At 30.3% G+C, this 72,089-nt stretch overlaps 2 protein-coding genes and 2 long non-coding RNA genes across 4 annotated transcripts; 1 reads left to right on the top strand and 3 right to left on the bottom strand.

The window, feature by feature from the left end:
- Positions 1-458: 458 nt before the first annotated feature.
- LOC118645067 lies at positions 459-4,384 on the top strand. The gene is made up of 4 exons (XR_004962823.1): positions 459-890; positions 975-1,429; positions 1,512-1,942; positions 2,235-4,384. It is a non-coding gene; the product is annotated as an uncharacterized LOC118645067 (long non-coding RNA).
- Positions 4,385-12,853: 8,469 nt separating this feature from the next.
- Positions 12,854-13,771, bottom strand: LOC118645068. Its single transcript, XR_004962824.1, has 3 exons — positions 13,495-13,771; positions 13,254-13,422; positions 12,854-13,168 (listed from the first exon to the last, which is right to left on the bottom strand). It is a non-coding gene; the product is annotated as an uncharacterized LOC118645068 (long non-coding RNA).
- A 2,844-nt stretch (positions 13,772-16,615) lies between these two features.
- LOC118646824 lies at positions 16,616-19,838 on the bottom strand. Its single transcript, XM_036290554.1, has 5 exons — positions 19,091-19,838; positions 17,660-18,850; positions 17,165-17,323; positions 16,760-17,035; positions 16,616-16,659 (listed from the first exon to the last, which is right to left on the bottom strand). Exons 1-5 carry the CDS (start codon positions 19,836-19,838, stop codon positions 16,616-16,618), a joined length of 2,418 nt encoding a protein of 805 aa, XP_036146447.1.
- Positions 19,839-56,203: 36,365 nt separating this feature from the next.
- Positions 56,204-57,597, bottom strand: LOC105833313. The gene has a single exon (XM_028191033.2). It carries the CDS (start codon positions 56,818-56,820, stop codon positions 56,314-56,316), a length of 507 nt encoding a protein of 168 aa, XP_028046834.1. The 5' UTR covers positions 56,821-57,597; the 3' UTR covers positions 56,204-56,313.
- Positions 57,598-72,089: the final 14,492 nt, after the last annotated feature.

The raw sequence follows: 72,089 nt of genomic DNA on the forward strand, positions 1-72,089 counted from the left end.
ACCCTTATACAGTGGATGCTCGGTCTATACTTACTGTCTATGTGCAAAAGTCTATGCGGCGGACCTTACTGCATCTGTATAGGGCTACGTTCCGTTTCAACGCATGATGCGCATAAGCCCTCGTCTACAATAAAGATTTAAGCTTTAAGCCGCAAGAAATTAACCAATCACAATCGAGTATTCTTATAAAAATCTACTGTGATTGGCCAGTTTCTTACGGCTTAAAGCTTAAATCCTTCATTGTAGACTAGGGGCTCGATTCTTGAATTCATTCGCAAGAGAAACGTATTCGCAAATTCTGTTCTTACAGAAAAGTTGAAAATTTATTGGCTATCGTATGGCTTTCAACCAATAAACTTGCAACTTTTCTGTTAGAGCGGATATTTGCGCATACGTTTTCTTGCGAATAAATTCAAGAATCAAGCCCTAGGGCTAATGCATTGTTCATCCTTGTTTAACGTTTGACGAACAACAAGGATGAACGATGCATCATGCGTATTATGCGTGAAACGGAACGCACCCTAGTAGTGCAGCGAAAATGAACAAACATTATATATATATATATAATTTTTTGGAACACGCAAGATGGAAAACATAACCTGGTAGTTCAGAAACACGTATTAATGTAATGCTTTTATAATTAATAAGCTTTTTAGAAATTGTTATACGTGTCTTATTTTTGTATAGGCATTAAACAGCAATTTACAAATAATACAAAGATTTCGTTCGATACAACCAACGGCGAGTACAAAAGAAATTAAAATACGTAATATATCAATTAAATTAATAGATATTATAAATGATTATAAGAGGCAAGGAATTAAAACTGTTGTAGTAAAAAACAAAGAAAATCTGTAAAAAAAGGAAGTATTGAGGGGAACAATCAAAATGTAGGAAATTATTATAAAATTACTTTCATAATTGAGCATTTTATACATTCAAGATTATATTTTTAATTATATATTTAATTACAGTATCCAGAAGAAATAATGGATAAGAAAGATTCTTTAAATTATAATTATATACTGAAAAGTACTGTCAGTATTGGTACTGAAAAAACATTGATACTGAAGTAGCAACAATTTTTCAGTAGCGAAAATACAGAATACAATAATAAAACTAACACATCAAGCAGCGATATAAGTAACATTATAGATTCAAGCTTATATAATCTCTTTGACAAAATCTGAAACTGAAATATGCAAATTTCTTAGTACTAATCAATCAACAAGTTGCAACATAAATAATAAATCAAGGGACATAAACTTAAATAAAAATTATATACATAATATTATTGAAAATAAAATCTTACCAATACTAAATATAAACAAAAAAGCTGTTATTAAGAAAAACTACATTAGAGAAAAAGGATGCATATAGAAACACAATTGAAGATAATTCTTCTGGTCTTAATGCATAATAATTAAAGGTAAGTTTAAAATGTCCTATCCTTTACAATTTAAATAAATGTAACAATTATAAATATTTTAATAATTTTTTTAATTTTCTAGATCAAATTAAAATGATTTTTAAAATAATGAAATGAGGAATTATTTGATTCCAAATGGATGTTGTATGTCCTCCGATTGCGAAGATAATATAATAAATGATATTTCTTTAAATAAAACTAGCAAAATGAATATACTATCAAAGCAGACATTTGAAATTGAAACAGAATATTGTAATATTCAGAAAGGTGGTATACTGCCAAAAAGTCAACGAAACAATTGTATATTCTCAACAAGATGAAGATGAAGATTTTACACAGTTTACTGTCACACAACATGAAAATTTAATGACTAAAAACATGCAAAACAAAAACATTTTACATTCCGTTGCCAAAAACATACATGATAAGAAAATTACAACACATTTGAATAATGATTGCAATAATAATTTAAAAAAGAGAAGTTACTGAATATGTTAAATATAATAAACCAAGGTACATTATTTTAAAAACAAATTTTTTTAGAAAATTAATAAAAAAGAAAATAAAAAAAAATATTGCGAGAAAAAATGTAACTATTTGAAAAACAACGTATTACATTCAAATTTATCAAGATATATTAAGTATTACAATAAAAACAAATTTTTGAAAAGTAAAAACTTCAAATATAATTAGTAATGCAATTAGTAATATTATTTATATGTAAAGTTAATTTATATTCACTAAGAAAATTAAAGTGCTAGGAATAATTTTTTGTTTTTAATACAAATTTTTGTTTTTATTTTAGATGGTAGCAATGACGATAGTTTATGACCAAATGTAACACAAGATATTACTAGTGAATATATACCAAATAAAACTAAAAGTTTAGAAACTAATAAAACAGGAGTAACAACAAACTCAGAAAATAGTATTAATAAAGTAATGTATCTGAAAGAAATAAATATGATCAACTAAATTTAATATTCCTGGAAATAGTGGCTGTGATAAATCTGAATTAATTACTAAATTATCACGTGGTCTTCAAGGCAACAAAAAAATTTTTGTTTATTTTCTCACACTCTGCAAAATAAAATAGCGCGTCATTTGGAAACCAAACATTGTAATGAAGATCTAGTTGAAGATTTTATGCATTTACCAGGAGGATGTGCTGAACGTTTGCGTAAAATGGCAAGTAAAATTAAAGAAGTAAATTTTATTTTTATATGCAATCATGATCGAATAATAACAGTTAGAAAACTTACAAAAAAAGAAAAACAATAAAGTATAAATTTTGATAACTGCGTCTATTGTAATGGATTTTATGCGCGAAATAATTTAAGACATTATTTCCAGCAGTGTAATAAAATTAAAAAATCACATTTTTTGTGAATCTTACAAAAAACTCGGCAAAGTATTGTCAAATATTACCCAGAGGCAAGTAGAAGAATAAGAGTAAAAATATTGCATATCTTGCAAGAAGATGAAGTAATCAAAACTATTAGATACAATCGTACAATCATTCTGTATAGAAATAGTATTTGTAAAACGCAAATTCATCAACATCCAATACTATGCAAGATTATTTGTTTTTTAGGTCGTTTAGTATTAGCTTTTAGAAATTGATACTCTGATATTAACACTTTAGCAGCTGCATATACTCCAGAATTTTACAGAACTTTAATTAAGGCAATTAATGATATTGAAGAATTAGATTAAAACTATAACAAATATATATATACACATTCGACTAATGCTTCTATTCTTGTTTAAAAAAGATTAGTAGAATCTTAGATGTTACATATATGATAGATAAAAATTTAATAAAGCGGAAAGATGTTGATGATTTTACGAAAAATATATGATGTAGAAGTTTTAGCGGAATTATAAATAAAGTAGCAACAAAAACTCATATAAAAGTTAAACGACAAAAAAAGATGATATTACCTCAACACGTAACATTAAATTTCTTAGTGATTATTTAAAAAAAATGGAAGAATATAGTAAAATATTAACAAAAGAATTTTCATATGCAATGTGGAAACCATTAGCAGAGATAACACTCATCGCCATTCAAGTTTTTAATCATTGTCGAGCTGGAGGAACAGAAAGAATTTTAATTAAAGACTTTAAAAACCATGAGTGTGATTATGGGACAGGTTCTATAAAAATTGTATACAAGATTCATTTGATAAGACCTATGACTATATTAGATTTACTATTCGCGGTAAATTACATAGAACTCTTCCAGTACTGTTAGATGCACATATATTAAAAAGTATTCAACTTTTGCTATAATTTCAAAAAAATGCTAATGTGCCATCAGATAATCTTTTTTGTTTGGATTACCCAATAATTAAAATGAAAATAAACATGCTTATAAACAAATGCGAGGTTTTGCAAGCCTATGTGGAGTAAAAAATAGCTCCGCACTTTGTCTAACTACTTTGCGCAAACATGTGCAACAGAATGAGTGGATATAAACTTGTTGGATAATCAAATGTCGAGAGTAGCAAACTTCATGGATCATCATAATATCATACCTACAAAACATATCTACAAAAAAATCTATAGCAACCTGTTGCTAAAGTCGACATACTAGAAATGTCAAAAATTTTAGAAAAAAATCAAGGCGTGGATATAACAGTTTCTAATGATGGAGTTGACATAACTATCAACAGTAAAGACGATAATTTTTTCTTCAATCAAGGTTAATAATTATATTAAGTTTAATTCATTTTAATTAAGGTAATTTTATTATGTAGGATCAAACTTTGCGGGGGTCCAAGGGAAACTTATTTAAATTGTACATTTACATTTGTTCTTTTTTTTGTACAGTACGGACCTACAAAAATGTAATAACACTAGCTACAGAAAAAATGTTCGATATACGTAAAATTCTCTAAATCTTTCACCATTTCACTCTTATATGCAACCTTAAGAGGATTCTTCCCAAAATCTAAAGAAAGAAAATATTCTTATAAAGAAATCCATTGCTCGTTGCTTCTTTGTGCTACACGTAAAGTGCTACTCTGCTTCAAGTTAACATATTTTTTTTATAAAACTTATTCCTCTTAATACGAGAAGAAAACAATTAGTAGAATATGTCATAAATTTGTGATAAATGCTTTACCTTATTAAAAAAGGAATGTTTGCCATAAAATATTTAGTTTAGTATATGAGATTATGGAAAAAATAATTTTATACTAAAAATATGTTTTTGGCATTAATCGTCAGATCAGTGTTAGCGTATACTGCATTACTATAACAATCGAATTATAATACTCTAAGAATAATAATTTATAGATTTACCAATTGAGATTAATTTTTTGCATCAAAGTAATCTATAATTTTATATTTTAATATTTATTTTTTAAATTGTTCAAAGAATATACAGAAGATTTTATTAAAAATTTTAGGTATATGATTTGAAAAACTTAAAGAGATTTGGAAGAACCTGCAATAATATTAAATTAAATTAAATTTTTCTTATAAGAGGTGTAATCAGTAACTGATTTTTAATTACAAATAAATAAATACTACTTGTATTGAAGTTTATTGTTCCAAGACTTGTTATTAATAGAGCTACAACCTTAAATGTTGTGTTTTACCTTTAATGTTATTATTATGAAAAATTTAGGGTTGGAAAAGTTACTTTGCAAAAGTAACTAGTTACAATTACAGTTTTATCATTAAAAAAGTTACTAATTACAGTTACAAGTTATCGATTTTGCAAAATAATTTGTTACAGTTACTAAAAAGATAACGAGTCGTTACTTCTTAGTTATTTTTTTTTTAAATAGTTATACATTATTTAAATATAAGAACAGAAAAATTAAGTATGTAAATAAGCGATAGTTATATTATATGCGTCAAGGTTTTATTTGATATTATTTTATTAATGACTATATTTAAATTTTAGCCTGTAAAATATATCAAAGGTAAACACGATGGACAGATAAAGAAATAACAGATGTGCAAAAATGTAATTTTTTAAATATCTGCGTAAAGGAAAACTGCCACCTTTATCAGAAATAAGTGACATACAATGTCTTAAGCCATAAGAAACCTGATTTAATGACATAGTTACATTATCAGTTAAGAAAAAACAAAACTTGCGATTGAAACATACATATGCATTCATGATTTATTTAATTTTAATTCTATAAGACAGCGGATTTTAAAGTCATATCTCATTAAATTTCTTTTCCTTTTTTAGTTTTCAAGAATGTTTAAGGTATATGTTATTTATAATTAAAGATATGTTTGTCTTTCTTTTGCATGTTAGGCATCGAAATTGTTTTGCAAATGTATTGTGTCCTTTATATTTTTCCAATTATTTGTTTAAATATTATATTTAAATTTTGTCCTTATGTGAAAATATAGTTTTTGATATTACATTATATACTCAAAAAATATATTAAATATTGTAAATATATATGTAATAGCGTTTTCTACTGGAGAAAAAACTGGTGCAGCACCAGCACTGCAGTAAATTTTGATGAAAAACTTCACTAGCGTAATAATAGTGCAGGTTTAATGTGGTTCAGTGGAACACATCAGTAGACAGATTTAAAATTAAACAATTTCATTGTTATAAAGTTTACTAAAATAATGTAATAACATATAATGTAATACACCTTAAAGCACAAACATAACATCTATTTTAATTTGCACTGGCACCTTCCACCGTCTCGAAAGACGGTGGAACAAACGTTGCACTCAGTGTAATTTTTTGCACTAATTTTGTCAGTAGAACATTAAACACTGAAAATATGTGAACTGATTTTCACAGTGGAACAATAAAATTGCACTCAGTGCGCACCAGTGTTGCACTAGTTTTTCCAATAGAAAACGTTATAAGAAAAAAGAATTCATAAAGAATGAAACGTTCGTTTTTATATATTACTTTCACTCATATTTTTATAAATATATAAAAATTTAATAGAGCATTTTATTATGTTTAAACATCTGTGTAAAATTTGAGCACTATTTTCTTATTGCTTTACAAGTTTTTTAAATTTACATTTATTTTTATGTAAAATAATTAATATTGCATATATCATAATTAATAGTTTTTATGTACAAATTTAATGAAAAAGAAGCATTATAAATTAAATGTAATGTCTTACGCATATAGTAATAAAACTCTAATAAATAATTGTAAAAAAGTTAAATCCATTTTAAAAGTTATTTATCAAAAACTGCAGCACAGAATATGATATTCATGCTTTCGTTGCATACATCATTATTAGTTAATTTTTTCTTTACTTATCATTGTATTTGGTTTCTTTGTAGGACTAAAATTGTGGCCAAAGTTATTTGCCATTGTTAAAAAAAATAAACCTAAAAAACAGTTTACATTTTTCAAATTTTAATGACTTTTGACTGTTAATGTATAGCTAAAACATTCTTAACATAATCCCGATAAGCCCAATTAGGTTACATACTCTAATATATTTACAATTAAATCATTAAGGGGATACTAAAGTGCCATCAAACTTTGTGGATAAGTGTCATTCATGCACATCATTAACAAGATTTTACACGTATTTCTTTTATAGATTTGGAAATCCTTTTCCAGAATTAAAGTATACGTACTCATATCAGTTTATGAATTGCACTTCATACCGAGAATAAAAATTTTTTTAAATTGCTTTTTTTATAATCTTGTATCCGAATTTATAATTATAAAAAGCTGAAGAAGTTAATATTTTTTTAAGCTTTTAATTTATTTCCACTTGCACGATATTGTTTTTTCATTCTATCCCTAGCCCGCACACATTTCATTTTGTACATATATATTATACAATTATTGTATTAAGCAAATATCCTCGCAAAATGACAGCTCTACGTATCAAAAATTAGTAGATATTTTTAATTCTATTTTATTTTTTAAATTAAGTCGACATTTACGGTGTTTATTTTTGTGCACACTTTAATTCTGTAAAAGAATTTTTCTATTCTATAAAAAAGTCAATTAAGAATCACTTCATTAAAAAAAATTTCACATTTTTTTTTTTAATTTACACATGTCCTGGAACATGCCATACAATTTATATGCAATTCCGTATGTATGGCATGTTCCCCAGGACGCGGATAGATTTAAAAAAAAACAATATATTCCTATTTACACTAAAAGTTTTTATTTTTCATAAACAATATGTTTAAAAAACCTACATGTTTAAAAAAACTTGCATAGTAGGCAATGTATATTATCAACTGTTTTACGTTTATTAACTTATGATTTTATTATTAGTTTTATTATAGAGTTTTTTTAATGTATTGTTTATGAAAAGATACGAATACATATTGCAGATAGAAACATATTACTAATTTTTAAATCTACACATGTCCTGAAACATGTCATACATAGGGAAATATAAATTGTATGGCATGTTCCAGGACGTGGGCGAATTAAAAAAAATATAATATATTTCTATTTGCAATAAAAATTCTTGTTTTTCATGAACAGTATGTTAAAAAAAAACCTCTATAACTTAATCTCTATAAATTAAAAATTAAACAAATTTAAGAAATATAGAACGACTGAGAAATAGTTCAACTAGCTAATATTTCAGTGTAGGTAGCAGTATTTCAGTCAGCACTATATTAGAAGCTCATTATAGTTAAACGTAATGAATTTTCTATAAATTAACGCATATTGATAAGTCTTCTACAATAAAACGCTATGAGTTTAATTATTGCCTACATCATATCTAGCGTACTTGTAAGCAACGCATATGGTCAACTGCTTTACACTTATTAACTAATAATTTTATTGTTAATTTAATTATAAATAGAGTTTTTAATTGTATTGTTTATAAAAAGATACAGATACTAGCTTTTAATATAGTGCTAAATGAAATACTGCTACCTGCATTGAGATATTAACAAGTTGAAATATTTTTCAGTCGTTCTATATTTCTTAACATTATTTAGTTGTTAATTTATAGAGATTAAGTTATAAAGGTTTTTTTAACATATTGTTTATAAAAAATAAGAAATTTTATTACAAATAGAAGTATATTGTTTTTTTTTTTAATCCACCTGCGTCCTGGAACATGCCATACCATTTATATGCATTTTTATTTATGGTATGTCAGAACATAACCTCTTAAATTTAGAAAAATAATCATATACAAAATAATCATATACAAAATTAATTATAAACTTTGTTGTATTGGTAAAGTTAAAATAGTTAAAAATTGGCTATTCTCTATTTACAAATATAGAAAAAGAAGTTTTGGCTTATTTTTATGTACAGTAACAACTTTATTTATTTTAAATGCGGCAATTATTAATGTCAATTTCTCATATTTGTAAAAACATTAAAATATGTTATAGATAAATTAATTTTTAAAGTATACAAGTTTTGCAGATAATGTTCTATATACACAATACTTCTGTTATTTTGTTGCCGAAAAGTTATTTATAAATAGTTCACTAACCTATTCAGTCCCACGGCGAAACAAGTTGTGATATCGAAAAAGTATTAACGCAGTCCCTAGCAAAGATTCTTGCAACAAAAATTTAATAGCAAAAAATTCTTTTTTACAGTATGTTATAAACAAAGTAATAAATAATCTTCTTAGACTAAAATAAAATATGCCAATTAATTCTATACGAAAGACCACTATGAAAATGTGTATATGTCCATGTAAATACCCCCATTAATGAACATAGAAATTCATAAATTTTTTTATAATAAATGGAACATTTGCATGGACATATTATATGTTTTCTTCGTTGTTTCTCATGTAGAATCAATTGGCGTGGTTAATTTATTTTAGAATGATTATTAGCAGTATTTTAGTTAGCACTATATTAAAAGCTTTGTTATAGTCAAATGTAATGAATTTTCTACAACTTATCACATATTGATGAATCTTCTACAATATAACGCTATGAATTGTATTATTGTTACCTACACATCATGATATTATCTAGCGTACTCGTAGGCAACGCATATTATCAACTTTACATTTACTGCTTTACATTTATTAACTTATTATTTTATTGTTAGTTTTGTTATAAATAGAATCGTTTCAATGTATTTTTTATGAAAAGGTACGAACACTTATTGCAAATAAGACCATATTACATTTTTTTTTAATCTACACATGTCCTGGAACATGCCATACAATTTATATGCATTTCCGTATGTATGGCATGTTCCAGGACGCGGACAGATTAAAAAAAAACAATATATTTCTATTTGCATTAAGTTATTTTTCATAAACAATATGTTTAAAAAAACCTTTATGACTTAACTTCTATAAATTAACAATTTAAAAAAATTAAGAAATATAGAACGACTGAAAAATATTTCAATTAGTTAACATCTCAATGCAGATAGTAGTATTTTAGTTAGCACTATAGCACTGATGAATTAAATTGTATTATTTAAATATTACGATTATATAATTTAATATTTATGTGTAACTGTCATCAGTTTATAATTATTATCAAAACTTAATTAAATGAATAAATATTAATTTGATATTTATTTTTTTAACCGATTCTTGTTCTTAAATGTACCATTAGATAGGAAAAAGAGAATGTCCCGGAATCTGCCATTCCGAACTATGTCCTGGAAACTACCAGTGTCCCGGAATCTACCAATCTATAAAATGTCCTGGAAACTACCAGTGTCCCGGAATCTACCAATCTATAAAATGTCCTGGAAACTACCAAATTAATTTTTTTTCTAATAACCAATAGGAATACACTTGTTTTACTCAAGGGGGGGGGTAAATTACGATAAGAAAGATATTAAAAAAATATTTTTAAGCATTTTAATTTTTGGTCCCGGAAACTGCCTCTGGACGTACATATATATATATATATATAGCCTAAATCATGTCCAAATTATGTTAGTTAATTACAGTTATCATATTTTAATTTACTATTGTGTAAGGTCACTAGTATTGTACAAAACAAATAAACAAAGTGTAACAAACATGTACATACTATCAAACCCTATAAACTTAATACCACAATCTGATTTAAATTGTAGTCCTTTACACCAGATGCTATAATAAATAAACACTGTCTTTCAATTTTATTTTTTTGTTTATAAACCTTGCATTGTAACTTCATGACCAGTACTACGTTAAAATAAATGCGATCGCTAAGACTATTATTGTAACTATTCATTTTAGACCGAGTGTTAGAATAAATATGAACTAAATTCTAAAATCTTCTTATTCATTTATTAGTCAACCTACCCTCATTCCCCGACTAAAAACTGCATCGGGTCCGATCCCGAGTTAAAACAATTAAATTTGTTGACTCAAAACCAGGACCAACGGACGCACAGCTCAGAGATAGGGGTTATAGTGAGCCTACCGGCACACTGACCCACATTTCTGGCAATAAAGAGTGCGTTCGCCCCTAAGGCACTTGTCTATTTCCCAAGCCTGTGCCTTCGGGAGTCGTGTCATATTACGTTCTTCCTTCTTTATCTACCACACCTAACCAATCTCCCGAACCTAGCCCAAAATCCATAAACCTGGACGTAACACGGCTTTGTGATTGGTTGACAGTATTTATGACGACCTTAAATATTATAGGTTTGTTTTTTATTCCTGCACTGCTGTACTAATGCAATAAGTAAGAATGTGAAAAAATATATTTGTCTTATTCTAATAACTTATTGCATCAGTGCAGCAGTACAGAAATAAATAAAAAACTTATGAAAACTAGCCATAGAACCATATCCCTATAAACATTCATCACGACCATAAACTATCATTAACAATCACGCTACTCATACAGAGTGAGGGGTTCTATAGTTCTTCGACCCTTGGTCTAACATTAAGAAAAAAGATGGACGACGCCGATGACGACGTGTAAGTAGATTTATAATACTTATAATATTAAATATTAAAATACAAACAACAATAATAAAAGTTATCTTTTTTAGCATTATGGCAGCTGCAAACAATATTGAAGAAGATGCTAATAAGGATAAAAAAATTGCAGAACTAGAAGCGCATATAAAAACAATGCAACAGCAATTTGCTACTGTTGCAATTGAAGGTATTGAAGATGCAAAGGATCGAAAAATCGCAGAGCTAGAAGCGCAACTAAAAAAAATGCAACAGCAATTCGCTGCTAATGAACGAGAAAAGAACCGGACACCAGAGCCGAATTCACAGCCGGGTCCGAGCTCACAGCCGGCGTCGAACTCGCAATCAGGATTAAACTCAGAGCCGAGCTCACAACCGGAAAAACAAGTAGAGCCACGAAACGAGTCTCCGACCAGCGACCAGCAACGTAAGCACTTTCATGATTAATTTCATATTAACCCTAGAATTTATTTTAAAGATATAATCCACGTTTGAAATTATTAAAAAAAATATGTTTATCATTATAGGATTAAAACAAACATTTAATGTATAAAGAAAATAATAATATAATGTTATTACAGCTCGCTGGCAAAAAAGCCATGGGAACAGAGGCGAATGGCGCGGACGAGGCGGACGGCGCGGGCGAGGCGGAAAAAACCATACAATAAGTATAATATAATCTTCAAATAGTTGTTACTAACTTTATGTAAAAAAAGAAATAAATGGTTTTTATACTTATATTTATTTTATTGATTTTTTATTTTTAACTCCGATTAACGACGCCCTGAAAATCATGAAAGGACGTGATGAATGGACACACATTAAAAAATTAAGTTACTATATCGCATAACAGTCCGCATTTTCCATTCTGGGAAAGAGTAAGTTTGAAAACGTACAAATTCAAGTGTTTGAAGCCTCGTAAACTTCAAATAATTCATATAAAAAAGAAGAAATAAATGTTTTTTATACTTACAAAGATCAATTGTTCAATTCCGTGAATGGACACGTTAAAGTCGGACCGCATTTTTCATTCTTCTAGGACTACAAAGAATGCGGTTTGTCAATCGATTTTGAAGACGTATAAATTCAAGCGTTTGAAACTTCGAATTTTGAACCAGGATTGTTATCGACATTTCTTTGGGCAAATCAGATCACTCGGTATAAAATACTAATCCTATATGTGCGAAATTTTCTTTAAAACGTTATTAATCAACATCAACAATTTTAATGTCACTTCGTGTCGCAGAGAATAATAACAGAATAAAATAGATAAATCATTGTTTAGTAATTAATGTAATAACTAGGTGCAATGATAGCTCCATGTTAAATTTGGAGAGGTCTTTGGTATAATGCATGATTACTTTAACTTAACATTTGCAACTTTACCAGCAAAAATTCTTAATTAACTTATCAACGAATGTAAGAATATCCTGACAAATTTTACAAATTCTGAATTAGTTACTAATAATGATATAATACAGACATTTGAGATCACTGAGCGTCTGTTACGTACATCATACAGTTTTAATGTTGGATGTTGGAAACAAGAGTTGTATAAGTATATAGATCAGCTCGAGACATTTATTATTTAAATATTTACAAGTAGTGTAACCCTTACGAAAAAAAACTATAAAATACGAAAAAATTACTGGTATACTATTAAAGAACTGAAGTTTTCAATAGTATACCAGTAATTTTTTCGTATTCTTGTAGTTTTTTTTTGTAAGGGAATAGTAAATAACATTTTAATACCAAAAGAGTATGACGATTCATTATGAGATATAGAAATCTATAACGGAGAGAGCGTAGGGCGACACAATTGCAAGAATTTTATCTTGTCCATGTTAAATAACATGCCAACAGCTTCTTCACCTAGTGTGGTCTTCACCTAAAAAATGAATATAAACATCACATATATAAATTAATGATATTCAATATCTTACACTAAATTAAAATCGACACACAACACATACTATTGAAATTTCTTCGACGTTTGCTTATTGTCCAGCAAGCGCAGAATCTCTATGTGTGTGAGTGTCACGAATACGTATACTTAATATTCCATTATCAGAACAGACATCTATTCTTGAAGATGTTCGCAAATTGTATAGGCTATTTGCTACTCTTCGTACAAAACTGTTTCTGCAAGATCGTTTATGTAGAAAAACTTTAAAAGAATCAATAAGATAATTAAATAAAAGCAAAAGACCATACCTGCTAGGATGCATCGAGGAAAAAATTCTAAGTGACATAAATTCTGGATATAGAATTAATGCTTCATGTATAATAATCTTTTTTTTTGGTCAGTGGTCGTTTTTTTTCTTTTCATTATATTCAATGCTTTTCTCCTGCAATCATAGAGTATAAGAATATAATATATAACAAAATTCGTACACATAAAATTTTCTTGTATCTTAGATTACTGCTTCTTTATTTTATCACTGAGCCTGACTTCTTCTGACTCGTATAGAGCAGGATAGAAGGGCAATAATAGAGGAGTGTCCCTATTAGTATCCCTGTACCTATTTGTGTACCTTTGTATTTAAAGAAATAATACAAAAGAAAATGTTCTATTTTTATTTATGCAAATTCTTTTATAATTTCTTTAAATATAAAGGTACATTAATACACTTACACTATCTGTCATTTTATGACACGATCTTCACGAAACTGTCATCATAATATAACCTCACTGCACGACACTTAGAATGTGTTCCGTTTCACGCATAATATGCATGGTGCATCGTTTATCCTTGTTGTTTGTCAAAATGCATTATGTGCATCATGCATAAAATGGAACATACTCTTAGTGGGAGCTGGCGCGTGGCGCGAGCGAGCCACTGGCGATCTATGTGACCCATCAATACACTACACATGGTTTGACACGAGCTAACGCGTGGCGCGAGCGAGCCGTTTGCGACCCACGTGACTTTTATGGTATATGGTATATGGTTTTATAGGGATTTTTTAAGTCGATAAGCAGGAAGGGTGCATGTACTTTTTCTGATATCACGGCGCTGATAGCGCGTTTCGGAAAGTGGTTGTATACGATCAATTATTAATTGTTAGTGATTGTGTCTATTGTCAAGAGATACGATAGTAGCTTGCGTTGTTGTTTGTGGGACGAAATTTGTAATTTTCAGCGAAACGGTAATTTTATACGTTATTTTATAACATACACGTTATTTTATAAACGTCTTAAGTAAATTTTAATTTTTTATGTCACTGACTGGTATAAATGTCTGGATATGTCAAAAATCTGGAAATACAGAATATGATTATTTCAATCTCTTTATATATTTGTGCGTTACTTTTTTATAAATTGATAACACGATAAAAAGAGAATTGAAATGTGTATTATTATTTATATATTTATTGTAACCTCTTTCTTAATGCACCTTCGATATCTTGATGACATGTCCAGGTATTTGCGCCGGTCATTGTATATTTGTAGTCAATTTATAAAAATATATATTATTGATAAAACTTAGATAAATATAATTTGAATTTTATTTTGCTGCGTTTAATGTTAATAATTTTATTAATTTATACAGGTGAAGGATTTTTGTACTCGTGCTGGTTTGTGCATTTTTTTTTCTTTTTGTGCAATAACGTGAGTATATATATATATATATTTATAATTTTATTACTTACTTATTTCAATAATTTTAAAATCCTTTATCTCCTTTGGACCGTCTTCTGTGCAAACCATCAATTACCTTAATAATATAAAATTATATATATTATATATTATCATAATTATTAAATTTATAAATATTCTTTATATATATATATATATATATATATATATATTTATAAATATTCTTTATATATATATATATAAAGAATATTTATAAATTTAATAATTACTAGAACAAGACAGGCGCGCGCTACGCGCGCGCCATTTGTTCAATTTATATGTATACGTACCCTGAAAGAAAAATAACATATTCAATAAGATATGTTATTGCGGGCTGCCAACTACAGATATACTCTATACAATAATATATGCTATTGCAGTATCAACATTGTACTTGCATTAATAGTAAATATTATTGTATTGAGTATTTTATGTAGTTCGTAGCTCGCAATCACTTATGTTATTGGCTATATTACATTTTTTTCTGTGTGTATACATATATGCTTATATACATTAATGTATATAAGTATGCATATATATTTATATGTATACGAGATATATAAATAAATATATATTTCTATTTCTATTTCTATTTATTTATTTTATTTTTTTATTTATTTTTATCTATTTATTAATTTTCTAACTACCCATCTGTTTATTATTTGTTTATCAGTTTTCCAGCCATCTAGATTTTTTTTTTTTTGATATCGGGGGGGGAAATCCTCATGGATAACCTACGACTTTCAGTGAAGGTTATGCCGGACTCTTACCGACTAAAACCCCCTCGGGTGTCTTTGTTTTAATGCTTGGGAATACCTTGGAAATCATAATGGGTTATTTCCAGGGTATCTTTTTGTATAGAACTATTCTGTTAGAAGTTCTGTCACCAAGTATGTGGAAGAAAATCTGGTTTTTTCTTGAATGATTTTCAAGAAAAAGAAAATTCTTATATGTAGTAAAGTAGGGACACCATCCTACTAAACTTTTAAGTTGCACAGAACTATTCTATTGATAGTTCCGTCACCAGGAATGTGGAAAAAAACCTGGTTGAAGAAAAGGCACCAGTGAATCACTTTCCCGTTCATTATCGTTGTATACATCTCAAGAGAAACGAAGTCGACAATGATGTCAATTTTTATCCCCGTTAGGTACTTCGCGTTATAAATATCTATTCAATTATCGTCTATCTACTTAATCTATGTTATTGATTTATTTTTAATCTATTTATTTTTCTTATTTCCCATGTATCTATCTTTATTAATCAGTTTATTTCTTATGTATCTATAGTTTTTATCTACGTTCTTAATAATACAAATAGTTAAAAACGAAAAAATAATAAATGTTATAAATATATTTCTTTATATACATAATTTTTAACATTATTATTATCTCGTTGTTTACCTAGATAAATTTTTAATGCTTGCCAAGAACGAACTCGCGAAAAAGCAACATAAAGTTGTCCATGATTAAAAACATCTTTGCGAAGATCTATTCCTACTCTATCAAATGTTTGTCCTTGAGATTTATTAATTGTCATAGCAAAGGCTATTTTTATCGGAAATTGTCTTCTTTTAAATGTAAAAGGATATACATTTTCACAGTATAATGTTATACGATTTAAAAAAACAATATCTCCTGTTTTATCACCAGTTAAAATCTTGCATTTCAATAAATGATCGCCAAGTTCTATGATCATTAATCTAGTACCATTACAAAGTCCTTCATTGATGTTAAGGTTTCTTATTAACATAATAATACAATTTAATCTTAAACGTAATTCATGAGGAGGAAGACATGATGGAGACAAACTATTTAAATATTCTGGTAATAAAGATTCACCAATATCACCATTATCACCGCAGTTTACAGCACTATCTACACTTGTATAAATTCGTTCTTCTGTTACATTTAGTAATTCAACAACTCGTTTATTAATTTCGTCTACATCAATATTTCTCGCTGAAAGTATCGCACATTTAGCTATCTTATTAAAATCTCTTTTTTGTATTAAATCACCATATATATCTGTAACAATATCTGCATCAGATGGAGCTATGCAACATTCAGGAATTTGAATATTGTCATTAGAATCATTCAATTTCCCATCACCCATTTCTATTAAAAATTTTGCAAATTCAATTTCATTTAGAGAAACTCGCATGTTTTGTATTAAAGAAAACTTTTTAAAATATTTCCATATGTTACTAAATTTAATAGAAAGATTTATAATTTCACTTCGAGTACCTCGTACTTTAATTGGAAGAAGTTGTCTAAAATCACCACCCAATATAACAATTTTTCCACCAAATGGTAAATCATTATTCATAATATCACGGAGTGTTCGATCCATAATATCTAGAGCATATCGTGGTGCCATGGGAGCTTCATCCCAAATAAAGACATCTATTTTTTTTAAATACTGAGCTTCTTTAGATTGAATTTTAATGGCAGATGATGAATCGGCAAATAATGGAACTGGTAATCCAAAAGTTTTATGAATGGTTTTTCCAGCAGGAAGTAACGTTGCTGCAATGCCTGTGAAAGCCATTGTACATACACGTTTATTTTTAATTTGAGCTAAATAATAAATGGTTGTATATATAAATGTTTTACCAGTTCCTCCTGGACCATCAATATAATAACAATTATCATTATTATAACTATAATTATCTAATTTGTTTAAAATTAAGTCAACTATATCTTTTTGCTTTTCATTTAATTGATTATATTGTCTAGTACCAATTTCCATAGCTTGTTCTAATGTCACGTAATCCTCCTCTTCGTTATTTTCTGCTAATTGTTCCATTTGTGGAAAATCAGCAAAGCTTTTTCCTTCAGCTAAAAGCATAACATTAATTTGTTTGTAAGCTTTTCTTTGTCCTTGTAGTGTACCGAGATGTCTTATATAATCTTCCGATATTGCTACCTTAAAACTTTTCCAAAGTTGTTCAGGATGTAATGGTTGACAATGTAATAAAATGCGTACAAATAATTTACGTAATTGTCGTGGCATCATCCACTCAACAGCTTCATTCATAGCTCGTATCCATTCATCATCATCTTCAATTAAACCTAAAGCTAAACATGTCTCTGAAAATGTTTGATAAGTTTCTCCATTTACAGTTCTTAAATTATTAAAACTTGTAGCTCCTTTAATAGTTAGTAATAATAATCGTAAATGAAATAATTCTATTTGTGTTGGACTCACAGAATACATACGACCTATGCAATTAAAATAATTATGCCGTTTTACCCAGTGTGATACATTTTTGCCGTTAATTTTTTCTTTTTTGAAAGTATAATAGTGTGGAATTTCTGTATATAAATATTTTCTTGCTTCTGTGTCACGTAAATTTAGTGCGAAATAATCAATTAACATAGTGACTTGATTTACAGCAGTAGTCATTGCTTCTTCAATGGAATCATTTTCAATAATTACATTTTGTTCATTTGGCAAATGAACTGGTAAACGAATTATAGAATGACTTTTATCTTGTAACTTTTTACCGAGTATACGCCAGCTAGCTTCTACAGGTCCTACGTAACGAGCTTCGATGTAATCATGTATTTCATCATGATTAATAACTGTATTATTTGTTATTGGTTCAATTGTTATAGAAGCAGCATCATGACCTTTATATATATACTTATATAAATATTTAACCGACTTAATGCTGGAAACTATTTCAACATTAATATGGCAATTGAATATAATCGACAAAATAGGACAATATGGAACAACGTTACGATTATCAACTGTATATCCGCCGGGACGTTCAAAAGTTGTACCAGTATTTCGTCGACAATAGTAAGGATAACCATCTTCATCCATCTTGGTTTCCTCCAGAAAATTTCTCGGATAACGCTTTGAGCATTGTCCATTTACTAAACACCAATTGGCACAAGGTCCGTGTATCATATGTTTCATAACTATATTATGTAAATTACAATTTTCTGTTGGATCAGGAATTTCTGCAGATATATATTTATCGACAATTTGTGGAGTTGTTATTTTAAAATTATGTTTTAAAGTTATTAACATATGCATATGAGGCAAACCTCGTTTCTGGAATTCAATGACATATAAATATGCTGCTACTTCACCAAAAAAATTTTGTTTAGTAATCAAGTTTATTAAATAATCTTTTTTAATATTAAAAACACGTGTACAAATATCAGGTCTATCAGAAGCTTGTTGATCATACAAGAGATTTTCTTCAATTTCACGCCATTTTGGATTACAAGTCATTGTGATAAAAAGATCTGGTTTACCAAATTTAGCAACAATTGCCATTGCATCTTGATAATTTTGTAACATATTACGTGGTGAACCGATAAATGTAGAAGGAAGTATAACCATTTTCCCAATATGTCCATTTAAATTATTTGCCATATTTTGCATATAATCAATTAAACCCTGATATGTTTCAGAGCGTAATTCTTTTTGATGAGCTCTACAAAAATTCATTCTATCTTTTTCAATTTTTACATAATTATCTACAAGCCATTGTTGGAATAAACGTCGTCCTAATAAGAAAACATTAAAGTCATCACGAATAGCCATGCGATGCTTAATATATTGTCCTCTAGTTATTCGTCTATTACTGTTTAATTTTTTTAAATGACAATGCCATCCTTGAGTACCATATGGATAAAACAATGGATATATCCATGGTTCAACATTTGGATCCATAGTACTAACGCTTTGTAAAGTTTTAGTATTTTTATTGCGTATTGTAACATATGATTCTGGGATTTCTCCATCTGCAGTTGTAGAAAAAACGGCAGCAACTTCATTTATTCTTTGGATATTATATCGACGTCGATCCATTTCAGGTTTTAAAGTAAATATTAATTGTAATTCTGGTATCGACTCATTAGATAGTAATTGTTGTTGATTTTCTAATTCTTCACTCATCATTTGATATGATTTAGCAAAAATGTTACATTCTCTCATTACATGCTCAAGATTTTGTAAGATTTCGAAATCTAAATTCGAATTTTCATTAAAACGGTGATTTATAGCTTCATTTGGATCGACAATAAAAAGTTGCCCATAAGTTGGACTTTCATTTTGTGCAGCGTATAATGCTGTATTAATTTGATAATATATTTGCCCCTGTATTTTAAAACAATATGGACCAGGTCGGTTATTTTGAAAATTAATCAAATTAGCATTAAATGACGCAAATGAAAATGAAGAATTATAACTACGAATATGTTGAAAGAAGTTATTAGATTTTGCGTGATGTCCATCGAATAAAGCACGTAAAAAATGAGGGAATGTAGGTAAAGGTTCAAGATCTACTGCTCCATGATTGCAACAATCATGAAACGAATTATCTTTATTAGAAACTTTTTCAACAGCAAAATGTTTAGCATTGCAATGAACACATAATACATTCATAGGACCAATATAATGTTCAACTAAATCATTGTTTAATACCATATTATTAATAATTAAAGGGTATGTTTTTTTACGTAACCGATAACGAGATTGATATTCCGCACATGTAGTACGTTGTGTTACATAATTAGTAGACGATGTACTGGCAATACAAATAGTATCAGACATTTCATTTATTATTACATTATTTTTATTAACTGCTGTTTTTATAATTTGTCGCCGTTTATATTGAGCTTGTGCTTTATTTTCACGACGTTGTTGTTGCAATTTCTTTTGTTCTTCTATACTATATTTTATTGTTCGTCTAGGCATTTTATTAAAATATTAACAAATGTGTAAGAATATATAGTAAATAATTATTAAATAAATATTAAAAATTGTTTCTTTTAATCAATCTTTTAAACTAATTTTTTTAATTAAAAATGATTGTTATCATCATCATTATTATCATCATCATCATCATCATCATCATCATCATCATCATCATCATCATCATCATCATCATCATCATCATCATCATCATCACTATCATTATCATTATCATTATCATTATCATCATCATTATTATTATTATTGGTACTAATCGGTAATAAAAGTAATAGTTTATTGTTAAGTTTAGAGATAAATAAAATATAGTAAAATAAAAAAAAAGAATATATGTATTTATGCTCTATATTATGTAATATATTGTGTAATATATTATTAAGATTAATCCGTTTTTATGTTTTAATATAAGAACATATGAAAAAGAGAATCATTGAAAGTGACTAAAGAAATAACATTACTTTCAGCGCAGCTCTTATAGCAGAAATTATTATTTTGTTTTCCCCAAAATTGAATGGTGGAACCTATATTTAATTATATATAAGTAATTTTGGCTTTTAATGCTTTTTAATTTTTTGAAACATATATAAAATATATGTATATAATTACATATATATATATGTATATGTATATATATATATATATATATATATATATATGCTTTTGATATATTTTGATGACATTTTAAGAAGACCCATATACATGCATATATTTAGAGGCAATTAATATTGTTTAATCGATATAGCTTCCTATAATAAATATCTATGTCAATTTTCTCAAAATATTTTATAATTTATATATATGGTCCATTTGAAGACGCAAGATATTAATACGTCATTGGGCTAATATGAGAATATATATATATATATATTTTTTTTATGTATACATTATTATGGGAACATGGATGTATAATTTGAAAGCATTTTATGATTTAATGTTTGAACCAAATAATGTCACTTTATAGCTATAATTAAAAATGATATTATATTTTATATAATATTAATAGTTTTATATGAATGGTCATTTTTGAGGACTTTAAAAGTATGTACACAACAAGATAAATTAATGTTTAAAAATATGACTTTATGTTCTATTGAGATACAGTTAGAGTAAAACATGCAAAGATTTGTAATATTTTCGATATTTTATTTACTTATATAAAGTATACAAATGTCTTCATATTAACCCAGCAATCTATTATTGTTTATGTATATGTCCTTGAAATAGACCATATATGTGAAATTATGAATAGTTTTCAGAAAAACGATTAGATAATTATTAAAGATAGTTATATTGAGCATATACTATTGATTGTTTTTAATTATATATATGTTGATATATACGTTTTAAATGTTTTAAAATTATATTTATAATTATACTTACATGTTATTGGTATAATTGTATGTATAACTTCAAATCATGTAAGATATACATGTCTGTATGCATACATAACATTGTAATATTAATAAAATGTAATTATACTCTCTAAATTTTTTAGAGTAAAAATCTCACTTGAAGTATGGGGTGACACACCAACTCACTCGATTGGAGTTATTTCTCACTCATATAAAGTGAATTCTTTCACTTTTCATCAAGAAGTGCACATTTTCACTCTTTCTATTGGAATGAATGTTTTATTTGAGTGAATTTATTTCACTCGTAATTGAAGAGTCAACCTGCCAGTTAGTGCGTGGTACCGCTGATAGACGGGCAAGCGGCTTATATACTCTCTGCGAAGTAAAGTGCAGCCGATGCGCTATATAAAGACCATCTGCAGTGCGATTAACGCATACAAAAATTAATTTTCTTCGCCGCGAGAGAATTAGGCCTGTAGTACATGCTTTCTGTAAGATGTAACAGTAAGGTTTTGACCAATCACATACTTGATTTCGCCGGTTACGATTACGGTCGTCCTATCGAATGTGTCGAAACCTTATTGTTACGTCTTTCGGAAAGCGTGTGCCACAGGCCAGAGCCTTCACACACGAGTTGACATAACCATAACATAAGGTTTCGACGCGTCGAAAATTCACTCTTTTGGAATGACATTTTACTCCAAAAAATTTAGGAGTAATTATACGTATAATTTCATAACATTTAAGACATATATATCTACATACATACATATTGTATAATTAAAGACAATCAATACTATTTGCTCAATGTAGATGTTTTTAATAATTATCTAATTGTTTTTCTGAAAACTATTCATAATTTTACATATATGGTCTATTTCAAGGACATATACATATACAATAATAGACTGATGGGTTAGTATTAGGATATTTGTACATGTTATGTATGGATTATTATAAGGACATATTAAAGATATAATATTATATGATTTACAGTTACTTTTCAGAACTGCGTATTACACGGTTCTTTAATCTCTTAACTGCCAGTGTCAAAGATTTTTGTCTTTTCCGACATGGTCTAAACTGCTGAAAAATTGAGAATTTTTGACACTAAGTTTGTGGTCTGGGAAACCTTTTTTTATTCTTTCCGACACGCTTTGCATTTACAAGACTACGAATTTTAATGTCAACATTTTCAATTTCTGTGTAATACGCAGATTGTAACGTTATTCTGAAAACGTAACTGTATTAAATTATATATTTTTAATATGTTCTTATAATAATCCATAAAATGTACAAATGTCCTCATATTAAACCATCAATTTATTATAAGTCTTTGAAATAAACCATATATGTGAAATTTTGAATAGTTTTCAGAAAAACGATTAGATAATTATTAGAGACAACTATATTGAGCATATACTATTGATTGTCTTTAATTATATATATGTATGTTGATATGTATGTCTTAAATGTTTTGAAATTATACATATAATTACTTACATATTATTATGACATATGTATGTCTTAAATGTTTTGAAATTATACATATAATTACTTACATATAATAATGTTACATGTTATACCAATAACATATAAGTAGGGCTGGGAAAGTTACTTTTTAAAAGTAACTCCGTTACCGTTACTCTTGATAAAAAGTAACTCGTTACCGTTACTCGTTACCGGTCGTAAAAAATAACGCGTTACCGTTACTTTAAAAATAACAAAAAATCGTTACTTTTCGTTACTTTTTTAAAAATAATAATACAGATTTATAAAACAGGATACTAAGACATATAGAATATAAAATTGAAAGATATTTATCTTTAAATACTTTTTTATATTTTCAATACATATCTATACTACATATTACATTTTTTATATACTTTGTACACTTTTTTTATACTTTTATTTCATATACCTATTATCCAGATATCACAAAGAATCCAAAATAATTCTTTTAGTAATTTTTTTTATGTCACGAATTATGAATTTTTTTTTAGATGCAAAAAGAAAGCTTTTTCTAAGATGAAATCTTTTTTTAGACGCAAAATTTTTTTTTCTCTCCTGTTCTCTAGTCTTCTTACTTACAAACAAACGCAAGTATTTCCACGTTTATGTACCGGCCGTATATAAACCCTGCATATAAGTACAGTTATATGTATAATTTGAAGACGTTTAAGGCATACATGTTTACATACACAACATTGTTATACCAATAACCTGTAATTATAATTGTACGTATGATTTCGAGACATTTACGACATATATATCTACATACATATATTTAATTAGAGACGGTCAATAATATTTGTTCAATGTAGATGTTTTTCTTAATTATCTACTCGTTTTTCTGAAAATTCCATAATTTCTTATATATAGTCTATTTCAATACACAATGACATATACATATGCAGTAATATACTAATTGGTTAATATGAGGACATTTGTACATCGCTTAATTCTTCTGCAATTTATGTACTTTTATTAATTGTTTTTATTGAAACTTTTTGTTACTTTATAGTCATGATAATTATAATTTTAAGAAATTTGTATCAATTATTTGATTTTTTAATAATTGGTACATTTTAAAGACGCAGAACGTAATTTAACCTATTCTCGTGTATTTATGCAAAATATCTGTAAACATCTGTTGGAATCGGTATTTAGCCTGTAACTATGTTTTCAAGACTGACGAAATTGTGCGCAGTTTATATGAGCTAAAAATATTAAATTAATAAAATTATAATTAGCACCAAAATTTAGCTGCAGACTGTTCAGGCTTTCTTAACTTTATCGATATTTTTAAACATTGGTCGGAAAATTGATTAGAAAACATGATTCATAGAGATATTTTGTGAGTACATGAAATAAATTTCAATTGTTTCTTGTGTTCTTATAATGAAGTGGGTTCCGTTTGCCTACGTTCCCGATTACCTACTGCTTTGTTTGTACACAAATTTTGCAGAAATTTCCGATTACCAACATTCCCGATTGCCCACGACCCGATTGCTTACTGCTTCATTTGCACACACAAAAATAATCAAGGTGCAAAATGTACATTGTACACGTGATGCTATTGCACACGTTTACATTGAATACGTGATATAATTACGCTTATACACCTTGCACATGTGACGTTATTGCACACGTGATATAATTACGCGCAAACACATTGTACACGTGACGCTATTGCATAACCCATGTGGAACAGTACGAAGCGTGGACACACACACACACACACACACACACACACACACACACACACAGGCGGGTGCAAGGGGGGGCTTCGCTCCCCCTTCCGCACCCACCCTGTCGGTAAGGGTGCATGGAAAGTCGTAAACTCATGTGGTAATTATCACGTGTGCAATGTGTATGCGCGTAATTATATCACGTGAGCAATGTGTATAAACATAATAATATAACGTGTGCAATGTGCACGTATGTAATAGCATCACGTGTGCAATGTGTATGAGCGTAATAATATAACGTGTGCAATGTGTATAAGCGTAATAATATCACGTGTGCAATGTGCACATGTGCAATATCATCACGTGTGCAATGTGTATGAGCGTAATAATATAATGTGTGCAATGGGCACGTGTGCAATAGCGTCACGTGTGCAATTTATATGAGCTTAATAATATAACGTGTGCAATGTGCACGTGTGTAATAGCGTCACGTGTGCAATGTGTATGAGCGTAATAATATAAAGTGTGCAATGTGCACGTGTGCAATAGCGTTACGTGTGCAATGTGTATTTTGTACTTTGATTATTTTTATGTGTGCAAATGAAACAGTAAACAATCGGAACGTGGGCAATCGGGAATATCGGCAATTGTGAATTTCTGCAAAATTTGTATGCAAACAAAACAGTAGGCAACGTAGACAAATGGGACCACCTCTTAAAATGTACCAGATACCAAAAGATATCCATATATATTTGGTTTATTTTGAAGATATTTATTTTATGTCCTTAATTGTTACAAACTATAAAATTTAGAAATTTTAAGGACAGTCCTCAAAATATATCAAACGAGAAAAATATTGAAGATGGTCCTTAAAGTGCAAAATGTCCTCAAAATATACCATAGATCTAAAAAAATTTTCTCAAATTATATCAAAAGTATATACTATATATGCCCATATACATTCATTCATTAATTTTTTATGAAGTAATTTTCAAAAATTATGAATAAATTGATCAAAATTATAAAATTTATTATATCACGTAATATTAGAGTATTAATGTTTATTTAATCATATTTTACTTACTGTTCTGTTATAGCAATATATGTTTATTAATAATAAATCCAAATAATTCCAACAAGGGAAATGTTGAAGGATGAGAATATATTATACTTGAAGATGACTCACTTTTTTAAAATAATTAAAATTTAAATTAATAAACATCAATATATTAAGAAGTAATATATATCTATTTCCCTATATTTAATAACGCAGGCATAAAATATTATTAATTATTATGCACCTTCTAGAGTTAGAATATATATTGAGCAACAAAATTAGCGCAATAAAAATTTATACCAAAATTTCACTCAACTTCCTATAATAAACTTTACAAAAATTTATTGCATTGGAAAGTTTTTTTTTTCATTTTAAAGCTTGAAATCTTGAGTGGATTTCGTTTGCCTACGTTCCCGATTACCTACTGCTTCGTTTGCGCACAAATTTTGCAGAAATTCCCGATTACCAACATTCTCGATTGCCCACGACCCAATTACTTACTGCTTCATTTGCACACACAAAAATAATCAAGGTGTAAAATACACATTGCACACGTGACGCTATTGCACACGTGCACATTGCATACGTAATATAATTACGCGCATACACATTGCACACGTGATGCTATTGCACACGTATACATTGTACACGTTATATTATTACGTTCATACACATTGCACACGTGAACATTGCACACATTATATTATTACGTTTATAAACAATGTACACGTGACGCTATTGCATACGTACACATTGCACACGTTATATAATTACGCGCAAACACATTGCACACGTAACGCTATTATACACGTGCATATTGTACACATTATATTATTACACTCATACACATTGCACATGTGATATCATTGCGCTCATACACTCTGAAGGCACGATTCCAATAACTTGGGCGCTTTGATTTAATAATGGTTTTTATGCTCGAAAGTAGCAAACCCATGTGGAACAGCACGAAGCGTAGACACACACACACACACGCGCGCGCGCGCGCGCGTGCAAGAGGGGGCTTCGCCCTCCCTCCCGCAACCCGTCGGTAGGGGTGCCTGGAAAGTCGCAAACCCATGTGGTAATTGTCACGTGTGCAATGTGTATGAGCGTAATAATATAACGTGTGCAATCGTACTTTTGCATCTTGATTTTTTTGCGTGTTTGCAAATGTAGCAGTAGGCAATCGGGATATGGGCAATCGGGAATCTGGGCAATCGGGAATTTCTGTAAAATTTGTGTGCAAAGGAAACAGTAAGCAATCGGGAACGTAGACAAACAGGACCACCCCGAAATCTTTATTTTAAAGAACATTTATCAGATTTTAATTTTCTCCTTTTATACATAAAAAAAAGTGTAATATAGCCAATAACATATGTGATTGCGGGTTGCCAACTACATAAAATACTCAATACAATAATATTTGCTATTAATGCAAGTACAATATGTTGATACTGCTATCGCAGTATCAACATATTGTACTTGCATTAATAGCAAATATTATTGTATTGAGATGATATATTATTGTATTGAGTATATCTGTAATTGGCAGCCCGCAATAACATATCTTATTGAATATATTACTTTTTTTTTCAGTGATATAAACTTTTTCCTACAAATTAAAAAAAAAAAAAGAAATCTATACGATGTTTTTGACGGAGTTATAACATATCAAAGTTACCTATGCAATTTAGGCTATTTATGTTTGTTTTCATCAGCATTAGCATTACCCGAGGCGCACCATGAGAAGTTGCCGGCCAAATTTTACGCATTGTGTGTGTGTGTGTGTGTGTGTGTGTGTGTGTGTGTGTGCGTGCGTGCGTGCGTGCGTGCGTGCGTGCGTGCGTGCGTGCGTGCGTGCGTGCGTGCGTGCGTGCGTGCGTGCGTGCGTGCGTGCGTGCGTGCGTGCGTGCGTGCGTGCGTGCGTGCGTGCGTGCGTGCGTGCGTGCGTGCGTGCGTGCGTGCGTGCGTGCGTGCGTGCGTGCGTGCGTGCGTGCGTGCGTGCGTGCGTGCGTGCGTGCGTGCGTGCGTGCGTGCGTGCGTGCGTGCGTGCGTGCGTGCGTGCGTGCGTGCGTGCGTGCGTGCGTGCGTGCGTGCGTGCGTGCGTGCGTGCGTGCGTGCGTGCGTGCGTGCGTGCGTGCGTGCGTGCGTGCGTGCGTGCGTGCGTGCGTGCGTGCGTGCGTGCGTGCGTGCGTGCGTGCGTGCGTGCGTGCGTGCGTGCGTGCGTGCGTGCGTGCGTGCGTGCGTGCGTGCGTGCGTGCGTGCGTGCGTGCGTGCGTGCGTGCGTGCGTGCGTGCGTGCGTGCGTGCGTGCGTGCGTGCGTGCGTGCGTGCGTGCGTGCGTGCGTGCGTGCGTGCGTGCGTGCGTGCGTGCGTGCGTGCGTGCGTGCGTGCGTGCGTGCGTGCGTGCGTGCGTGCGTGCGTGCGTGCGTGCGTGCGTGCGTGCGTGCGTGCGTGCGTGCGTGCGTGCGTGCGTGCGTGCGTGCGTGCGTGCGTGCGTGCGTGCGTGCGTGCGTGCGTGCGTGCGTGCGTGCGTGCGTGCGTGCGTGCGTGCGTGCGTGCGTGCGTGCGTGCGTGCGTGCGTGCGTGCGTGCGTGCGTGCGTGCGTGCGTGCGTGCGTGCGTGCGTGCGTGCGTGCGTGCGTGCGTGCGTGCGTGCGTGCGTGCGTGCGTGCGTGCGTGCGTGCGTGCGTGCGTGCGTGCGTGCGTGCGTGCGTGCGTGCGTGCGTGCGTGCGTGCGTGCGTGCGTGCGTGCGTGCGTGCGTGCGTGCGTGCGTGCGTGCGTGCGTGCGTGCGTGCGTGCGTGCGTGCGTGCGTGCGTGCGTGCGTGCGTGCGTGCGTGCGTGCGTGCGTGCGTGCGTGCGTGCGTGCGTGCGTGCGTGCGTGCGTGCGTGCGTGCGTGCGTGCGTGCGTGCGTGCGTGCGTGCGTGCGTGCGTGCGTGCGTGCGTGCGTGCGTGCGTGCGTGCGTGCGTGCGTGCGTGCGTGCGTGCGTGCGTGCGTGCGTGCGTGCGTGCGTGCGTGCGTGCGTGCGTGCGTGCGTGCGTGCGTGCGTGCGTGCGTGCGTGCGTGCGTGCGTGCGTGCGTGCGTGCGTGCGTGCGTGCGTGCGTGCGTGCGTGCGTGCGTGCGTGCGTGCGTGCGTGCGTGCGTGCGTGCGTGCGTGCGTGCGTGCGTGCGTGCGTGCGTGCGTGCGTGCGTGCGTGCGTGCGTGCGTGCGTGCGTGCGTGCGTGCGTGCGTGCGTGCGTGCGTGCGTGCGTGCGTGCGTGCGTGCGTGCGTGCGTGCGTGCGTGCGTGCGTGCGTGCGTGCGTGCGTGCGTGCGTGCGTGCGTGCGTGCGTGCGTGCGTGTGTGTGTGTGTGTGTGTGTGTGTGGGCGTGCGTGCGTGCGAGCGCACGATGCGTATAATAAGTAACCTCTTCATAATGCGCATCGAGACATACTAAGGCTAGTTATAGTCATAAATAAATTGACTAAAATGGATAAGTAACTCTGATATAGTATATAGTACGTGTTCTATGTATTTTAATAAAGTAAATTAAAAATTAAAAAGATTTAGATGCTTTAGATAAATTCTTTTATAGATTTTTAATTTATTCGTTTTTTATATAACAGTAAATTCTTAAACATAATTTTTTATGGCTGCGTTTTGTTATTTGCAATTAGTAAAAGTTTGTATATTTACAGTACATGTATTATAAATTTCTAATATAATAATACATTATTATTTTAAATAAAGAAAAATTATTTTTGAGATTTTATTATTATACAGAGTGAGTCGCTTAAAGTGCTACAGACTTATATCTCAGAAATAAAGCATTTTAGAGGAAAATGTTTCACACAAAAGTTGTGTTTGAAGGAAGATATAAGATGGAGCCATATAAGGATTATTTTTATTTATTTAATATACTTTAATATACTTTGATAATTTTTATATTCAAGTTATTTATATTTATTTCTATTTATTAATTTATTTCTTATTTTTTGAAAAAATTACAAAACATTTTTTTATGTATATGTAATATACATGTATTTTAATGTATATGTAATAAATGTTTTTTATAAATTTTTAATTTACTTTATCTTTTTTATATAACAACAAATTCTCCAAAATAATTTTTAGAATTTAAAGTAATTCTAAGCCATAATAAAAATTTATAGTACACATGATATAAATATATAGATTATAACTAACAGTAAATAATAAAATGTTGTTGGATATTCAACACGGCCGCCCTCATCACGCGGTATCCACTTGAGACCTCCCGGCAGGGGTTCTGGACTGCACCATTGGTAACACTGGTGACGTGGACCAATAATCGATCGCGGCACTCGCGATACCGAGTGCGACTCTATCGATTATACTTACATTACTCGAACCGTATACACGCATTCTTATTCTTACTTTTCCTTTCTTCAGTTAATACATCCAAATATATCTCTCCACAGTCGAGTATTCAACCGTGATTACTTTTGTACTCATCGACACCTTGTAATACTGTGCTTTACTAAATACACGAAATCGTGTAACATTGTCTAAAGTGTTTATTTTCTCGTCGTCACCCACTACCTCGATCTTATAGGTTATGGGCCCAGACTAACGCACTTCTTGTCGCACAGCGAGAGATCCGTTTTTCTGCATCGCGTCACTAAGACAGCGAACTGCCTTGTGAAGTTTAGTGTCGGTCGCAACAATCGCAAAAACCGTACAGTCAATCTCGCACACACGGACAAAGACAATGGCATATAGCACCATAAACTCGACTCGCCTAGAACTCCTATCTAAGGACAATTATGACACGTGGAGGATACAAGCGGAAGCCCTACTGATAAAAAACGATACCTGGGGCTATGTTTCTGGAGAAAAACCAAGACCAGTCGTGTCAACCGACCCGAACACGAGAGCGTCATCCCAAGCCGCATACGACGCGTGGACTACCGAGGATCGCAAAGCCAGGTCAGATCTCATCCTTTCTATACATCCGTCTGAATTAAAGCAAATCAAAGGTTGTGATACTTCCAAAAGCGTCTGGGACAAGCTGGAATCAATCTACGCGTCCAAGGGGCCTGCGCGCAAGGCAGCCCTGCTGAAGAATCTCATGCTGCGGAAGATGCCAGAGGATGGGAACGTAAAGGATCATCTAAACGACCTTTTCGACGCAGTGGACAAATTACAATCCATGAACGTCGAAGTCAATGGAGACATGCTCGCCATCATCTTATTGTATAGTCTTCCAGACAGCTATGACACCTTCCGATGTGCCATAGAGTCTCGTGACGATCTGCCAGACGCCGAGACATTAAAGATAAAGATAATTGAAGAGAGCGAAGCCAGGAAACGACGATCACCAGAACGGACGTCCAACGCGCTGCTCGCAAAACAGTCTAATCGACAAGTGCCAACGCATAAGAATAAGACGGGAAAGGAAAACAAGCGCTCTTCCCCTTCCAGGGAAAAACGAATAAAATGCAACTATTGCAAGAAGAGTGGACACAAGGCTGCAAACTGCTTTGCCAAACGGAACTCCGAATCTAAGACGAGTCACGCGACAAAAACGGCATTATTAACGGATGATACAAAAAAATCAAAGGGATGGTGCTTGGATAGCGGCTGCACCTCCCACCTTTGTAACGACAAAGAATTGTTCGTCAACACCGCGAATATCTCCAGCGGATTGAAGCTTGCGAACAACGAGGTCACAAAAGTCCGAGCGATGGGAGACGTCAGGATAACGGCTTCAGTAAGCAAGGACGAGAGGAAGATAAGGCTCAAGGACACCCTATTTGTCCCGGATATAAGAACCAATCTTCTATCAGTGGCTAAGATTGTCGACAACCAACACGAAGTGCTCTTCACCAAGAATCATGCCGTTGTTCGGGATACCCGAGGTAACACAACTATGATCGCCAAACGTATTAATAATTTGTTTTATTTACAGGAGAGTCCACACCATGCATACGCGGCCACCGACAACGGGCATGCGCGAATCCGAACGTGGCACGAACGGCTCGGACACCTGAACGCAAGGGACGTCGCAAAGATGTACAATACTCAAGCAGTCATCGGCATGAAGCTCGATTCCAATCTCACTACGATCGACTGCAAGATATGCGCTGCGGGAAAGCTTACACAAGCACCGTTTCCAACGAGAGGCCCAAGAACCTCCGGGGTATTGGACATCGTACACACAGACGTATGCGGACCCATGCGACAGGAATCCGAGGGCGGAGCTCGATACTTCGTCACCTTTATTGACGACTACAGCCGCTGGTGTGAAGTCTATTTCATACGAAGCAAGAGCGAGGTCCCCGAGAAATTCAAAGAATTCATGAACTTAGCTGAGAGGCAAACCGGACGAAAAATCAAGGCCATTCAGTCCGATAACGGGAAAGAATATTGTAATGCCACTATGGACGCATTACTCAAGGAACATGGCATCACCCGTCGTTTGACAGTGCCTCATACGCCCGAGCAGAATGGCACAGCGGAGCGCAAAAACAGAACGCTCGTGGAAGCAGCAAGATGCATGATCATTCAATCGGGACTACCTCCATCACTATGGGCTGAAGCCATCGCGACCGCCAACTACATACGGAACCGGTGCACCACAAAGAGCATAGATTCAGGGACACCCTTTGAAAGATGGACGGATCGACGTCCGAACATCGCACACATGCGGATATTCGGAAGCAACGTATTCATTCTGGACAAATCCCCAGGGAAGGGAAAATTCGACCCTCGAGGACAGGATGGTATCTTTGTCGGTTATTCCGATAAGTCTAAGGCGTACAGGGTATGGAGTCCCAAGGACAAAAGGATCTACGTCTCCCGGGACGTCAAATTCTTCAATGAATTTAATACGAAAGAAACATTCGAGGACATCGTAACGTCAGAAACGAAGAGCGGTCGTTCCAGGATCTTGAGATTCGAAGAAACGGAAGTAGGACCGAACCAATCAGATACAACAACCGACCAATCAGACGATCATGAACCAGTCGAAGCAATTACTGAGGACGATGGAGAGACAGACATCGTCGACACGCCCAAACGAAAGGCCGGGCGACCAAAGGGAGCTGTGCGAAAATTAATCGTTCCGACCAAAGATTACAATCTACGGAGTCGTACACAAGGTCAAGGACCGACGTCTACGGCCATCGAGCTATCTTCGGACGATGACACGGAGCCACATGAATCCATGTACGCATTTTTGGCCAGTGAAATCCCGCTGTCACAAGCAATCAACGGCGAGGATGCCTCTGAATGGAAGGACGCCATCCACGACGAGATCGAGAGCCTTGTAACCAACGACACGTGGGAGCTCGTTGATCGACCCGATGACTGCAATGTCGTAGGATGCCGAATTGTCTTGCGAAACAAATTCCGTGCGGACGGAAGCCTAGAGAAGAGAAAGGCAAGGATCGTGGCAAGAGGATTTTCTCAGCGGCCAGGAATCGACTTCCAGGATACCTTTGCGCCAGTGGCGCGACTGAGTTCGTTGAGGATGCTTGTCGCCATATCAGCTCAAACAGGAGCGTCGATATCCCAGCTAGACATTACCTCAGCATACCTACACGGAGACATGGACAATACGGTATACATGGAAGTACCAAAGCTTCTAGACGAGATGCTTGCAAGAATCGCGAGAGACGTCTCCGACAGAAACACGCAGAGCAAGGCAAGGAAGATGCTGTCCAACCTTCGACAGGGACATAAGGTCTGCCTATTACGGAAGGCGATATACGGGCTGCGTCAATCCGGCAGACAATGGCACTTTAAGCTCAGCCGAGTACTCAAAGGCGCTGGCCTAATCCCGACGAACGCCGATTCGTGTGTTTACGTCGACAAGCATAAAACAATATTCTTATTAGTTTACGTCGACGACATCTTGATCGTTACCAAAGATAGCAAGCGCAAGGACGATATCGTCAAAGCATTAAGCGAACAATTCGCCATCAAGGATCTCGGAGTGGCGAAATACTGCTTGGGTATTGAGATCATCAGAAACGGAGATAATATACTTCTCTCCCAGGCAGGTTACATCAAGAGTCTGCTGGCCAAGTTCGAGATGACAGATTGTAAAGGCGCTGCTACACCATTGACTCAAGGCTTCAAACCGATTGCAATAAACCAAGACAACGACATGTCATTGCCTTTTAAGGAGCTTGTGGGGAGCTTAATGTACGTGGCGGTCGCCACTAGGCCGGACATTAGTCATGCTGTAAGCATGTTAAGCCAATTCAACCAACGTTACGATCGAATCATTTGGAAGGAAGCTAAGCGAGTGCTTAGATATTTGAAGAGCACCTCTTCCTTAGCCCTATGCTTCAAACCAACCACAAGAGGTCTGTACGGGTACGTCGACGCGGACTGGGGAAATTGCCCACTCGACAGGCGATCGTACACAGGCATGGCATTTATTCTCGGCGGAGCTGCAATCTCGTGGGAATCCCGCAAACAGAGAACGGTCGCCCTTTCGTCCACCGAGGCGGAATACATGGGGCTAACAGACGCAGCGAAAGAAGCTATCTACTTCATCGGATTCTTAAAGGAACTAGGTCTCGACGACCTGACCAACGTCGTCATCTTTAACGATAATCAAGGAGCAGGGGAACTGGCCCGCAATCCGGTATATCATGGCAGAACGAAGCATATTGATGTGCGATTCCATTTCATTCGTGAAGCGCTCCGCAATTGGTCCATACAACTCAGATACAAGCCCACAAATGAAATGCCTGCGGATGTCCTCACCAAGGGACTGACCAGCGGAAAACATGAACTTTGCGTCCGAGGACTGGGGCTAGACAATGTGTCCGTAGAAAAACATCCACATTGAGAGGGGGTGTTGGATATTCAACACGGCCGCCCTCATCACGCGGTATCCACTTGAGACCTCCCGGCAGGGGTTCTGGACTGCACCATTGGTAACACTGGTGACGTGGACCAATAATCGATCGCGGCACTCGCGATACCGAGTGCGACTCTATCGATTATACTTACATTACTCGAACCGTATACACGCATTCTTATTCTTACTTTTCCTTTCTTCAGTTAATACATCCAAATATATCTCTCCACAGTCGAGTATTCAACCGTGATTACTTTTGTACTCATCGACACCTTGTAATACTGTGCTTTACTAAATACACGAAATCGTGTAACATTGTCTAAAGTGTTTATTTTCTCGTCGTCACCCACTACCTCGATCTTATAAATGTAATGTAACCATAAAATATTAATAATTATTATGTACCTTATAGAGTTAGAATATACAATATTTTTATTAATAGTTTTATGTAAAATAATTTTTTATAAAGATTGAAATATGTAATAACATTTTTTCAAACATATATTTTATATAATTTTTTTATATTAAAATATAAAAATTATTTATTTATTTAACAATAAATTTGTATAATAATCTTTTATATTTCAATGTTTTAAAATTTATTTATTTATTTTAATAAATAACACATTTTTTATACATTAAAAAAACGTTTTTATAGATATTTACATTATCCTTTTTATATAACAACAAATTTTTTAAAATATTTAAATTTTTTTATTGCTGCATTATTCACTGTTAATAAATATTTATACATTTACGTGTACTATAGATTTTCATTTAAGTTAATTAAAAGTTTGTAAAAAAAACATTTTTTACGTGTACATTATAGTTTATAAAAATGTTTAGGAAATCTATAGGAATTATAAAATAATATAATTATAAAATATTAATTATTATTTTATACTTTATAAAGTTAGAATATATGTTTCAATTATTTTATTAATTCTTTTATATAAAATAAATTTTTCTAAAACTTAACATGTACAATACTTGTTTTTTAAAAGTATATATTTATATTGTATAAATTTTTTTATTGAAACATAGAAATTATTTATTTAATAATATATTTTTAAAATAATTTTTAATATTTAAGTTTGTTAACTTTATTTTATTTATTCATTTATTTATTATTTTTTGGAAGAAATTACGAAATATTTTTTATATACATTAATGTACATGTATTATATGTTTTTTTAATAGATTCAACTGGCATTTATTTATATCATTATTTATATCATTAATAGTTACACGACATTTCAGCCCTAGCTTTGGATCTTTATCAAAAGTGTTATACCAAAAAGTCAGAAACGCATGTTTAAAACTTTAAAAGTTTTAAGCATGCGTTTCTCAAAAAACATGAAGAAGTGAAAATGAAAAAATAGTAAAGTACGTAATAATAAAATAAAATCGTGGGAATATAAGAATAAGACGGTATAAGAATGCAAGAATGCAAAAATATCAACGCGAGAATACAAAAAAATGAGAGAGCATGAAAATGTGAAAGAACGAAATCACGAGAATGAAAGAAAAACAGAATACATAACAAAATTTAAAATGTCACTGTAATGACTCACATTTACAATTTTCGTTTTAATAAAATAAAATAATAAAACTTTAAAACGGTTTTAAACATGCGTTTCTGACTTTCTGTTATATCACTTGATAAGGGTCCAAAGCTAGGGTTGAAATGTCGTGTAACTATTAATCAAATAAATAAATGCCAGTTGAGTCAACCTTAAACCACCAACTTGTTTGTTAATTATTACTGGCAGTAATCAAAATTATTTTCTGCTACATTGTCGTTTTCTTAATAGATTTTAAATTTAATTTACTTTTTTTTATATAACAACAATAAATTCTAAGAAATAAATTTTTATAGCTATACTATAAATTTCCAATACGATAATAAATCACTTTGAATTAAAAAAATTTTTTTTTTTAATTTGTGGTTATATAATAGAATAAAGTACACTAAAAAATTGTAAAAAACCATTTATTATATATACATTAAAATATATGAAAAATGTTTTGTAATTAAAAAAAACTTTAAAAAAAATTGAAATAAATTTAAAAACATAAATAATTGCCAATATATATTAATTTTATTTAATCTTTTAATATAAAATAAGTTTTTAAAAAAATTAAAATATAAAATACATTTTAAAATTTATTTTTAATTTGTTTATTTGTTTATTTTTTGAAGAAAGTAAAAACATTTTATATATACCTTAATATACATGTAATAAATATTGTTTTATAGATTATTTACTTTATCTTTTTTATATAATGACAAATTCTAAAAAATAATTTTTTTAGAATTTAAAATAAATTAGTTTTAAAAAGCTATGCATAAATTTATATACTTACATAATTGAATCGTGAATTTATATGGATTTATAATTTCTTCAGATAATAATTTAATTAGATCAAGTTTTTTCAATTCTCATTTTAGAGTTGTGTACCTATTGTGTCTATATTTGACATTTTTTAAATCCTATATTAAAATATAAAATAAACCATTAAAAATATGTGAACAATTTTAAGAATAAAAGCAAAGAAGAAAACCGCAAAGGAACAAAAACAGAATAAAGAACCAAGAAATATGAAAAGAGTAAAAACGTAAGAACAAAAGTGTGAAAGAATAAAAGCAAAGAAGAGAAACCAAAAAAGAAAAAAAAAACAGAATAAAAAACCAAGAAATATGAAAAGAGTATAAACGTAAGAACAAAAATGTAATTGTATTAGTATAAAAAAGCATGAAAAAGTAAAAATGAAAAAATAGTAAAGTACGTAATAAGAAATTAAAATCGTGGGAATATAAGAATAAGACAGTATAAGAATTCAAGAATGCGAAAATATCAGCGCAAGAATACAAAAAAGTGAGAGCATAAAAATGTGAAAGAACGAAATCACGAGAATGAAAGAAAAACAGAATACATAATACATAACAAAATTTAAAATGTCACTGTAATTACTCACATTTACAATTTTTGTTTTAATAAAATAAAATTTCTTTTTTCTTTTAGTCACAATAATCATAAATGACATCCGTCACTATTTACTGTGAAGTCAGTATTTACTATGAAGTCGACACCGTAAGAGTATCGATAGAAAAATTGTATTTTGTTTGTTCTAAATATTTATAACAAATGATTTAGTCATTACATATTAACGCAAAAGGACGTGAAATAATAAAAAGTTCAATTAATTTAAAATATATTTTAAAGATTTTAATTTAATTGCAAAAAAGAGGAAGAAAAGAAGGAAAGGAAATATATTAAAAATATTATTTTAATAAAAGAAATGTGAGTATTATATTTTAAAATTTGTTATGTTTTCTATCTCTTACTTATGTTAGCATTTACGCATTCTCGCGATTTCGTTTCCTCACACATTCATGCTCTCTCGTTTTTTGTATTATCACGCTGATGCTTTCATATTCTTGCATTTTTATACTCTCTTATTTTAATGTTTGTACAATCTCATTTTTTTATTATGTACTTTTTTGTTGTTTCATTTTCGAATCTTCTTGCTTTTTTCTAACACTTACGTTTTCATTCTTTTGCTTTCGATTTTTCGTTCTCTTGAATATTTTCAAATTTATTTGTTCTTATATCCTTGCGCTCGTTTCTACCCTCTTCCTTTCTCTTTTCTCAATTTTTCACTTCTTCTTTTTCTTTCCCTCTTTTTTCTTTTTTTTTCTAGTCCCATTTCCTTTTTTATAATTTATATTTTTTGGTTTTTTTGTATTGTTTTTTCCATTTTCTTTTCACTTTTTTTATTTTGCTTTAATAATTAAAAATGTTTATATGATTTTAATATTTCCTTTTATATTTTATTAATATAGAATTAGAAAAAAATGACAGATTTGGACACAGAGGTGGATCTCTTACAGAAAGAATTGGAAAGAGTTGATCCAGAGGATCTATTATCATCTAATGAAATTATAGATTCTATACAAATTTACGACTCAACTGTGTAAGTACTTAATTTTATGCATAGTTTCTTTAAATTTAATTCACTTTAAATCTCTCAAAAAATTATTTTTGAGAATATGTTGTGTTTATATAAAAAGAATTAAGTAAATTCAAAATCTATAAAAAAACATTTATTACATATACATATATTAAAAAATATAAAAAATGTTTTGTAATTCTTTTTATTACATTAAAGTATATAAAAAATGTTTCGTAATCACTTCCAAAAAATAATAAATAAATGAATAAAGAAAATAAAGTAAACAAACTTGAATATTAAAAATTATTTAAAAAATATTAAATAAATAATCTTTGTTATAATATAAAAAATTTATACAATATAAATATATACTAATGGAAAACAAATATTAAATAAAAAATAGTAAATAATAAATAATGATAAATAAAAAAATAAATAAATAATAAATAATGATAAATAATAATAATAAATAGTAAATAATGATAAATAATAATAATAACAAATAATGATATAATTATTATATATTCTAATTTATATAAGTTTTTTAAATTTATATTTATTTTTCTCTTAAATTACAAAATATTCTTATAAACTGTAATGCACACGCAAAAAATGTTTTTTTACAAAATTTCAATTTACTTTAAAATAAAAAATTATAGTACACATACTATAAATACACTCAGTAGTAAAAAAAGCGGTACACTTAAAATTTCGGAAAATTTTACGAAATTTCAAATGATAACTTGGTAAATTATAAAGATAAAAATTCTTCTCAAAAAGGAAAATGAAGTTTAAAGTGTCCACTTTAAGAATATTTTAATAGCAATTATGCGTGGCTATTTTTTAAAAAAATGGTGGATGACAAAGTTAGAAGATGCAAAATTGATAAATAAAGATCTGAGTTTGCGGCGATGCATGGCGTGAATCAGGTGTCACAGCCTAATGGAATAAAATGCAAATGAAAATTTAGAGTATTAGCTTTAAAATGCTTTTTTACAGAATTTGGTGCGATCATTTTTCGATGAATAATTAAAATTTGAATTAAAAAACAGCTTTTCTCTTTAAACTTGCATAAATTAGCGAAAAATTATCGTATCAAGCTCCGTAAAAAAGTATTTTAAAGACAATACTCTATACTTTTAGATGTTTTTCATCTTATTGGGCTGTGACACCTACTTTACCCCACGCGTTGTCGCATGTTTGAATACTTATTTATCAACTTTGCATGCTCTTTCCTTGTCATTCACCATTTTGAAAAATGTTTGCAACAAAATTCGATTCAAGATCGTAAATTTTTGCAATCAATATTACGAAATAAAGAAACTATTTACGTTTTAAGATACCAAAATCGTTAGCTCAAATTATTGTTGCAATTTTTTTCAATATGATCCGCATACATTTTGACTGGTCAGAATTGCATTTCTCTCCCCCCCCCCCTCTCTCTCTCTTTCTCTCTCTCTCTCTCTTTCTCTCTCTCTCTCTCTCCCCCTCTCCCTCTCCCTCTCCCTCCCCCCTCCGCCCTCTCTCTGCGCGCGCACGCGTGTGTGTGTGTGTGTGTGCGTTCCACAAATCGTATCTTTATTTCGTGTAATGATTGCGAAGAATGAAAATCTTGAATCAAATTTTGTCTTTATACTTTCCAGGTCTTTAAATTGATACATTTGACATGAGAACAATAAATTTGGCTGTTGAAGTTCAAAAGTTAATTGCCCTAACCATACTTTTGAAACCATACTTTCAATGTTTCAATGAAATTTGTATCGAAATTATAGGCAAACATTTTTCACAATGGTGGATGACAAGGAAAGAGCATGCAAAGTTGATAAATAAGTATTCGAGCTTGCGACAACGCGTGGCGTAAAGTAGGTGTCACAGCCCAATGGGACGAAAAACATTTAAAAGTATAAAGTATTGTCTAAAATGCTTTTTTACTGATACAATAATTTTTCACTGAATTATGCAAGTTTTCAGAGAAAAGCTGTTTTTTAATTCAAATTTTAATGACTCAGTGAAAAATTATTGCTTTGAACTCTGTAAAAAAGCATTTTAAAGCTTATACTTTATATTTTTATTTGCATTTTATTCCATTAGGCTATGACACCTGATTCACGCCATGCATCGCCGCAAACTCAGATCTTTATTTATCAATTTTACATCTTCTAACTTTGTCATTCGCCATTTTTAAAAAAATACGCATAATTGCTATTAAAATATTCTTAAAATGGAGACTTTAAGCTTTATTTTCCTTTTTGAGAAAAAATTTTATCTTTATTATTTACCAAGTTATAATCATTTAAAATTTTCCGAAATTTTAAGTGTACCGTTTTTTTTGCTGCTGAGTGTATATAGATTTATTAACAGTGAGTAACAAAATGCAGCAATAAAAGAATTTAATTATTTAAAAATTTGTTGTTATATAAAAAGGATAATGTAAATAAAAGATCTATAAAAACATGTACATTAAAGTATAATAATGTTATTTTTTTTCAAGAAAATAAAAATAAATAAAAAGAAATTTAAAACATTGAAATATAAAAAATTATTATAAAAACTTATTTTTTAATGAATATATAATCCTTATGTTTTAATATAAGAAAATTATATAAAATAGATATTTGAGAAAAAGTTATACATTTCAATCCTTATAAAAATGTATTTTACATAAAGCTATTAATAAAAGTATTAAACATTCTAACATTCTAAAAATTATGAGGTACTTAATAATTATTAATATTTTATGACTGCATTTTATTATTTACTGTTAGTTATAACTTATATATTCATATCACATGTACTATAATTTTCCAATAAAGCAAAGAATTATTGTCGAATAAATATCGAATAAGGTACATAGTTAAATATCCATCCGGACGAGGCATAATTACAGTTATGCTGTCGCGAAAAACGTTACCCTCGTAACAAAAATATGTTAATTGTAACTATGGTCATCTTACCCAAGTTTACCCTATTCGAATTCTGGCTGAAATGTCTTTTTCTCGTAACAAATTTATTTACAGTTAGGGAAAACAAGGGAACAGATGCTTGTTAGTATCACACAAGTAAATATTAGCATGAAGATTTAGATTTAATCAAATAGACATATTCTACATGAATTGTGTTTTCATATATTCAAAATATATTCTCTTATTTTATATTTATGTTAAAATTGGTCCTTAAAATTTTTTAATTAAAATTCAATATGTTTACTTGTTATTTTAATATATTACTGCGTTGTGTTAATTCAAATGAAAATTTATCTGTTAAATTTGATAAAAAAAGAATATTGAGTTTGTACTATAATATAAGAGTGACTATTATTTCTTGACATGATCTCTCTCTTTGGTTCTTTGAATATACACGAAAAAAACATTATTTTCAAATCAACAATGTTATTCTTATATATAGGCAAGAATGTAAAGTATTATTTATAGAATTTGATAATCTTAAACGGATAACTGCTTAAAACATCTACATAAAAAATCAATGTTTCTGAATGTTTAGAAGAATATCAAATTCTTTAAAATATTCTTGCTTATACATAAGAATAATATTGTTAATTTAAAACTAACGTTTTTTTTAATTGGAAAAAAAGATTGCGGTTATGCAACCTAAAAGACATATGGAACATTACCAAAGAATCTTTTTAAAACTAATGCTTTTTGGCGAATATTACATTTTAACATTTAATTACATATTCTTTTTAAGCTTAAATGCATTATCACCCAAATGTATGCATACTTGAATATTTTCTTACTATTTAACTCTTTATTCATATATTATTCATATTTGTACATATTTTATGTTATACAAAATTAAACAATGATATAAAATTTTACTAATATATAATCATCTAAGCGTGTTGATAACATGGTCATTTTCGAAATCTCCATATTATTTTATATTCATATTATATTATATACATATTATTGTGGTAGTCATATTACCCCCGTTTTTCTTCAACTCATTATGCATTAGAGGGGGAAGGGAGGTTCCGTTTGTCTACGTTCTCAATTGCCTACATTTGCTTCATTTGCAAAAAAATTTTGCAAAAATTCCCGATTGCCGATACACAAAAATAAAACCTCCAATTGACGTCCATTGGGCGTCTGTCATGGAAGTTTGAAACTTCCAGTGGACGTCCATTGGACATCCAAAACAGAGCCATTGAAAATCCATAGTTCCACATTACGTACGTCCACTGGACTTCCACTGGACGTCGTCGTAGGAATTTGGACAGTTATCTTCAAAATTAAACACAAAGTATGTGAGATATCGCGAAATCCATTATTCCACATTTAATTCATAACCGCTTTCTTTTTTCAACAATAATATTATTTTACTTACACACACATATACACACACACGTAATTGTATATAATTCTATATATATGTAATTTAAATGTAATGTAATGTATATATAATTTGAAACAAATATTTAAAAAAATATTTAACGCAAATCTTAGTATTATAATATAAAATTATATTTATTAAAATATAATTGTATGTTATTATAGTGAAATAATAGGTTATGTTGACGGAATGGAGTCACCGCGCATTGTTGGAAATAACCAACAATACAAAATATTCAAATTTTTTTTAAATAATGGCAGCGGTAGAAGGATTCAAATCGTAGTCTGAAATGATGATATAGATAAAATTATACATCACATCAATTTAAATAATGTAAATATTTTTTATTTAAATATAAAAATAATGTATAAAAATGACATAAATAATATAAATATATGTATATATAAATGTAATTAAATATATAAATAACATAAAGATTATGATATTATAAATGAAACTGGATATATTATAATAATAACAATATTTAAAATATAATATAATATGTATGTAATAATATTTTATGGTAATATTAAAAAAATATATATTTTACTAAAAATAATTTTAATTTAAGATTATTCATTTGGATGGTGTACAAGCTCGAAGCCCCAAAGTAGCTTCTTTTAATAATGGAAACACACCATTCGAACTATTAATTCGTAAAAACACTATTGTATCAAATTTAGGAAAATACGAACCAACTTCAAATTTAGAAATAGAACCAATGGCTATTAAACTAAACGAAATAATAAATGCAACGCAACGAATCAGTAAGTTCTATTAATTACACACACACACACACACACACACACACACACACACACACACACACACACACACACACACATAATATATAAAATATTAAAACTATAAAAAATTTAAATTAATTATATAATTTAAATACATTTACATGATATAAAAATTTTTCTAATATTTTAAAATCTTAGAAATTAATTTTTACATATTATATAATCCATATTATATATTCCACTTTTAAATAAATATATTACTTTAGTTTTAGAAGCTTATGTAAAAACAAATTTTGCTGAGGCACATAATATTAAAAAAGATCAAACGATTGGATACGGTTCAATCACGGATGGCATATATAAAGTGGAAGTACATATTTTAAGTTTTACAAATGAAGAGTACTTTAAACTTGGAATACGTAAAGGAGATAAAGTTCAAATAATTGGACTTGCACAAACACAAAGTATTTAATATTTGATAATATTAAATAAAATTTAACAATTGGATTAAATAGTAAATAAAATTAATTAAGTGAAATAATCATTTTATTATTATCTTATATTTTTGCAGATGATTCTATATATTTAATAGTAAATAATTTAAAAGATATACGTAGACTAAATGGTCGAATGGAATTATCTTCATTGTTAAAAGGAGTAATAAATTTTAAAAAAAAGAAAATTAGAAGAAAATTCACGCGAAGTAATTAAATTATTTTAACATAGGTAATATGTTACTTTAATAACTATTAAAATATTAGTGTGATATATGTTACGAGATCATGGCGAGAAAGGACCAAATTTAACATAAATACAAAATGTCTTTTACTGTGTAGCAATTAAATTTAAATTTATTATTATAGACAGAAAAGAAGAGACATTCTATATAATAACAACACAAGCGTGAAAACTATGAAAAACTACGATGAAAACAACGATCTTCGGTCATGAAAAACCGAAATAAAACGTAAAATAATTCAGAAATCCAAGAATTGCTACTGTTTATGTTAATTGTTTATGTTTATAAACAAAACTGTTTTGTAAATTGTTTATGTTTATGTTTTAATGTTTAATTAACGTTTAATTGTATCAATAATTAATCCTTTTTTCTTATTATATTAATTGTTTAAAATTTTTTGGACTTTTCTTCATTTTTATTAGATTGGTTCTGTATCTTTTAAATGATATTGTAGACTATTGTAGACATCATTCATGCATTATAACTCTTCTCTATCGTAAAATTGCAACATGTGAACTAAATAAACAAATATATATATATAAGTTACATGTTTAATGTAAAATTAAATGTAATAAAAGTATATCTAAAAAAAGATGTATTTAATTAGATTTTTAAATTAGAAAGAATAAGAGAATTGATAGACTATATAATTGATAGACTATAAATAGAAAGAGGAAGAACAGAAAAAGGGAAGGAAAGAGAAAAAGAGAAAGAGAGAGAGAGAGAGAGAGAAAGAGAGAAGATAAAAGATAAGTATGTATGATTTGATAAACTAAATAGAAAAAGTAAAAAGTAATAAAAATAAGTAAGCAATAAAAGTAAAAAAGTAAATAAAAGTATATCTAAACTTTTTATACCGATTGATAAAACATGTATTTGATTTAGATTTTAATTAATATATTAAAAGAGAGAGAGAGAGACAAACAGAAAATAAAAAATTAAAAAAAGAGAGACAGAAAATAAAAAATAAGTATGTATAATTAATTTAAAATTTTAATGTAAATTTTAATGTAACTAAATTAATTTTATAAGTTATTAACTTTAATTCAATTTAGTTTTTAATTTTATTTAGTTTAAAAAAATAATTAACTTTTTATGTTTTTCTGTTCCACAACATATATTACATGTTATATAATTTATAAATAAAAAAATTAATATACATATATAAATTACATGTTTAATGTAATGTTGTTGTAAAAAGTTGTATTTAATTCGATTTTTTAATTAGAAAAAATAAGAGAATTGATAGACTAAATAGAAAGAAGAAGAACAGAAAAAGGGAAGAAAAGAAAACAAGAGAAAGAGAGAGAGAGAAAGAGATAAGATAAAAGATAAGTATGTATGATTTGATAAACTAAATAGAAAAAGTAAAAAAGTAATAAAAATAAGTAAGCAATAAAAGTAAAAAAGTAAATAAAAGTATATCTAAACTTTTTATACTGATTGAAAAAACATGTATTTGATTTAGATTTTAATTAATATATTAAAAGAAAGAGAGAGAGAGACAAACAGAAAATAAAAAATTTAAAAAGACAGAAAATAAAAAATAAGTATGTATAATTAATTTAAAATTTTAATGCAATTTTTAATGTAACTAAATCAATTTTATAAGTTATTAACTTTAATTCAATTTAGTTTTTAATTTTATTTAGTTTAAAAGAATAATTAACTTTTTATGTTTTTCTGTTCCACAACATATATTACATGTTATAAATAAAAAAATTAATATACATACATAAGTTACATGTTTAATGTAATGTTGTTGTAAAAAAATGTATTTAATTCGATTTTTTAATTAGAAAAAATAAGAGAATTAATAGATAGAAAAAGGAAGTACAGAAAAAGGGAAGAAAGAGAGAGTATTTAATTCGATTTTTTAATTAGAAAAAATAAGAGAATTGATAGATAGAAAAAGGAAGTACAGAAAAAGGGAAGAAAGAGAGAAAGAGAGAGAGAAAGAGAAAGAAAATAAAAGATAAGTATAATTATATTTTAATATAATTATATTTTAATTAATATAGGTTACATTTAAAAGGATAAGAGAATTGAAAAATGAGAATTGATTTTTTGTGTCTTTACAAAAGACACTTTTAATCATAAAAATTAAGTCATAAGTATGTAACAAAAAGACACTTATTAAGACTAAATAGAGACACTTAAGACACTAAATAAGACACTTTACAAAAAGACACTTTTAATCATAAAAATTAAGTCATTTTGCGTAGCTATTTATTCATCATAATCATAAAAATTAAGTCATAAGTATGTAACAAAAAGTATGTAACAAAAAGACACTTATTAAAACTAAATAGAAACACTTAAGACACTAAATAAGACACTTTACAAAAAGACACTTTTATTAAGTCATTTTGCGTAGCTATTTATTTATCATAAATTTGACAGCTGTCAAAACTAAAAACTATCACGAAGTAAGCCAAGCGAAAGAACCAATCCGCATCACGGAAAAGAGGCAACAATAAATTCGATTCGATTTAACATCTCCTTTTTAATATAGGAGACTAGAACATGCACGCGCTTCGCGCGCGCCAACTGTTATTTTTTTATTTGTTATTACTCTGCATAATAAAATTACTACCGCATATAATATATACACAACTTGTTTATTTCTTGTACTTCTCAAACTTTGGAAGGGGGTTACATGGCATGATTACATATTTACATAGAATTTTTAACAACTATTTACGCTCATTTCTCGTCTCTAATACATTTTTCATTCATTTTGTACCTATATCAATCTCTGATAATATTTTACTAATAGAGAAATTTTGTTAGCATTTCTGTAAATAATTTTTATACGGTTGTAAAATTCATCGTTTTAAGTTAGATTTTCCAGAGAAATAACCATCAAATCGACATCAATTTGATTTAATCAATGCAATTTATATCAATTCTCTCTTAATTTGATATCAATTCGATGGGTTATTTTTCACCGAGTTATGCGTGTTACTGTAAAATTGGCACCGCAAGTTTTCATAAGAGTTCTACTTGCACCCCAAGTAGTTCTAGAGTTTCTGATAAATTTCAGAAATAGTTCCGTTGATTTAGTTAAAAAAAATGAAATTTTAAAAAATGAGGTGCTAACTTCCCGTGGCACCTCATTAATAAAAATTGAACGTTTTAACAGCAGTTCTACTTGCACCCGCAATAGTTCTAGAGTTCCTGATAGATTTTAACAATAATTCTGTACATTAAATATATTTAAGCAATTTTCTAATTTGGCTGTTGGCACCGCACCACAAGAGTAAAGTACCACTGTCTGGCGAGTTCCAGGCAACTTTATGGCATTTTCTAACAATTTTGCAATAATGTTCCAAAGCTTTTTGTAGGTTTCGTCGACAGTTCCGGTCTTTAAGCATTCTTAAACAATTTTTTTATTAGACGGCTGGCACCGTATTAAAAGAGTAAACTCTTTTTTTATAGCGAGTTCCAGACGAGTACATAGCATTCTCCATAGCAATATATTTCTACAATAGTTCCAAAGCTTTTTGCAAGTTTTGTCCACAGTTCAGGCCTTTATGCATTTTTAAACAATTTTTTATTTAATTCTGGCTCGTACTATTAGATATGAATACTACGTTATTGTATTTAAACTTCAGCCAATTTTATGGTATCTAATATGTATGTGTTAGTAATGTAATTGACATTTTTTAAATTTTAGAGTTGGGTTAGTTAATCTATTTTTTTAACTAACAAAGGAACCTCGCGAACCCGAAAATTCTGATTTTAATGAAACTTGGCATAAATGTAGAGGGGGTAAATACATGAATTTAGGAATTTTTAGTTGGTGCTTATAAACGGTTTGAAGGGGTGAAACCACCTTTCAAAGTTGAGACGTTTTTGCGTTTTCTCGATATATCTCGCAAACTAAACAAATTATAAAAAAATGTTTCATACAAAAGTCTTACAGTATAAATATTTCTATTTAACTGTGTTATTTATTTTTTCAAAAAAAATTTATTTTTCAAAGTTTTTTTTTTGAAAAAAATTTTTTTTTAAATAAATAGAACAGTTAAATAGAGATATTTATACTGTAAGACTTTTGTATGAAATATTTTTTTATATTTTGTTTAGTTTGCGAGATATATCGAGAAAACGCAAAAATGTCTCATCTTTGAAGGGTGGTTTCACTCCTTTAAACTGTTTATAAGCACCAACTAAAAATTTTTTAATTCATGTATTTACCCCCTCTACATTTATGCCAAGTTTCATTAAAATCAAAATTTTCGGGTTCGCGAGGTTCCCTTGTAAGTTAATGAAATTTAATTGATTATGAAATTAATTCTATTATGTTAAAAGTTACGTAAATATATACTAATTCTATTAAATTTACGTTAAGATTAATTTGTTTGTAGTTAAAATAAAAGTTAATTTTGAGAAACTTGTTTATATTAAATTAAAAGGCCATATGATTTGTTTAAGTTAAATTACCAACATAATTACAGTATTGATCGTCAAATATATTTAATTTTAATATAATATTTTATTTGTAAATTAACTTACAATGTCGCTCTATTGTTAACCAGTAATTCATGACATGTATAAATACTTATCGTGAGAGGTTTAGAAAGAGGTTACGTATAAATACAATTGTTAGTCAAATGAACTGTCGACAAAACCTACAAAAAGCTTTGGAACTATTGCAGAACTATTGAAAAATACTATGTACTCGTCTGGAACTTGCTATAAAATAGTAGTTTACTCTTGTAGTGCTGTGCCAGCCGTCTAATAAAAAAATTATTAAAAAATGCTTAAAGACGGAAACTGTCGACGAAATCTACAAAAGCTTTGGAATTATTGCAGAACTGTTAGAGAAGGCCACAAAGTTGGCCGAAATTCGCTAAACAAGAGTACTTTACTCTTGTAAAGCGGTGCCAACAGCCAAATTAAAAGATTGTTTAAATATATTTAATGTACGGAACTATTGCTAAAATTTATCGGGAACTTTAGAACTATTACGGGTGCAAGTAGAACACTACAAGTGCTGTTAAAACGTTCAATTTTTATTAATAAGGTGACAGGAAAAATAGCACCTCATTTTTTAAATTTCATTTTTTTTAACTACATCAACGGAACTATTTCTGAAACTTATCAGGACCTCTAGGACTATTTGGGGTGCAAGTAGAACTGTCATGAAAACTTGCGGTGCCAACTTCACAGTGACTAACACAGTGGGTCGTGCTGTAGCTAAAGCGGCTCACCGCTTCTTTTAGTGCGCTCTCTTTCGTACAAATTGAAAAATTTGTATTTCGTTTATCCACTCGAGATATCCAAAAACTATAATAGACTTTATTTCACCTTTATTTTACTGTTCTTTTAAATTTTATTTTTTTTATATTAAATAATTTTCTTCATCTTTTTGTGCATATAAATATTTAGTACACAATATCAGGTTTTTTGGTTAAAAAAAAAAAAAAAAACAGTTATATGATCTTTTTATATTAATAGATCCTTTTTATTATTTTGTGCATAATATTATTAACATAAAACTACTTTTTCTATTTTTTTTTAGATCTTTACTGTCTTTTAATTTTTTTTTCCTTATATAATAAATAAATTCCTTCATTATTTTGTGCAAAAAAGTATTGAGATAAAGTAATCAAAAAGTAAATATTTTACAAAATATTTTATAGCTTAGTTTTTTGTATAATAAGAAATATTTTGGAACATACAAATTACAAAATATTTTCTAAAATATTCATTTTTTATTATTTTATTTTAATAATTTATATTATGCACAAAATAAGAAAGAAATCAATTGATATAAAAAAACCACATAGCTGTTTTTACAAAAAACTATGACATTTTGTGCATATAAATATTTGTTGAAATATTACGTTTTTTTTTTGTAAAAACAGTTATGTGATCTTTTTATGCCAATAGATTCTTCTTATTATTTTATGTATAATATTATTACAATAAAACGATAAAAAATGAATATTTTACAAAATATTTTATAATTTTTGTAAAACATTTCTTGTTATGCAAAAAACTAAACTATAAAATATTTCGTAAAATATTCATTTTTTATTATTTTATTTTAATAATATTATGTATAAAACAATAAGAACAATCTATTTTTATAAAAAGACCACATAACTGTTTTTTATAAAAAAGTATAATATTCTAACAAATATTTATATGCACAAAATGTCATGGTTTTTTATTTTTTTCTTATTTTGTGCATATTATTAAAATAAAATGATAAAAAATAAATATTTTACAAAATATTTCATAATTTATTTATAAAATTTTCTTTATTATACAGAAAACGATGTCGTTTTTTTTTTTAATATATAAATGGAGAAAAAGAGAGAGAGAGAAAAAGAAGAAAAACAAATATAAAACCAGGTAATGATGTCAAAAATATACATAGTTATTTTTTAAAAATCATATTTATATAAAAAACATAATTATTAATATCATGTTTTTTGTAAAAACAGTTTTGTGATTTTTTGTATCAATTGATTTTTTTTCTTATTTTATGCATAATATTATTAAAATAAAATGAATATTTTACAAAATATTTTATAGTTTTTTCATAGTTTTTTTTTGCATAACAGGAAATATTTCATACAAATTATAAAGTGTTTTGTAAAATATTTATTTTTTATCATTTTATTTTAAAAATATTATGCACAAAATAAGAGAAAGGATTAATTGGTATAAAAAAACTACATAACCGTTTTTACAAAAAAACAATATTATGTAATATTTATATGCACAAAACATCATGGTTTTTTTCTTGTTAGAACACTTACGTGGTTTTCTTATACCAATTGATTCTTTCTCTTATTTTGTGCACATTATTAAAATAAAATCATAAAAAGTGAACATTTTACAAAATATTTCATAGTTTCATTTTTTGCAAAAAAGAAACATTTTATACAAATTATTAAGTATTTCGTAAAATATTTATTTTTCATCATTTTATTTTAATATTATAAAAAACCACATAACTGTTTTTACAAAAAAAACATGATGTGTATTAAGTATTATATTATAAATATATTTTTTATATAAATGACTTTTTTGTAAAAACAACTATGCATTTTTTTATATCATTACCTGATTTTGTATTTGTTTTTTTTCCTTCTTTTCCTTTCTCTCTCTTTATTTCTCTCTGTATTTATCTCTGAAAAAACTTAGTATTGTGTAATAAATATTATTTCATAAATAATTATGTTTTTCATATAAATAATATTAAAAGATAAGTATGTATTTTCTTCATATCATTACCTGGATTTATATTTCTTTTCTTCTTTCCTTTCCCGCCCCTCTCTCCTTCTCTCTCTCGCTCTCTATTTATCAATCTATTTCCGTCTTTTTCTTGTCTATTTTTCGATTACAAATATATAATCCTAGAATTTACACACATACACACACACACACACACACACACACACACACACACACACACACACACACACACACACACACACACACACATATGTTATATAAATTGTTAAGAAATAGTTAAATATCATAATTGGATTATATAAATTACAACTTACTTGATCGACTCTTTTCACCAAATTTGACAGCTGTCAAAATTCAATCGCAATGACAGCTACTCTCGACTAAACTGTCAAACCACGACTCTCGCACACGAAGCGAGTCAAGCGCGAGATAGCCAATCGCGATCGGAATAAAGCGGCAACAATGCAATCGCGATTAGCAGGCAACTTTAGGGTTACATGGCTATTTTATAAGAGGATAGGAGATGATAATATATAATATATATAATTTTATATTATTAAGGTAATTGGTGGTTTGCACAGAAGACGGTCCAAAGGAGATAAAGGATTTTAAAATTATTGAAATGTAAGTAATAAAATTATAAATATGTATTACCCACACAGCAAATATATTTGAGATATATCTTTGTATTTACAGTACAATTTTAAATCAATTTTAAAGTATTTTGTTTTAAATATAGGATTAAAGATTAAAATAATATATAAATATAAGATTAATATATGATTATGACGTTTTATTATCTTGAAAATATTTCAGAATTATTCTTAAGATATTTTGAAAATCTATGATTATGACGTTTTATTATCTTGAAGATATTTTAGCTTTTAAGATATTTTGACAGTGTTACGTAACAGATATTTTGACATATAGAAATATCTCTGTGAATGTATTTTGTTGTGTGGTTGTTGCTACACAACAGGTATCGTTAATGGTATCATACATTTTTATTCTCTTTGTCTATTGTAAGTTTGTATAACTCATGCAGCAAAATATATTTTAGATTTTAAATCAGTTTTAAAGTATCAGGTACTTATAAAATTTGCAGGACATTATTTGATATTTCGTATTGTCTGTTTGTTAAAGGATATTTCTGGAACATTTGCTCTAAGTTTATTTGTACAATAAGATATAATTTAATTAAATATAAGATTTCAAGGTAAGAATAAACATAAAAATTAAATATCTTGAAGATATATATTTCAGAAGTATCCTTAAAATATTTTGATGACTTGTAGTTTATTCATAGAATATATTTTAGATAAATTATTACTAATTGTTATATTAAAAGCATTAAAATGTGTAAAATGAATTACATATCATTTGATTCTTGATTTATTCGTAAACTATGAATATATCTTATCTTAACATATACGGTAATAGCTCGCGCTAAATAAACGCGATATGAGTCCGACTGTTCTTTTACGTGAGTATGTAAATTTTATTTATATTTTATGTGATATTGGTTATATGGTTATATGTTGTAAATGTACCTCATTCTTTCCCAAGCGTTCTGTATTAGAGTTTGATCAAATTAATCTAATATATACCTTTATGGATGGAAAAAAATCACATTTATTTATATATTAAATAATCAAAGATAATATTGTTTATTAAATTCAATCTAGATAATACATAATAAATAAATTTTAAAGTATCTTTTTGTTCATGTATTGTTTATAAAAGGGTATTTTTGGTTGTAACCAATGATATAATTTATATAACATTTTAAAATAAACTTCAGTTTATTTTAAATATAAGATTTAAAGATTTCAGAATATTTTTAAAATATCTTGTTTGTAGCTATGCAATATATTTCTGTGATGTTTTGTTGTGTGGTTATGCACAGAAAATATATTTTAAGAAGATAAATTGTTACTAATTATTATATTAAAAGCTCTAAAGCATGTAAAATGAATTATATATTATTTGATTCTTGGTCTACTGTATTTTTAAATGCAAGTTTTACAGATAAATTTTAATTATGAATTAACATCTCACTAATTACCTATTTATATTTATTTCACTGTAAACTATGAATATATTCTCAAGATATATGGTAGTAGTTTGCCCCAAGTGAACGCGAAACGACGTCTACTAAGCTGGCATAGCCACTTTAGCATAATCGATTAAACTTACACAAAAATTTAGTGCTCTTTAGTTGCTAATTTGTTATTAAAGTCCAGATTTTTTGCTCCAGCCGATTGGGAGTTATTAAAAAAAACGGTAAATTTTTTCAATTAATTATTTGTAATTTATTCCAATCCCGATTCATTTGCTTCATTTTAAACTCTAAAACCACTCCTAAAGTTACTCCTTTATAAATAAATACGAAAAAAAAAATTCTAATTAAAATAACAAGATTTTTCGATTGATAACGCTTCTGAGATTTTGTTGTTTACCGTTTATAATAAAGCTACTGTACATTAGCACAATACCTTAAAATTACAAATTATTAATATCTTCTCGATTGATAGCGTTTCTTAGGCTGATATTCATAGTCGAATCTTATTTAAAGATCGTCTCAAGCAATGTCTTAAGATGCTAATATGACTCTGTGATTGGCTGATGGCATCTTAAGACAGTACTTAAGATGACCTTAAATATAAGATCCGACTATAAATACCGGCCTTAGAATTTATTACTCGCAAAATACATCGGATAACAATTTGTTGCTAATTGTTTATCGCAAAATTGCGTGGTTGTGCTAGATTCGACTCAAGAATAAAGATAAAAAATTTGTTAGTCAGCGTATTTCTTCTCTAATGTGTTTTTAGATTTTGTTGCTCACGAAATATGCCGATTAATAATTTATTGCTAATTATTTATCGCAAAATTACGTGACTATACTAGATTCGATTCAAAAGGTTAAAGATGAAGTAAATTTTTTAAAAGTACTATATGCTCATGAGACGAATCTAGCATAGCAATCTAGCCACGCAATTTTGCAATAAACAATTAACAATAAATTATTAACCGGCATATATCGAGAACAATAAAATCTAGGAACACATTAGAGAAGAAATTCACTGACTAACAAATTTTTTAACTTTATTCTTGAGTCGAATCTAGCACAACCACGCAATTTTGCGATAAACAATTAGCAACGAATTGTTATCCGATGTATTTCGCAAGTAATAAATTCTAAGAAACGCTGTCAATTGAGATATCTTATTAATTTAATCCTAGAACACGCACAGGGGTCTCTGGGAATCCAGAGCGATTTCTTCTTGCTGCTTTGTTTACAGCGCCACCCGAGATCTCAGACTGGCGGAGAAAAATTATAACGTTGAACGGTTGTCGGCGTCAGTCGTCTTTCGGCAACGAAAACAAAGGAATATAAATTTTTGCTTGGGATCTCAGTGACCCCAAAGCGTGATAACGCAACTTTTTTAACAAATTAAAAATAAACAACTTTGTAGTTAATTGATTATTTTACAAGTATTATCATTATTGTTGAGAATTATAAGTTTTATGTATTATTATATTGATATATGTTAACGTAGGCTCAGGAATAATCGCATCAGGGATGGATAGTATCAATACGAAGAACACACTGCTGTTATTACTTTGGTTATTCTTTTCCTCCGTACAGAGCGAGCAAGCCACGCTCGTATTCCCGGTCTCTATATACCTCTCTCGGGATCCCCGCTTGTTCGCCCCGGGACCAATCCCGAGAGTTTGTACATTTTTTCCGAATCTCGACTTGCCTCCACGTAGCGGGCAGAATCGATCAACGGTACCTCCTCTCGTCACGAGGCAAGCACGATACCGCTCGACGAACAATAATATGCAACAATAATAGGCAACACGCGATGACACGCTGCCTCGTCGACAACACGACCGAGTGGAGTGAACTCGACTCCTCGCAAATTGCTTACAGTTCGGCCGTCCTGACTATTTGGCCGTCTCGGCAAATGTATCGTAAAATTGTCCGCTCTTTACTAACATTTTTCCGCAACATATTCATTTATCACGGGCTTAATTATTTCCGGTTTCGCTAACCAGGTCCTTTTTATTTATTTATTTATTTTTTTTGTTATAGAGGAAATTAATTTACTTTGCTTACAGCATTAAATATAACAAACAATTACATTCGTCATGCTAACTAAAATCGACATATATATAGATACACGCTATTCGCTGTGTCAGTCAAGGTCTTAGGTACGGTCGCATTTGATCAGGGGCTACCACTCCTGTATACGGTCGCTGTGTTAGCTGAAAACCATCAATGTCCGCTACAACGTATCGATCAAAGTCTAAGACCCTCTTCACTACGTAAGGGCCCTTAAATTTGGGTATTAGTTTTTTATTAATTCCGACCGCAGTCTCAGAATTTCGGATCTCCACGTAATCGCCAACCTGATATCTACGCGCTGCCTTTCGTCTAAGATTATATCGCTCGGTACTCTCGCACTGTGCCCTTTCGATACTGGCTCGCGCCCGGTCCCGCATTGACTCGAGATCGCGCTCCAGTCCGGCATCCTCACTCAACTTCTCGCGCACGGCGTCGTTGAACGGACCTTTTTGCTCAAGGCCAAATAACAATCGGGATGGTATATTATTCGTCGCGCGACTAATCGTATTGTTTAGAGCATATTCAACTTTCTCTACTGCATGGTCCCAGCCGGAGGGCGTCTCACTCAATTTCGCCAGCATCGGCACTATTACTCTATTGAATTTTTCCACCTGGCCGTTCGCTCTCGGGGTGCCCACGGCAATCAGTATGTGCTCGATTGTCTCTGATCTAACAAACTCCCTGAACGATTCTGACGTGAAGCACGTACCCCTATCCGAGATCAATCGCTTCGGTCGGCTGTACGCCCGAAAATAATCGCGGAGATGGCCCACCGATTCCTCCGTTGTCGTCGACTTACATGGATAAATTCGAATAAATTTTGTGAAGGCGTCACAAACGAGGTAAACTTCACGGATGCCTCGTGTATTTTCACGTGATGAAATCCATCCTTCAAGTCCAAAATCGTGAAATATCTTTTACCATTTAAGAGATCAATATTGTTCTATGAGCTCGTCTATGAGCTCAGTCGGGAAATTATCGCGTATTGTGATTTTATCGCGATAATCGACACACAGTCGCAAACTGCCGTTTTTCTTTTTTACTAATACTATCGGGCTCGCATACGGCGAATCGCTAGCTCGAATGATACCCCTCGCCAGGAGCTCGTCCAAGATTTCCTGCAATGCCCGCTTGTCGGGAAGCGACAGCTTTCGCGCGCGCGCACTTACGAGTTGTTCATGTTTAAGTGCAATCACCATCTCGAAATCCGGTACGCTTTTTTTTTCGCGACTATTGCTAAGATAACGCGATTCATAAGCAACATGAATTTCCGAAATTACCGCCTCGCCTACTGCGGGATTGATCTGTAACTCGTCCCCCGGTCGAACAGGGTCGTCGTCGCATTTCAGATGCATTATTTCGCTAACGGCTCGGTTCTCTTCCTTATTCGCGATCTCTAACTTTTCTCCGAAAGTAAATTGCAATGACGGACAACTCAAAAAATCTCAACCAAGAAGAGCATTACACGCCATTACGCTATCCGGTACCGTGTAGAACTTCATCGGCAAACGCACGTCCCTGAGTTTGACATCGCCGTACAGCACGCCGTCGGCCACAAGCCGCGAGCCGTTAATGCCGCAAAATCGATCAACATCCTCCGCGAGTAAGTGCGAATCGCCCGGGATAACACTACTCCGAATCAGGCTAATCGGCGAACCAGAATCGACCATCGCCTCGATTACATAACAACAAAGATCCTCATACCGATCCTTGATCGACAATTTCACCGTGACTGTGTATGGCTTCGGCAACTCCGCCGACTGCACCAGGTTGGTGGCCGTCGTCTGCGCCATCCCCCGAGCCGCCTCCATCGACGACGCCGACCGCCTTGGGCACCCTCTCGCCAGGTGCTCCGCCGATCCCAGGGAGTGCAAACTCCTATCTTAAACAAGGAGACCGATGTATTGTAGTGCCATCTGCGCTTGGACTCGGAAATAAGGGAACTAAAATGGGTCATGTGATAAAGAGAGGGGATACGCGCGAATTGAAATAAACTGAAAAGTGCGGCAAGAGCAACAACGAGGACCAACCGACCAACGGAAGACCATGGACCAGGACAATCAGGACAATTAAGAAGATTGGGAAATTGAACAACTTGTAAAAGCGATTAAACAGGTATTAAGAATTATATACTATTTGATTACATTTGTATCAGCTTAGGATAATAAACAGAAATACAATATCAAAACACTTAACCTAACTGGAATATTCGTTACGAAATGCTATTACTAAATAATATTAAATACAATACAATTATTACTAAATAATACTACTAAAAATATAATAGCTTGCATCATTTCAGCTTATTATTATTTAGAATATTTATTATTTAATATTTTTAAGCAAAACATACCTTATTTACAACACACACACTACACAAAAGTAGCTTTTTAAATATAAGTTATATATGTATGTTATTTAATTTAAGATTATTTTTTTCAGGAAAATGGTGTGGAAGTGCTGTGTACCCGGATGTACATCATCTTCAAGGGTTCCAGGCCATAGATTGCCTGCACGAGATGTTATAGATGTGGTTAAAAGCAATTTGTTTAAATGACATGATTGGTGAGTTTTAAGAAAATTGATAACTTAAAAATTATAGAAATGTTTATATTTATTATAATTAATTAATAGTACCCAGATAGCCAAGCGAGATTGAACATATCGGGCAAACTAATACATTGCATGTATTGTAAACTTGCCCACAATTTGCTGTTATTGTAATTTAATGTGAAACAAAGTTAGTATCAGGAGGCCAAATAACCTTCATGAGTTTGTGAAATTGTGAGAGCATGCATTGAGAAATAATAAACTCGTCACATTGACAACAAATTGTGCATGCATGTTGACAACTTGCCGTCAGTTTGTTGAATTCTAATGTAAACTTTGACATGATGTCAGAACAACAGTCAGTGTGTGGAAACACCTTGGCTTTAGTTTGATGAAATTAAATACGAATAAGTGACAGCAAAATGACAACACGTTGCCTTTACTTGGCTATCTGGGTATTTAAATATAAAATTATTTTTATTACTGTTAACAATAACTGATAAAGATTTCTTTTTGGTTTCTTTCTAATCAAAATATTTTATTATTTACAATATACTTTAATGTAGTTTTGTATATTATTGTGTTACAGAAGCACCACGAGAAGCAAAGGCCAAATTAAGAATTTGCGGGTTACATTTTTCTGAAGACATGATTGTGTCTTATGGACAGAAACGGCATCTTAAAGACAACGCAATACCTACATTATATTTACCTAATATTGCTGTTGTAGATAATGCCAGTACTGTTGCAGATAATGCCAGTACTATTATAGATAATGCCAGTATTATTGTAGATAATTCTTGTGATATTGCAGCATCAGAGACTTCACAAAATGTAACCTGCAAATCTGATTTAGTGCCAAAACCAACACAACAGGAGATAAATATTAGTACTGTCCATACAGTAAATATTTATCATTATCGTAAGAAAATACGACAATATCAAAAAATGCTTTACAAAAAAAAGCAGATTATCCGAAGATGTAGGAAAAAGAAACGTGATGCTGACAAAATTAATACTTGGAATAACATCACTGCAGAGTTCTCCGGCATCCAAAAAACCTTCATGGATATGATTTTCCAAAATTTTTCTCACGCACCACAGGTTAGTAATTTAATACAGAACGAGGTGTATCAAAGAATGTCGAATATCTACATTGTATTAAAAAAAATAATTTTATAAATCTGAAAATATTAGAAATAAATGAGTTTTTATTAGTTTTCTTTTACAAGGATTTTGTTTTATTTATGTAATATTTTTTATATAATATAGTCTGATGGAAATATTAAAGTATTTACTATAAACACCTCATTTTGTATTAATAGCTTATTATGTAATAAATGTATAACAAGTGAGTACTTTTCAGTACGCTGTATATATACATTATATATATATATATATATATATATATATATATATAATGTATACAATATAATGTATACAGTATATAATGTATATACTGTATATACAATAAATATGTAAATACGAGAATTTCTTACAATACATTAAATTTCAAAAGAATACTTAGATATTTATTATTAATTACCATATTTCTATAGGAATATGTATACTTAACAATAAATATATTAATATTATTTTGTAAACTATGTAATATATTATATAGTTTACAAAATTTTTTTAGTATATTATTTAAAAACAGTAACGTAATCTTAATTTTTAGATTATGCTTATTTAAATAGAGTATAAGGTTTTATTAGAATGTAGTGGGTAGAAAAAATGTGTAGTAGGTAAAATAAATGTTAACTCTGTGATAACAATCTCAAAGTTGAATTTTGACAACTGTCAAAATTCAATTGCAATTACAGTTTCTCTTGCAGCACGAAGTGAGCCAAATGAAAGACCTAGCACTGCGAATCAGCACTGCGAAAAAGCGTTAACAATAAAGTCGGTAACATCCTCTCTTTAAGAGTGGAAAATATATTTGTTTCTTTTGAAAATAATTTGGCAAGTGTTTTCTTTTAATTTTCATGACGTTTTGGTTCTTTTCAAATGTATTAGCGGGTTTTTTACATTATTCGCTAATACACTTAAAACATTTAGTCGAAACACTACAAAAATTATTACACAAAGCGCGCAATCATCAATTAATTTAAATATATTTTCTGTATTGAAAGAGAGCGTCTTGTTTGATCACGTTGTAATTAGTTACAACTATTCATACCGTTTAGTATTTAAAATAATTTTTGGGGGATTTATTAATTACAAAACTTAATATTAAATTATCTAAGTGGTGTCATGAATAATTAAGCACTACTCTATTGAAACTTATAGGAGAAACATTTTAATAAATGTATTGCTTTAAAATCTACATCGTCTTAGAATATTTTTATTATCTTGGATTTATTATATGTGGTAGTTATACATATATAATAGATGTATGTCGTATATAAATTACGTATATAGTAGATGCATGTCGTATATAAATGTCGTATATAGTAGATGTGTGTCATAAAGCATTTTTTAGTAAAATACATAGAAAGACAGTGTAACAGTGAATTATTTCATCCTTGTTGTTTATTAGTATTAAACAAGGATGAAATAATTCTATGTTACATTGTTATATTGTGTCCTGTGTCTCTTGTTGGAAAATGCCATGCCCATATATATTAGAGATATCATTATAAGACATATTTATAGTTGTACAAAAAATATTAATCGATTATTAAAAATAGTTTTTATGATTTGCTTTGTTAGTAAATCATAAAAATCGTAATATAATTAAAAACAAAATACGTATTTAAGCTTATGTATTTTTAGATTCTTAATTATATTGCGATTTATCTAGATAGCCAATACGTATAATAATGTTTTCTTAATTAACAATACGCGAGAGGGTTTCAATAATTTTAGTATTTAAGAATATACGTATAGTAAGCGTGTATAATACTGCAGCATTTATAGGAAAATGAAGTTTTCGATGCAGCACTTCTTCCAACACTACAATCATTGCAGCCATTAAAGAATAAATCACATGATAAAGGACACACTAATGCAGTACAAGAAAAGCAGACAGTCCAGGCACATGATATTAAAGTATTAAATTTAAGAAAAGAAGTGAGTAAAAGTAAAACTTTAAAAGAGTTTCTTTATCCTGAAAATAAATGATTTTGTTTTCCTCACTTTTGAATAATTTTATTGTACGAACTTATTGTATGTGCGTTAATTTTGACATGTGTACAATTGTTTCATTGTGCAAAAATAAACAAATCGATTTTCTAGATCACTTATATTTTTACTTCTTTGCACACGTGTAATCTTTCTCTATATTTTCACTATACATCTTTCAGTATACATGTATGTAGTGTTTCTAATATTAGAAAGGTATCTTTATATGATTTTGCGTATTGAAAAAATAACATCTAAATATGACAATGTTAAATCTTATTTAAAAATTTAGAATTAATTTTAATAAATTTATGTTTTATTCATGTTCCAATAAACAAATTTCGATATATTTTTTGTCAGTATAAAAAATTTTTTAGATGTATTTCGATACTCCTGTAGAGTATCATTTAGATGCTATTAAAATTACAACATTTTATTATAAGAATTGTTTCATTATTTTCGTAAAAAAGAGAAAACATTAATTTATGAATTTTATTAATAAGTTTTAGTTAAAATTGAGATGACGTAATAAATTGTATTTGCATGTTTAGCATGTCTGTCTATCTGGGTGTCATTTATTAAACTAAATATTATTACTTGTGTTTATTGTCCTATATTTTTTACATATTAGATATTATCTAATTGTTGTTTGTAATATAATTGGCATATGTTTTTTTGTATAAAGTTATAGAAATAGTTTAGAATTACAGAAAAAAATTTGCTTTGCGTTTAAAGCATGTTAATGTTATTTTGTTGCATGTTTTGTAGTGGAAAAGTGATTTGTATAACATTATATCAAATACGTTTTAAAAGTTTACTAATGCATTTGTATTTAACATTTTTTTACATTTTTCTAAAATATTAATTTACATTTGTTGGGATTTTTAGGGACATCGATATGGAGCAAAACAAAAGGCTTTAGCTTTAACGTTATATAAAACAATGGGAAAGCGTGCTTATTCGCGTTTACGGGAGGTTTTTCAGCATATACCATCGAGACAAACTTTGCAATTGGCGCTTCAAAAGATACCTCTGACCGCTGGATTGAACCCTTTTATCCTGCAACATTTGGAGAATATGTCTCTTAAAATGTCTGATAAGGACAAAGTGTGCATCCTAATGTGGGACGAGGTATCCATACAATCTTCTGTCACGTATGATATCCGTAGGGACATTATATGTGGTCTTGAGGATTGGGGCAACAATCGCACAAGTAAAGTTGCGGACTACGTTTTAGTTTTTATGCTACGTGGTTTACATACAGGCTGGAAGATGCCTATTTCTTATAACTTTTGCGCGAAAACTACAAATACAGCTCAATTAATAAGATCAATAAAAGAGCACATTTTAAAGATTTCTAAAGCAGGCTTTTCCATTGTTGCCACTGTTTGCGACCAGGGTTCATCTAATGTAGCTGCCATTAAGCAATTATTGCTACGGACGGATATAAAACGGAATTTTCAGAAAAAAACACAAGGTACGTTAATATATTTTTGTAATGAAACACGTGTAATACATAGAATAATACATAGAGTATATAAATTGCAAAATTAACTGTTAACAGCTCAAACTTTTGAAGTGGAAAATATTGAAGTCGTTCCATTATTTGATCCTCCACATCTTATTAAGAGCATAAAAAACAATTTGTTAACAAAGGATCTCGCACTAAACTGTACCAATGTGAATAACCGTATAGCCTCGTGGGATATAATAAAAACAGCGTGGATAATGGACAAGAAGATGAATGTTATACGTCCGCAATTGAAAAAAATTACTAAGGAACATATTCTGGAGGATAAAATTAAAAAAATGCGTGTAAAATATGCCACACAGGCATTGAGTGGTACAGTTGCGAGTTGCATTGAGACACTTACAAGATCTAAATGTAAGTATTGTAATATTAATTATACAAAAGTGATACAAAAAAATACTCGTCATCACTTTTATATAAAACTAATTTATTGTATTATTTGTATTTGTTACAGGTACCGTGGAGATGAAAGATTCAGAATTGAAAATTAATAGTGAAGAAGATCTTACAACAGCCGAAACAGTGCTCTTTTTTAATGATTTGTTTGACTCAGTGAACGGTAGTGAGGTGAGTGAAAATGATTTACGTTCTCCAGTAACAAAAGAAAGTGCCCATCATGCATTTTGGATTGACGCAAAAAATAAACTAAAAGAAATGCGCTACATAAACAAAATAACGCGTGAAATTATAACATCTGTGCCAACTTTAAAAAATTGGTTATTCACTATTGACGGGTTTGAAAAAATTTGGAAAATAGTAAATTTAAAATACGATTTTGGAATTTTAAAAACGCGGTATTGTAATCAAGATCCGATTGAAAATTTTTTTGGACAAATCCGAAGTCATGCGGTTCGTAATACTAATCCAACACCTCAGCAATTTCAAGATTCATTTATAACTTTATTGTTAAGTAACATGAAATCAGTGTCTATTATTGGAGGTAATTGTGAAACCTCGGAAGACTCTTTCATGTTATTTTCCTTGGAAAAGTATTTGGAGGAAGATTTTGCAAATGCTGAGATGTCTGATGTTGTTCACAACAACAGTGATAATGACGAGCTACGTGAAATGTTTTGTGATACGGTTGTTCGCGAAGAATCTAGTATATCATTTTTATCAGAGCATTTAAACGAAATTATTGTTACTTTAATAAAAGATTTTAATTATTGCGAAGAATGTCATGACAGTTTTCAAAATAGTGAATTTCCAATTGTTGCGAGACAAATTATATGCAGGTTAATTAAATTGTTAGAGACGCGATCTCATCGGCGAAATATTCTCCAAGTTTTATTAGAACATTTTACGAATTGGAATATTAACATGAATTGGCACAAATGTTTCGAGCATCACAATAACGTTTTTCAAAAAATAGTACGTGTGATTGTTATAAAAACATTAGCGTGATGGTGCACACAAAAGAATAAATTAGTACATAGTGCAAGTGATGATTTTAATGATGAAATACTGTGTGAAAATATTATAAAACTAAGAAAACAGCAAGAAGCATATAAACTTGGAAAATTAAAGAGAAAACAATTATTGAATACATATAGGCAAGCAAAAAAAACAAAATTAATATAATAATTATAAAAAAGTAGGTGTGTGTATGTATGTGTGTGTGAGAGAGAAATGTAATTATTATTCTAATAAGTATTTAAGATGTAATCTAATAGTAGTAAGTAATGTACTCTAGTGTTATGTTTGTATAAAGTAAGTTTGTTTTTTATATAAATAAGGTATAAGATTTCTTCGATTAATCTTCTGAAGAAGTCACATTTTCTCTATGAGAAGGTGTACCTTCAGGTTGCTTGAGCCAGAAAAAGATAGATTTGATTTATAATTAATTTTAAGTAAATTTTGATTAAATTAATGTAATACTTTCTTCCAGATTAATTAAAAAATTTTTTTTACTTTGTGTATTTTTTAAGTTATATGTATTAACTAAATCTTATTCTAAGAGAACTTTAGGGGATTATAATAAACATGTACTTCAACTTTATTCGAAGATGTCATATTTTCTCAACGGGAAGATATGCCTTCGAGAGGCTAAGTACATTGTTTTGTGATGTATGCATATCTTTGGCTGCGTTCTGATATTCACTGCCAGTACTGAATATCCATAGTTTACGTCACATATGCTATAGATTTTTAGTACTGGCAGTGAATATCAGAATGCAGTTTTAGTTTATATTTTATTATATGATTATGTAATATGTATAGTATTTATGCTTTATGTACGTTATGCATTTAAATATTGTGTGAAAGGTTGAATAATTTTGTAATAATATTACATATGTATACAGTATGTATTATGTATATATGTTTTACTTTTGTATATTGTGTGTTTTATGATATTATGTATTTTATATATATATATTTATATAATGTAAAATGTTTATATGTGTGGATGTATGGATGTATATCTTACATTATTACATTAATGTGGTATGTAAATGGTGTACATCATGATGCGTTGTGCTATGCATCACATTTTTTTAACCACACCGGATATAAAACCTGTTGTTCAGCTATACCACACTAGTTCACACTATTTTTTCTTCTAATATCGAAAAAAAGGTAAATGGTCACTTAAAGGTGTGTGTGTGTATACTTATGAAAAACAGACTTACATCTGACAGTCCGCAGTCTGTTTATAAGTGGGATGGGAAAAATTTGTTGCATTGCACTCTAATTATTATTTTTATTTAATATTTAATTTTAAGAAAACAAAATTTTTTAATGTACATAAACATTATTAATAAATTTAATTTAATATATACTTATTAATTTGTTTTATTTGGAAATTAAAATATTTTGTAGCATTTACTACACGAATACTATATATGCATGGATATATGTGTAGAGTGGTTATGTATGCTATCTCACGTGACCTTCGTCACGTGACTAATTTAGTTCCTGGCTTCCGAGTCCAAGGATAGGCGGCGCTGAAAATCGTCCCCTTCCATTCCAGGTATGAATTTGCACCCCCTGGCCGATCCGCATACGTAGCAGGCTCGCCTCCCCGCGAGCAGTGTTGCACATTTCAGAGTTTTGCCACATAGATGTGGCAGGAGAAGGGGTAGCGCACATCAGCGAAACGCTAGAGTGACGTTGCGAGTCGGTTTTAGCCGGTGAGCGCCCTCAGGACATTAACGACGTGGATATGAACTACAACCAGTATCCGAAGGGTAATTCATACGCACAATTTTTAGGTTGCGTTCCGTGCTATGTACACAAAGCGACAGCTATATGAGAGTGAGCGAGAAGGTAATAAGAGTGAGCGAGACAACAATAAGAGAGCTTGAAGCGCGAACGAGACGGTAATAAGAACGAGCGAGATAAAAATACAAGACGAAAAGTGGGGGAAAGTCTCGAGCCTCGAGTCGCTCGAGCTTCGAGCCTTCTTCTCGTGCTGTGTTATTCTTATCTCGCTCGTTTCTATTACTGTTTCGCTCGCTCTTTAGACTCTGTTGTCGTCTCGCTCGCTTTCATTACTTTCTCGCCCATTCTCATGTAATTATCGCGTTACGGGTTACTCTCCGCTTACTCTTATAACCATATTTACAGACCGACGATTATAAATTTGTACTATTAAATTATTTATTACATTTATTGTATATAAATTGTATATTATATCCCCGATAGAAAGATTTTGCAAACATTGTACAATAATGGCATTAAAGATTGTGCTAAAATGATTCGTCATAACGCAACAGTTTTGTTAGAATATAATTGTTAAATAATATTTGTTAAAGATTAGACAAATATTGAAATATAAATATTTCGCAATTATTTCAGCATTTAAAATTATTACATTATAATCTTTAATATTTTCACAATATAATGCAGCAATAATAATGTGCAATATTTACAGCATTTAATCTTCAACATTTAATTCAAAGTTAATACCAAAAGGTATTACACAATGAATTTAACAAATATCGCTTATTTACTACTAGACATTTAATATAAAGATTAAAAAAGAGACACTTTTTCTGACAGATTAGTTGCGTCCATTGGAGAGTTAAGTATCTCATTGATAGTAATAGCGATCAGAAACTCTTAAATCATTTCTATATTATAATGCACAAATATTGAAACATGCAATATTAGACATTCCATGTTTCAATATTTGTGCACCATAATTTAGGAATAATTGGGAAATAATTTGAGTCTTTTGTGCACAATTATTTTTCTAAATGTTTTAAACATGTTACGACTGAAATATTTTTCTAAATTATTGCAAAATTTATTTCTAAATTTAATTTTGCAAATGTGTTGTTAAAATGATTCGCCATATCGCTATTGTTACGTCAATATATCATTTCAAAATTTAATTGCGCAAACATTTATTAATGTTTTATAAAAGGTTAATGTTTCTACATCTATTTTCTCAACTATGCTCTCATAATGACGGATTATAAATCTTTTACAATTCTTTTGTGATACAATTTTATAAATCTTTTCCTATCGGGGATATAATTATACAGTTATTTAATTATATATGTATGTTATATATAAAATAACAAAACAAAACTTGATTCGTCTAGTAGATCTTGCGGGTCTTTCTGCACTAGACGTGAGACACTGTCGTGTCTCTTAATTATGGTGTAATTAAAAATATAAATTAAATGAATTTTTTTCTATATATAAAAGAATCAAAACTATAAAGGATAGAAAAGAATAAATGATAGTCCACTCTTGGCCAACGTGTATGTTTTCCTCGAAAACTTATTAGTTTATTTAATGAGTTTATGATTAGTGAAAAGAATTAAATAAAAAATTAAATTATGTGTTATTTTATTTAGGATCAATTACTAATATTTTATTTAGTTTGCCCTTTAATTTGCAAACAATAACTAAGGATAAAAAAATTTTTAATAAAAGAAATATCGGGCAGAATAAGTTGTATAATAAATAAGTCAAGAATAAATAATTTTAAAATATATGTTTTTTTAATGAATAACGTACATGTTGTTGCTCAACGGAAACCGCGAGAAGGTGGTGGTTTCTTCCGTCAGGCAGAAATATAAGAAATTATTTTTTTTAACATTATATTAATATTAAAGGAAACAATTTTTTATATTTCTTGATAATATATGAATGAATGAATGAATAAATGTAGATAGATAGATAGATAGATAGATATATAGAGAAAGTAATAAATAGTGTAAAGTGAATTTTATACTAAAAATACTAAATATTAGTACTCTCTGTCTGTTTGTCTAACTGTCTATCTATCTATCTATCTATCTATCTATTTATCTATCTATCTATCTATCTATCTACATTCATTCATTCATTCATTCATATATTATCAAGAAATATAAAAAATTGTTTCCTTTAATATTAATATAATGTTAAAAAAAATAATTTCTTATATTTCTGCCTGACGGAAGAAACCACCACCTTCTCGCGGTTTCCGTTGAGCAACAACATGTACGTTATTCATTAAAAAAACATATATTTTAAAATTATTTATTCTTGACTTATTTATTATACAACTTATTCTGCCCGATATTTCTTTTATTAAAAATTTTTTTATCCTTAGTTATTGTTTGCAAATTAAAGGGCAAACTAAATAAAATATTAGTAATTGATCCTAAATAAAATAACACATAATTTAATTTTTTATTTAATTCTTTTCACTAATCATAAACTCATTAAATAAACTAATAAGTTTTCGAGGAAAACATACACGTTGGCCAAGAGTGGACTATCATTTATTCTTTTCTATCCTTTATAGTTTTGATTCTTTTATATATAGAAAAAAATTCATTTAATTTATATTTTTAATTACACCATAATTAAGAGACACGACAGTGTCTCACGTCTAGTGCAGAAAGACCCGCAAGATCTACTAGACGAATCAAGTTTTGTTTTGTTATTTTATATATAACATACATATATAATTAAATAACTGTATAATTATATCCCCGATAGGAAAAGATTTATAAAATTGTATCACAAAAGAATTGTAAAAGATTTATAATCCGTCATTATGAGAGCATAGTTGAGAAAATAGATGTAGAAACATTAACCTTTTATAAAACATTAATAAATGTTTGCGCAATTAAATTTTGAAATGATATATTGACGTAACAATAGCGATATGGCGAATCATTTTAACAACACATTTGCAAAATTAAATTTAGAAATAAATTTTGCAATAATTTAGAAAAATATTTCAGTCGTAACATGTTTAAAACATTTAGAAAAATAATTGTGCACAAAAGACTCAAATTATTTCCCAATTATTCCTAAATTATGGTGCACAAATATTGAAACATGGAATGTCTAATATTGCATGTTTCAATATTTGTGCATTATAATATAGAAATGATTTAAGAGTTTCTGATCGCTATTACTATCAATGAGATACTTAACTCTCCAATGGACGCAACTAATCTGTCAGAAAAAGTGTCTCTTTTTTAATCATTATATTAAATGTCTAGTAGTAAATAAGCGATATTTGTTAAATTCATTGTGTAATACCTTTTGGTATTAACTTTGAATTAAATGTTGAAGATTAAATGCTGTAAATATTGCACATTATTATTGCTGCATTATATTGTGAAAATATTAAAGATTATAATGTAATAATTTTAAATGCTGAAATAATTGCGAAATATTTATATTTCAATATTTGTCTAATCTTTAACAAATATTATTTAACAATTATATTCTAACAAAACTGTTGCGTTATGACGAATCATTTTAGCACAATCTTTAATGCCATTATTGTACAATGTTTGCAAAATCTTTCTATCGGGGATATAATATACAATTTATATACAATAAATGTAATAAATAATTTAATAGTACAAATTTATAATCGTCGGTCTGTAAATATGGTTATAAGAGTAAGCGGAGAGTAACCCGTAACGCGATAATTACATGAGAATGGGCGAGAAAGTAATGAAAGCGAGCGAGACGACAACAGAGTCTAAAGAGCGAGCGAAACAGTAATAGAAACGAGCGAGATAAGAATAACACAGCACGAGAAGAAGGCTCGAAGCTCGAGCGACTCGAGGCTCGAGACTTTCCCCCACTTTTCGTCTTGTATTTTTATCTCGCTCGTTCTTATTACCGTCTCGTTCGCGCTTCAAGCTCTCTTATTGTTGTCTCGCTCACTCTTATTACCTTCTCGCTCACTCTCATATAGCTGTCGCTTTGTGTACATAGCACGGAACGCAACCTAAAAATTGTGCGTATGAGTTACCCTTCGGATACTGGTTGTAGTTCATATCCACGTCGTTAATGTCCTGAGGGCGCTCACCGGCTAAAACCGACTCGCAACGTCGCTCTAGCGTTTCGCTGATGTGCGCTACCCCTTCTCCTGCCACATCTATGTGGCAAAACTCTGAAATGTGCAACACTGGCACCAACCCCAACTCCGTCGGAAAACATAAAAAATAAAAACTTAATATAATGTAAAAAAAAAAATAAAATATAAAATAAAATCTATTTGAAAAATGATATTCTTTGAGAGAGAGAATGCATGTGTGTGTGCATGTGCATTTGTGAAAGTGAGAAAAAGAGAGTGAAAAAGACAGAGTAAGAGAAAGAGAGAGAGAGAGAGAGACGAGAAGGGAAGAAAGACAGAAAATGAGAGAGCCAAAGGGAGGGAAAACACAGAAAGAGTGAATGAGAGAAAAGAGAAAGGAGGAAGACAGAGGATGGGTAAAAGGGGAAAGAAAGAGAATGTGTAAAGAAAGTGAGGGAAGGAAAGAGAGAGACAAACAGACAACAGGGTAAAAGGGATAGAGAGGGTAGGAGACAGAAAAAACGGGGAGAAGGGCTAAGACACAGAAAGAGTGAAAGAGACAGAGAGGGAAGGATATTAAACATTTTTTTCAAAGAGAGGGAAAGAGAGAAAGTGTATGTGTGCGTGTCGTACGCTACGTATTTATGAATGAAAGTGTGAGAAAGAGAGTGAAAGAGACAAAGAGAGAGAGAAAGAGTGAGACGAAGAAGGAAGAGAGACAGAGTGAGAGAGTCAAAGAAAAGAAGGAAAGACACAGAAAGAGTAATAAGTGAACCATGAAAGCGATTGATTGATAATGCTTTATCGTGACAGCAAGTTCCCGCAATGATCTACAAGAAATTATTGCACATTGCTTCGTCTTGGAACAATTGTGTAATAATTTATTATTATTATATGCATATACTGAAAAATCGCAGAATAATCAAAAGTAAGAAAGTCTCTCTTTCCTAATAACATTGTATAATAATTTATATGTGTATATACATATATATGAATGTGTGTGCGTAATTTATCTCGTTCTCTTTCTCTCTCTTTTTCTTTATGTAAGTAATGCTTCCCTTTTTTAATTATTTATATTCTAGGATAAGATTGAGCTCGAGTATGGATATGTCTTTCCTGGATGCTACGCATTTCAGTTTCAAACAAATTTACATAAATATATAGTAGTCAAGAATTTTGTAAACACTATTTATCGACGAGTCGAAGTTAAGGAACCACAAGTCATTTGCAGATCAGACGAATATTCTAACGTTAAGTAAAGGTACAGAAATAAGACCTTTCTTACATTTTTTTAGAATAATATTTAAGATGCGCGTACACTTGGCACTACCGTGTCTCTTGATATATAGCAAGTTTTATATATAGTAGAGTTTATA

The sequence above is a fragment of the Monomorium pharaonis genome, chromosome 1 (genome assembly GCF_013373865.1).
Source record: "Monomorium pharaonis isolate MP-MQ-018 chromosome 1, ASM1337386v2, whole genome shotgun sequence".
Classification (NCBI taxonomy): domain Eukaryota; kingdom Metazoa; phylum Arthropoda; class Insecta; order Hymenoptera; family Formicidae; genus Monomorium; species Monomorium pharaonis.

Bases quoted from the DNA above. Each gene is read 5' to 3' on its own strand.
- LOC118646824 (XM_036290554.1), bottom strand. From the start codon at position 19,838: ATGAGTGAAGAATTAGAAAATCAACAACAATTACTATCTAATGAGTCG. The intron at 17,036-17,164 runs GTACTCGAAGTG...AATTTTTAATAG, and splicing joins TCTTCCAATTAAAGTACGAG to AAATGGGTGATGGGAAATTG. The intron at 16,660-16,759 runs GTGAATCTTTAT...TATGTTAATAAG, and splicing joins CGGTGATAATGGTGATATTG to AAACCTTAACATCAATGAAG.
- LOC105833313 (XM_028191033.2), bottom strand. From the start codon at position 56,820: ATGCTGGCGAAATTGAGTGAGACGCCCTCCGGCTGGGACCATGCAGTA.